At 36.1% G+C, this 72089-nt stretch overlaps 5 protein-coding genes across 10 annotated transcripts; 2 read left to right on the top strand and 3 right to left on the bottom strand.

Annotated features, from left to right (window-relative positions):
* Positions 1 to 10913: 10913 nt before the first annotated feature.
* LOC136210529 (heat shock 22 kDa protein, mitochondrial-like) lies at positions 10914 to 12269 on the top strand. The gene is made up of 2 exons (XM_066001820.1): positions 10914 to 11595; positions 11681 to 12269. Exons 1-2 carry the CDS (start codon positions 11364 to 11366, stop codon positions 12094 to 12096), a joined length of 648 nt encoding a protein of 215 aa, XP_065857892.1. The 5' UTR covers positions 10914 to 11363; the 3' UTR covers positions 12097 to 12269.
* A 13675-nt stretch (positions 12270 to 25944) lies between these two features.
* Positions 25945 to 28794, bottom strand: LOC136210530 (uncharacterized). Of its 5 annotated transcripts, none has more exons than XM_066001824.1 (3): positions 28594 to 28794; positions 27060 to 27780; positions 25945 to 26622 (listed from the first exon to the last, which is right to left on the bottom strand). In XM_066001824.1, the coding sequence occupies exons 2-3, from the start codon at positions 27722 to 27724 to the stop codon at positions 26616 to 26618; spliced, it is 672 nt and encodes a 223-aa protein (XP_065857896.1). In that variant the 5' UTR covers positions 27725 to 27780; positions 28594 to 28794; the 3' UTR covers positions 25945 to 26615. The 5 variants fall into 5 exon arrangements, with proteins under 5 accessions (XP_065857896.1, XP_065857895.1, XP_065857894.1 ...); XM_066001823.1 differs by having other exon boundaries at positions 27060 to 27747; positions 28594 to 28793; XM_066001822.1 differs by having other exon boundaries at positions 28577 to 28793.
* A 1817-nt stretch (positions 28795 to 30611) lies between these two features.
* On the bottom strand, positions 30612 to 37177 carry LOC136210532 (uncharacterized). Its single transcript, XM_066001826.1, has 15 exons — positions 36823 to 37177; positions 36492 to 36684; positions 36335 to 36386; positions 36194 to 36239; positions 35775 to 35822; positions 34280 to 34392; positions 34129 to 34194; positions 33890 to 34032; positions 33321 to 33381; positions 33175 to 33233; positions 32737 to 32841; positions 32036 to 32111; positions 31184 to 31296; positions 30990 to 31049; positions 30612 to 30900 (listed from the first exon to the last, which is right to left on the bottom strand). The coding sequence occupies exons 1-15, from the start codon at positions 36908 to 36910 to the stop codon at positions 30795 to 30797; spliced, it is 1329 nt and encodes a 442-aa protein (XP_065857898.1). The 5' UTR covers positions 36911 to 37177; the 3' UTR covers positions 30612 to 30794.
* Positions 37178 to 43247: 6070 nt separating this feature from the next.
* LOC136210533 (uncharacterized) lies at positions 43248 to 45867 on the top strand. 2 transcript variants are annotated; one of them, XM_066001828.1, is made up of 2 exons: positions 43248 to 45408; positions 45489 to 45628. In XM_066001828.1, the coding sequence occupies exons 1-2, from the start codon at positions 43480 to 43482 to the stop codon at positions 45495 to 45497; spliced, it is 1938 nt and encodes a 645-aa protein (XP_065857900.1). In that variant the 5' UTR covers positions 43248 to 43479; the 3' UTR covers positions 45498 to 45628. The 2 variants fall into 2 exon arrangements, with proteins under 2 accessions (XP_065857900.1, XP_065857899.1); XM_066001827.1 differs by having other exon boundaries at positions 43249 to 45867.
* A 4169-nt stretch (positions 45868 to 50036) lies between these two features.
* Positions 50037 to 50576, bottom strand: LOC136210535 (uncharacterized). Its single transcript, XM_066001829.1, has one exon. The coding sequence runs from the start codon at positions 50377 to 50379 to the stop codon at positions 50203 to 50205; it is 177 nt and encodes a 58-aa protein (XP_065857901.1). The 5' UTR covers positions 50380 to 50576; the 3' UTR covers positions 50037 to 50202.
* Between the last annotated feature and the right edge of the window lie 21513 nt (positions 50577 to 72089).

The raw sequence follows: 72089 nt of genomic DNA on the forward strand, positions 1-72089 counted from the left end.
TTTGACATAACTTTTTAATTTGGTTGGATAGAATCTTATAGCAAATAAATTTAACATGAATTTATTTGGAATGTTGAAGGCACTTCTGCTACGAAAATTGACTTATCCTGAAGTTACTTGTGCACAAGTATGTGTTTGTCTGGTTCGCATATTCTGATTTATATTTACGAATTAAAGATTGATCCTAAAGTTGGTTAAAGTTTGAGTATTAATTTGGTCTTAGAGTATCAATTTGGTTTTTCAATTTGGCATTTAGGATCATTTTAAGTCTTAAATGGCATATGTCAATATGGTGAAATGATGTGTTTAATATTTACCCATCAATTGTATTTTAGTGTTATTTTAGACTAATTTGATTCTAGATGAGAAGATAAAGGGTCAAATTCATATCCATTCAAAATTGATTTTGGACTCATCTTACTAACCGACTAGTTTTTGACCCGAACGATGCACGGATTCATCTTAATATATAAATATTAATAAAAATATAATTAATAATTACAATTAATGATATAAAAAATGAGTAAGTGACACCTCAGCTCCATCGTTACTGTTTTATATTATATATAGATATGCAAAGAAATAGAGAGATTTTAGGGACTAATTTAAATTATGTAGAACTTTTAGATATAGATATGCAGAGAATTAGAGAGATTTTAGAGATTAATTTAAATTCTGCAGAACTTTTAGATATAGTACGGATAAAATAATCTTTTTATAAATAAATATAATAATATAACTAAAGTTAATATATTATATTTTTTATTAGTAAAAAAGGAGGAAGTGACACCTCAGCTCCATCGTTACTGTTTTATATTATATATAGAATATAGATATGCAGATAATTAGAGGGATTTTAGGGATTAATTTAAATTATGTAGAACTTTTAGATATAGATATGCAGAGAATTAAAGAGATTTTAGAGATTAATTTAAATTCTGTAGAACTCTTAGATATAGTACAGATAAAATAATCTTTTTATAAATAAATATAATAATATAACTCAAGTTAATATATTATATTTCATATTATATTTTTTATCAGTAAAAAAGGAGGGAGTGACACCTCAGCTCCATCGTTACTGTTTTATATTATATATAGATATGCAGAGAATTAGAGAGATTTTATGGATTAATTTAAATTATGTAGAACTCTTAGATATAGTACGGATAAAATAATCTTTTTATAAATCAATATAATAATATAACTAAAGTTAATATATTATATTTTTTTATCAGTAAAAAAGGAGGAAGTGACACCTCAGCTCCATCGTTACTGTTTTATATTACATATAGATATGCAGAGAATTAGAGAGATTTTAGGGATTAATTTAAATTATGTAGAACTTTTAGATATATATATGCAGAGAATTAAAGAGATTTTAGGGATTAATTTAAATTCTGTAGAACTCTTAGATATAGTACGGATAAAATAATCTTTTTATAAATCAATATAATAATATAACTAAAGTTAATATATTATATTTTTTATTATATTTTTTATCAGTAAAAAAGGAGGAAGTGACACCTCAACTCCATCGTTACTGTTTTATATTATATATAGATATGCAGAGAATTAGAGAGATTTTAAGGACTAATTTAAATTATGTAGAACTTTTAGATATAGATATGCAGAGAATTAGAGAGATTTTAGGGATTAATTTAAATTCTGTAGAACTCTTAGATATAGTACAGATAAAATAATCTTTTTATAAATAAATATAATTTTTTTTTTGGTAGAAAAGGAAAAGAAAAACGAATAACAACAAACTACCCAGGAATTAGCCTAGGGAAGCTAACCCCAATCCTATCTTCTAAGAGAAGATGAGAGATGAAACTAGGGGAAACAGGAAGGGTAGTAACGCCTAACGTCCCTTCATGGCCCGCCGCCGCCAAACGATCAGCAACACAATTCTGCTCTCTAAAAATGTGTCTGAACTCTACGAACTCAAAGGAGGAGCAAAGCCTTATAATAGCTTTGATGAGGTTGCGACTGTTAAGACCCATAGAATGATTCTCAGAAATCATTTTGATTGCTTCCAAATTATCAGACTCCACAGAGAGCCTCTTAATACCCAGCCTTTTAGCAAGATTGATTCCAGTAAGAATAGCCCAGAGCTCCGCAGAAAAGGAAGAACCCAACCCTAAATTCTGGGAGAACCCAGAAAGCCAGACGCCCCCTACATCTCTAAGCACACCTCCAGCCGCAATCTTACCGTTACTGAGGCAGGAACCATCAGTATTCAGCTTCACAACCCCCTCTCTTGACCTGCTCCATCCCACGAGATGGACATCACAACACTGAGAGGCTCTGGCAAGGGACTCTCCTTTGAAACTATCGATAATAGAGAAAAGTTTTTTCGAGAAGAAATCAGCTAAGTTTGTCATAAAAACAGTTTTATCTCCAAAAATCTCCTCGTTTCTCCATTTCCAAACTTGGTGACAGATAATAGCAAAGAAAATGTCACCATGCTCCATGTATGGAAGCAACTTTCCTCTAACACCATCAGAGAACCAGTCGACCTCAGAATGTGCCATGAAGGAAGAGAAAATATGGTGTGGGAGAATTTTCCTCCAAACCTCTTTACTATTAGAGCATGGCACAAAGTCTCAATATGGCCTCTGCATCTACTGCAAGCTCCAGAATCAGCCAAATGCCTTCTGTGCCTATCCGAATTAGTAAGAAGCCTGTCCTTAATGCCCAGCCACAGGAAACTCCTAATACGGAAAGGAACTTTAAGGGTCCAAATCGACTTCCACACATCCGAGGGAGGATCAGATCTAAAGAGAGAGAAAGCTTCAAAGGCCGATTTGCAAGAATAAACTCCATTGTTAGTCAGCGCCCAACAGTGCCTATCCAAGTCTTCCTCTTGATTACTCACCTTCACTCCCCGCATTCTAAGGAGAGTCTCAAGGCTAAAGAAAGTATCAAACTTTGACCAGATCCAGTCCCCTTCCGAGTCAACCACATCGGCAATCCTCCAGTTGCGTATATCACTAGGCGGGGGGGAAGAACACACCTCAATTAACGGTTTATCCCCAATCCAGTTATCAAACCAGAAACTAATGGACTTACCATTCCCCACCTCCAGGCCAACTCCCAAGCAGAACTCATCAAACACAGCACTAAGTCCTTTCCAGAGGAAGGAACAATTAGCAACTCTCTCTTTCGGGCCCCCGAAGATTTTGTCTTTCCGATACTTACCACAAAGGAGGCGAACCCAAAGAGAGGAGGGGTTTTGCCACATACGCCAAAGGAGTTTCATTAATAAAACTTTATTATTGTCCTTTGCTTTCCTAATACCCAGACCCCCAGAATCTTTAGGCTGGCAAACCTCACTCCAAGGCACAAGATGGATCTTCCTGCCCTCCGCAGCTTCCCCCCACAGGAACCTACGGTTAATCTTGTCAAGATCATTAAGCACAGGATCCGGAAGCTTACAAGCCTGCATGATGTGATTGGGAGCAGCACAATTAACAGATTGAATTAACGTGAGGCAGCCAGCGAGAGACAGAGTCTTGGCTTTCCAAGTGGCACACTTCGAATTAGCTTTATCCAAAGTCTCTTTGAAGGAGCCTTTAGACACACGCTCACTATGGAGGGGAACGCCCAGATACTTCCCAAGAGAATCAGTAAGAGGAATACCTGAGAGATCACTTAATCTCTTACAGACTCTCTGATTCATATTCTTAGAGCACATCATCCTAGATTTCTGGATATTAAGCTTCTGCCCAGAGGCCGAACAAAAACAATCCAGAATATCCATAATGACTCTCAACTGCTCCTCATTACCCTCAAGAAAGATAAGGACATCATCTGCAAAGAATAAGTGAGTCACCTGGGGACAGAAGCTGTTGATCGCCACAGGGTGGAAACTCCCATTATCAATCGCATCCTGAATCAGGTGAGAGAGCCTCTCCATAGCAATAACAAAAAGGAAAGGGCTCATAGGATCCCCCTGACGGATTCCTCTGCCCGGGGAAAATTCCTCCGACATATCCCCATTGACCATAACTTGAAACACAGGAGAAGAAATACATACCTTAATTAAACTTCTCCAGCTGTCCGGGATTCTAGCTCTCTCAAGGCTCTCCATCAAGAAATCCTAATTAATTCGATCATAGGCCTTCTCTAAATCCAGCTTCAGAGCCACAATGCCTTTCCTCCCCTTCCTAATCTTCATCGTGTGGACCATCTCTTGGGCGATCACCACATTATCCATCATTTGTCTATCAGGCACAAAGCTACCCTGATTCTGACAAATGATCGCAGGAAGAATGCCACGGATTCTATTAGCCACAATCTTTGTAACAGTTTTCTAAAGAACATTACAAAGACTGATAGGTCTCATATGCAAAAAGGAAGAAGGCTTATCAATCTTAGGAATCAGAACCAGGAGGGTTCTATTAACCAGCTCAATATCCTTCGAACCACTGAACACCCCCAAGACAAAATTATAGATGCCTTCCTTCACTACATCCCAATGCTTATGGTAAAAGCCCGCCGGAAGACCATCAATCCCAGGAGCTTTAGAAGCCCCAATGCTGAAGATAGCTTGGTCAATCTCTTTTCGGGAAATAGGTTGAAAGGCCTCCTGACTACAATCCTCACTGATTAAAGGAAATGTAGCAATAGAGTGAGCCCTCTCCAAAAGAACAGGTTCCTCTTTGAACAGCTCTCTGTAGAAATCCAGGGCTAAGTTCCGAATAACCTCATCTTCATAAACCCAATCACCATTAGAATCCTTAATGGCCTCAATTCTATTTCTCTGCCTTCTGATCAGGGTAGAGAGATGGAAGTATTTGGTATTACGATCCCCATCTCTAATCCAGGACTTCCGAGACTTCTGGAACCAAAGGAACTCCTCCTGCCTAAGCACAGCCTCCAGCTCCTTCTGAAGGGTTCTGAGGAGGCCCTCAAGGCTATGATCAAACCTCCCCTCCAACCTGCGTTGAATGCCCTCCATCCTCTTTAATAACTTGTTCTTCCTTCTGATAATATGCCCAAACACATTCCTATTCCACCCCTGCACCTTATTCCTGAACCCTTCAGCAGCTTGCAGTACATACGAATGAGGTCTCCAACTCTCATGAACGAACTCTTTAAACTTAGGATGGGACTCCCAAGCCAACTGATACCGGAACGGTCTCTTACCCTTAGGATGCTTACCTCTCAAAAGTCTAAACAAAATAGGACAATGATCCGAATGACGGAACGGGAGGTTCAACACAGAGCACTCGGGGAAGGAAGTTAGAGCTAAAACATTAGCGTAGACTTTGTCCAATCGAACAAAAGTATTATTACGCTTCCAAGTGAATTTATGACCAGAAGCCCCCAGATCGGAAAGCCCACATAAATCCATACTATTCTTGTGATGCAGACAGCGATTAACATAATGATTGGATCCCCCTCTCTGATCACTCATAAAGGCGATATCATTGAAGTCACCCGCCACAAACCAGGGCTCCGAAATGCTGACACTCATAGAATAGAGAACCTCCCAGAGCCGTTTTCGATTAGACAAGATAGGGTCAGCATACACAAGGGTAATAAAAAAGGGAGTATTGCCGGAAATACTCACTTTACAATGAATGAACTGCTTATCCATGCTAAGAATATCAAAATGAATCCGATCTGGCCTCCAAAAAAGCCAAATCCCCCCAGCCCGGCCAGTTGCCTCCGATCTAACACAGTGCCAGTTCTTAAACTTCTTAACCACCTCATCTGCTTTCTCACCACTAATCTTAGTTTCCAAAAGAGCAAAACAAGATGGATTAAACTGCTTAATAAGATCATTAATATGGATACGGGTAGCCTTGCTAGCCGCACCCCTAACATTCCAAAATAACAAATCCATAGAAAGGAGGACAACTGACCACACCCCTACCCTAAGCTAGGTATTTACTAGGGGCTCCTTTTTTATTATATTTTTTATCAGTAAAAAAGGAGGAAGTGACACCCCAGCTCCATCGTTACTGTTTTATATTATATATAGATTTTAAGAATGAATTCATATATTTACCGCTTTGCGATTTGAGAGAATGAATATAGCTACATTTTATTATAACAAGTTGTCCAATTTTTTTTTATATGATAATATAGTTTGTCATATATATATATATAGGTTTAATACATCATTTACTCTTCACAAATCTAAAAAGCTGGATTAACTTTTTGAACTTTTAAAATGTTTTCATAGTCTATCATTTTGCATAAAATTTCTAGTTAGTCCCATCAATTTACGTAAAATATAATTAATTAATCAATTAGTTGTAAAAAAAGTAAGTCATGTGGAACGTGTGTTGCACGCGTTTTGAAAAAGTAAATATATGTTTGGACACATCTTCTTGCTCGAAATTGAATTGAAATGAATTTAACTGAATGCTTAATTGAACTTAACAATGCTTAATTGAACTTAACAATAATGGTGATATTAGATTTTAAAATAATTTTAATGATAATATTAGACATTAATAAACTTATAATAATAACAATAATAAATAAATATATTATTAAAGATAAAAGGGATAAAGGCACCAAAATATGCCTATGGTTTTTAGGGAAGTATCAATCTAGGCTCTATGTACAAAATAACACCAATATATGTTTAACTTTTAAAAAGGGTACCAATTTAGACCTTGATACCAGAACGAGACATAATAATGATATTACTCTGTTAAGTTCTGTCAATTGTTTGTGGAGGGAGAAATCTGTCACACCATGTTCCAATACCATGTAGATATTATCCGCTCTGGCCCAATTCCAACACATTGGGCCCCACGGCTTTAAAACGCGTCTGCATGTATTGGATTCACATCTTACTAATATGCCTCAATCACTCCCTCTCCATTTCCGATGTGGGATTCAGTTCATTCCTGCCCCCATCGCCATCCTTTAAGGCCGCTCCTTGCTCAGGCCTTCTTACCCCGGCGCCACCCATTCCGGACCGGGTCGTTACAGGCCCACCAGTTTCCGCTTGGTTCGTCCCCGAACCACACATCGTACGTGGAGAGTCGGCTCTGATACCAATTGTAACACCCTGATCCAATACCATGTAGATATTGTCCGCTCTGGCCCAAATCCAACACATTGGGCCTCACGGCTTTAAAACGCGTCTGCATGTATTGGATTCACATCTTACTAATAAGCCCCAATCACTCCCTCTCCATTTCTGATGTGGGATTCAGTTCATTCCTGCCCCATCGCTATCCCTTAGGGTCGCTCCTTGCTCAGGCCTTCTTACCCCGGCGCCACCCACTCTGGACCGGGTCGTTACAAGCCCACCAGCTTCCGCCTGGTTCGTCCCCGAACCACACATCGTACGTGGAGAGTCGGCTCTGATACCAATCGTAACACCCTGTTCCAATACCAATACATGTAGACGCGTTTTAAAGCCGTGAGGCCCAAGGTGTTTGAATTGGACTAGAACGGACAATATCTACATGGTATTGGACCAGGGTGTTACAATTGGTATCAGAGCCGACTCTCCACGTACGATGTGTGGTTCGGGGACGAACCAGGCGGAAGCTGGTGGGCCTGTAACGACCCGGTCCGGAGTGGGTGGCGCCGGGGTAAGAAGGCCTGAGCAAGGAGCAGCCCTAAGGGATGGCGATGGGGGCAGGAATGAACTGAATCCCACATCGGAAATGGAGAGGGAGTGATTGGGGCGTAAGATGTGAATCCAATACATGCAGACGCGTTTTCAAGCCGTGAGGCCCAATGTGTTGGATTTGGGCCAGAGCGGACAATATCTACATGGTATTGGATTAGGGTGTTACAAAATCAAAACTTAACGGAGTAATAGGAATGATGTGTCTAATCCGTTCTCGAGACCTAAATTGATACCATTTTTTAAACGTTAAGCCTATATTGGTGGTGCTATTTTCTACGTGAAGCCTAAATTGATACTTCTCCAAAAACTACAGGCCTATTTTGGTACCTTATCCCAAGATAAAACTAAATTGAATATCAAATAAAAGCCCGACTCGATAAAAGCCTATGAAATTAGATAAAAATGGGTCTAATTTTAACTAAAATTACACATTACATACAAACACAAATTTATATACAATTTAAAGCCTATGAAATTAAATACAAATTTCCAAATGAATACAAATTTTTCTATTCAAATACAAATACAAATTTCCATTCAATCATAGCGGAGAATAAAGTGAGAGCGGAGAATGAAGTAGGAGCGGAAAATGAAGATGACGATGATGATGAAGTTAATGAAGATGATTAAAAACAATTAAAATATAGTTGGGACATTTAATAAATTATATATAATAAATTCTATATATATTATAAACAATAATAATAATTATATATAAATAATGATAATTATAATAAATAATGATAAATTACTGAATGTTTAACTGAATGCTGAACTGAACTGAACCGATTGCTACTGAACTGAACTGAACTGATTGTTATGAAATTAAGCAATAAAAAACATGACCGTACTCATTTGCAGCCCAAGAAGCTGTTCGGTTGAATAGATTTTTGGATCATCTAAATGTTGTTACTGCAAGTTCTCTAGTAGTAGTGATAACCAGTTACTGTTGCGTTTGCTAAGGATCAAAGATTTCATAGCAAGACAAATCATATTTAAATATCATTTTGTTAGAGATTTATTAGCATGTAAGAAAATTTGTATGAAGTATGTTTTAACTCATGACATGGTTGCTGATCCTCTAACGAAATCGATAAAGAGAGATGTGCAACATATTAGGTTACAAGGATTGTTAAGGATCTAATCATACTTCTGTTACATGTATTTCTAATTCAAGAAAGTACATTTGAATTTAATATGATACACGTATGTAAATGTATACTATTGAGCATGTCAGACAGAGAAGTAGCTCATTCACACGAGTGTTTACCCTTGTTTTGTTATTGTGGTAAGAAATATAATAATGAGACTAATTTTTGAGTAAACGAGAACTTGTTCAATAATTGAGACCGTCTTGTTGTAACAATGAATCTTGATTCGTTAGATTGCAAGATGGAGATGTACATATAAGTGGATAAGTATGTATACAAAAGATTATTCATAATCTGAGGTTTTAATTAGAGTCATTTAATGAAATCTTCTGTCTTAGACAGCCGAATGTAGTCTTATAATAAGAGAGACTAAGGTTGAATGTTAAGGTAAATCAGAACTAAAACCTTCGTATGATGTTGCTTTGAGCACAGACATGCGTTTCTTTCATACGGAAGGAATTGAACACCATATCACATCTTTTTCATACCATGTGCACTTAGCGATCAAGAGACCACCTCACCTTTTTTCTAGTATGGGATGCACTTCATGAAATCGTGTTTTTTTCGAAAAGCTACCATTGTGCGTTTATGCACGCTTGTGAAAATAGATAACTGTTGAGATGATAATGGTTACAGTGGATGTAATATGAAGTCTAGGATAAAGCATACCCTTTTCTTATTTACACATGTAATGCAAGAGATTGTATATCTCCAACGAGTATACAACATTTGAGTTCTCGATTGTATATGTCGGTCGCACGAACTATTTACGAGTATGAACGAGACAGAGTAATGAAGTATGTTCCGTTATGTGCGAGTGTGAGATGTAGGAGTTAATGGACTAGATGACATTGGCCCAACACCAATTCATTAAGCCCACCCATAACCTTATGAGTTAGAGATTAAGGTTTAGCCTAACTATAAATAGATAGCTAAGGGAGGTTAAACCTAATACTGAAAAACCGCAAATAGAGAGAATAATGCAAAAGACAATCCCTTTCCTCCTTATCTCCCTCAAACCATCGTCCCCTCTTTGGTTTCGGTGTGTGTTCTTAGTTCGTGAACCTATAGTGGTTGCTACTCTGTTGTAGCCTTCATCTAGATCGATGATATGGAGCAACAGTTCGTTTCTTCCGCTTTAAATCAACGGATTTGCACTACAAGTGGTAAACTTAGATCCAAGTTCATTACCCGTCCCTTAGAGGTTAAAGATTATCCTTCAATAATTTATCGTCTAAAAGTAAAAAATTAATATCAACAACAAACATGTAGGGTCTTAGAGTATTTTGAGGTCATTTAGATGTTATTTGGTTAGGAGAGAGAATTGATTTTTAGAGAGAGAAAGCTAAAAAAAAAATGATTTTGGAAAATAAAAAATGTGGTTGTTCATTCTGAACAACTTTAATTCTTGAATATTTTCATTTTCAAATCTTTAACGATCATTTTGAAGAATTAATTAAAGTCAATGTTATCAGAACCGGACCGGACATCAAACCGGATTTATAGCTGGGTCACGGGTCATTTGGTCGGATCGGATGGTTCGGATTGGTCAAACCGGATGACGTAATAAATAAATAAATAAATAATAATTATATATATTAAATATGTATAATTAATTTGAAATTATTTTATAATTTATATATAATCCAATATATATAAGATTTCAAAATACTAATGAGAATATGAGATACCACTTACATACATAGGAGATACAAACAAATAAAATCACTATTACAATTTAAAATAAAATTTTGAGTATAAAATAAAATTTTGAAAAATGAATTCAGATAACATACTAAATTAAAAAAAAAAAAAGAGAAGGCAAAAGGATGGCTGAATAAGAAATAATAAAATAAAAAATGGGACCAAAATTCATTAAAGGCTAGAACTGGTTTAAAGAGGAGAGAAGATAAAAGGATAGTTGAATACTAATAAAATAAAAAGATGGATTCATTAAAGGCTAAGTGGTAGAAGTAGAAGAGCAATACTCGAGTGAAGGAGGAGTCCCACATCGGAAACAATTTACAAACTCATCCAAATAGGTGTTATATATAAGTGCCTTTGACCAACACTGAAGACATGGGGAGCGTGGGATTGTACCAGTTTTTCTGCGCGCAAGTTTTTTTTTATATATAAAAAACCGGGGTCATGCCGGTTCCCGGGTGGATCGCCGGGTTCTGGTTTGACCCGGGTCTTTCCAGTTATTTGAATATTCAAATAATCGGAGTGGTTCGGATCGGTTTTCTAGCCGGTTTTCGGTCCGACCGGTCGAATCGGCCGATCCGGTCCGAACCTGCTAACATTGATTAAAGTGTTTAAAAGTATAAGGTTAGTGGTCCTACCACTAAGAATTAGAATTGAAGTTCAGTACCACTGGTTAAAGTTCAGCAGCGATATAGTTGTAATTTATCCGTTAATTAGATATATATGCAGAAGTGTTTTTATTTTATAAAAAACAATAAATATTCCAGATTCTAGAACTGAACTCCTAGCTCTCGAACATTCTATCATCTTCTCCAACCATCCTAACAAGTCCATGGAGCTTCTACCTATATATACATATAACACAGTCAGTCACTTTCATAAGTAAATCAACAGAAATGGCGTCCTCTCTTGCTCTCAGAAGAACCACTGCTTCCGCTCTGTTTCCCAAGCTGTTCAATCCTCTCCGATCTGCCTCTTCAGCGCCTTCTCTTTCTCGCTCTTTCAACACCAACGCCGAGCTCACAAACTTCGGACCAAATGATCTAGGAAACGTCGATGTCGGTCGCCGCTCCTCCGATCGCAGCCTCTCACGCCGCCGTGACACCTCACCTAGTTTCTTCCCACTCGGTACGACTATTTTTCCTCTGCTTCATTTCTTAATCTTAATTTTTTGCAATCTCGATTACTAAATTAGTTTAATTCCAATCAACAGATGCAATCGATTTATTCTCGCCGCCAAGGTCACTGAGCCAGATGTTCAATATGATGGACCAAATGATGGATTTTCCGACACGCGGCGGTGGAGTCGGCCTAGGCGGTGGACGACGAGGGTGGGATGTGAAGGAAGATGAAAAAGCGGTGTATATAAAGATGGATATGCCTGGAGTGAGCAAAGAGGATGTGAAAGTGAGCGTGGAGAAGAATACTCTGATAATAAAGGGGGAAGAAGCCATAGAAAATGAAGAAGGGGAGAGTGGAAGGAGATTCTCGAGCAGGCTTGAATTGCCTTCTGATTTTTATAAGATTGATGAGATAAAAGCTGAGATGAAGAATGGAGTGTTGAAGGTTGTTGTGCCTAAGAAGATGGAGGATGAAACTAGAGATGTTCGTGAGGTTAAAGTCGCCTGAGCTTTTTCACCATAGTCGGAGTAGACTCTCTCTCTGTGATCAGTATTTCTTTTCTTTTGGTTGTCTTCTGTACTAATTTTAGTCTTACTTAGCTTTCAAATAAAAATGTTACTAATAGTGTATCTGTGTGTTTTTTAATAATCAATAGTGTTGATTTTGGTTACTATATCAAAGTTTCTTTTTATAAATGAGAAGGATTAGTAATTGTATAGCTGAATTCACAATTTGCATAGGAGGACTAGTAATTGTATTTTTTTTTAATAGAATTGGGGACGATGTTGAGAGAGGTGGGATACATTCCGATTAGGTTCGGCATCCCTACTACCAAATTCCATAAAACCGGAAAAAATATATTACTCTCTCTATAAAACCGGAAAAAATATATTACTCTCTCTATTCCATTATATAAGTTATTTCACAAGAATTAATACTTAAATTAAGAAATATATTGGTTAATTAAAAAAATTCTCTCATGTCACTATTGGACAATAAGTATTGGAATATTAAAAAATATTAAAAAACACATGTATCAATACAAAAATAATTCTCTCTCATGTCATTATTGGGCAATAAGCATTAGAATCCTAGAATGATTTATATTTAGGAAAAAAACTAATTTGCTAGAATCACCTATATAATGGAATGGAGGGAGTAATAAATCAAAGAATACAAAAAGGGGTAAAAATAATGAGTCCAAAAATTAAGAAAATCAAAAAGAGCAATTATATAATATTATATAAATCAGTAAAAAAAGAGCTACTGCACAACTCTGAGTATGAGTGCCACCAACGGATATCAGAAGATGAGGCAGTATGAGTACCACCAACGGATATCAGAAGATGAGGCTCCAAATCGGGCAAGGACGTCTGCTGCTTGGTTTTCTTCACAGTAGATGTGATGTCCGTTTGGTTTTCTTCACAGTAGATGTGGGAAACAAACAAATAAATTCATACGAGGAGTCTCCAAATCGGGCAAGGACGTCTGCTGCTTGGTTTTCTTCACAGTAGATGTGGTGTCCGTTTGGTTTTCTTCACCGTAGATGTGGGAAACAAACAAATAAATTCATACGAGGAGTCTGCTTCAATCCAAAGATTTGTCCAACCTTTTTCCCATGCAATGTGTCTCGAGCTAAATTCGTGATACGCAGACGATGCGGATGCTTGCTGGTTGATCTTGAAATGTGGGATGCAGGATTAGCAATAAGGTTGAATACGTGCTTGAAATGTGGGATGCGGGATTAGCAATAAGGTTGAATACGTGCTATTTAGATGGCATCCTCTCCTGAGTTGCCGACGAAAGGGTGTATATCTAGGCACTAATATTTTGTTTTGTTGATGTACGGGATTGCCGAGAGATAAACGATATTGATATTGTCACATAACTGATTTACATAGATCTAACTGATTTACATAGGATATTTATATATCTAACCTCCGCAGTCGAATCTGGAGGTTCTCGAATGCTTAGACTGTTTTGAAAATCATTGAAAAGAATTTGTGGAAGTCTTTTGGTGAAGATGCAATCTGATAACGAGATGGCACATGGAGGATTTAGACATGTCCTCATGCTGACTTTTTTTCCCACAAAATGAATGTTCGTTTTAATATGTTTTGTTGGTTGATGTATGAGATTGTCGGAAAGATAAACGACACTAATATTATCACAGTACATAATTGTAGCTTTAGTAATCGGACAATGAAGTTCAAGCAGTAGATTCGAAGCTAACAAGATTCAGAAACCATATTTGTACAACCATATTTGCTACCTCCGGTACTCGGCCTCGGTACTAGAGCGAGATAAAGTTGGTTGATGTTTTGAAGAACATGAGAGTAAGTTGTCTCCTAATAAAACAAAATACCGGATGTTGAATTTCTTGTGTCGGGACAACCCATAATCACCATCGGTATATGATAATAGATCAGAAACAATCGAGTCATAAACATGGAGTCCAAAGTCTAAGTGTAGAATTCGTTTTAGTGCTGTCACGTGGTCTTTCTTTGCATCATGTATATGGAGAAAAATTTGTTGAACGACGTAAGTAATGTCTGATCTTGTGAAGGTGAGGTATTGAAGGTCGCTGGCCAGGCTGCGGTGTTGAGTGGAATCTGAGTAGGAGTTGCCGAAAAGGATGCTTAATTTGCTTTTAGTGTCACAGTGGGACACGGTTTGCAAGAGTCCATGCCTGCATTTTGAAGGAGTTCTTATGCATATTGTGTACGGAAGGGCAGAAACTGATGAGTAACATCAATACTTTCTTAAGGGCCTCAACTCTTTCGTTGCAAATTTGGAGGCAAAGAATGACATTATTGATTGCCGAAGTTGATCAAAGGATGTCGTGAAAATTATATCATCAAAATAGAGTAAGATATAAGCAATGTCAGTACCATGATTAAAAATAAATAGAGAGTTGTCACAAGTGCTATGTTTGAATCCAATTGTGGAAACAAAATCGACAAACTATTGGTACCAAGCATGGGGAGCCTGTTTGAGACCATATATGGATTTCTTGAGCAGACAAACATAAGTAGGAAATTGTGGATCCCGTAAACCGGGCGGATGATGCATATAGACTGTCTCCTGTAGGTGTGCATGTAAGAAAGCGTTTTTGATATCCAGTTGGTGAATTGGCCAAGATTTGGAGATTGCAATATTGAGAATTAGTTCGAATTATCACGGGTTTGACTACTGGACTTAAAGTTTCATCATAGTCGATACCAACCTACTGAGAGCTGCCATCATAAACAAGACGAGCTTTGTACCGCTCAAACGTACCATCAGAATTCCTTTTAATTTGATAAATCCATATTGAACGAGTTATATTGGCATGAGTTGGACGGGGCACCAAATCCATGTGTTTAAATATCATGGTAACTAAATTGTATGTGGCGAAGAAAAAGCCAAAGACCAAGAGAATCAGGAGCAATGGAGAAACTTGGCCCGTTGCGTTCCTTATTGATGTCAGTGAAATCCAGATTCAAAGTTTTTATGAATGAATAACTCAATTCACAATGTAAAATTTGAAGACAACTTTTATCATATATAATTTTGGGTTTTAATAAAGAGATATCCAGACAAATGAAAGCTCCAACTGTCAACATGCATAAGCATTAAGATCAAACTTCAATGGCAATCAATTATACAACAATCTTACCAAAACTGAAATAGAAAAATATGCTTATATAAGTGCCTTTTGAAATTCGAATTTAATAAGGAGTTGTAATTTCCGACAAGATAACACAATTTGACAGACACAACTTGATTATCATTTTCTTTACATTTATATCATATATAATCATATGGAAAATATAAGATAAATAGTACGATTCTTACACTGATAACCCGAATTTGTCGCCCCTAATATAGAATTTACAACCTAATGTTGAAGCATGTTCATACAACAATCATATCAAAATTGAAACACAAAACTATGCTTATGTAAGTACCTTTAGAAATTCGAGTTCAATAATTTAAGGCTGACACCGTAACACAATTTATAGACACAAGTTGCCTCGCCCTAGGGAATCGTAGCTCTGTCTCTGCCTATTATGCTGGTACCTAAGAAGGTATGGGGCGACCCCCAATTGATACGACGCGGTTTACGCCAATTCCTGCATTTACATCCTATCTAATCATATGCAATATATAAATAACACGATTTTGACCTTGATAACCAGAATTGCTACCATTTGATATAGAAATTACAACCTAATGTAGAAGCATTTTTATAGAAACCATGCATAGACATAGGAAAAAATCACAATCGAATTACAAATTTCCAAATATGAAATAACAAAAAGGAAAACAAAAATAAAAAAATATGACCATGTTCATCACATGAATTCCATCAAATCCTCCAATTCAACAGTTCAATCTAAAAAACAATTCAAATTTCAAGCAAATAAGAATTCATAGCAATATTTAAGAGAAATCCACCAAACTTCGAGCCTTCAAATATCATAACAATGTGGAATTAAGCAATTTACCAGTATCTGAAATCGAGGCAAAAGATTCACAATTAACATGATTTACAAAATCGGAAGAGAAACATTATCAATCTAATCGTCAATCAGAAACATCCATCAAACCCACAGAAAGAAAAAGAGGAGGATCAAATAAAGAAGAAAAAGGTCAATCAAATTAGAAACAATGTATGAGTTGTGAGATTGAATACAGAATGAATGCATGAAGAGAGAGCAAGAAACAACTTACACTATACTTCACCATCATCATCGTCGAAGCATTGTCATTTATCGCCATGTATTTGAAGGGAAAAGAAGCGAGAGTTTACATCAGATCTGGTGCCCTGTCCAACTAATGAGGGGAGACCCAAGTACCTGCCCGTTTTTAGAGGAGTGTGCACTTGAAGCATTCTTCTAATGCCTTCCTGTACCAATAGTTGAACATTCCAACTAAACATTAAGTCAGATTTAAGCAGATTAACCAACAGATCCAACATGACTTCATAGATTTGAAGCAGATCCTTTAGAGCCGAATATTCCGCAGGGTAGACATGGAAGAACAGGAAGCTATCGTCCGCGAAACATTATCTTTTATGCTATACTTTTAACATATTGTAAATTGGATCAGGATCTTCTCCCGTTGAAGTCAAACAGGAGAGGTCCTGTTAAAATTCTAATAGCCCTCCATTCATTTTAACGTCTAAGATTTTAAATTTGCTTCTAAAAAAAACTAATTTTCTTTCAATATTTAATTATGAAAAGAAAAATATAATTTTCTAGTATATATTAACGTCAGAGATGATTTTACTTAAAAAGTTTTTATTTTAGCTTAATACATTATTTATTCCCAAATTTGTCCAAAAAGTTTTGGTTTTCTAAACTTTTAAAGTGTCTCGATAGCTTTTTGAACTTATATAAAATATTCAGTTAGCCCTCTGAACTTGCATAAAATGTTCAGTTAGACCTCTGAACTTGCATAAAATGTAATCGATTAATCACTCCGTTGGTAAAAAGTAAGCTAAATGCGAAAGATTTATTGCACATGTCTTATAATGTAATTACATAATTCATAGATTAGATAAAAATGGAAATTCTTACTTATTCAACTATAAAACTTGTCTTCTCTAATATTAGAGCCGCATACACCGACCTTGATTGTTTTTTTTTTTTGAAGAAAAACCAGCTCTTTATTAAGAATGAATAGACAGTTCCCGAATTAGGATACTGTCAATGAATACAGGAATATCAATATGAATAAAAGAATTAGCATAGGAACGGGCATTACGCGCCATTGCGTGGGCTGCACCATTCGCTAACCTTGGGACAAAATTCACCACCCAACCCGGATGATTACTGATTATGATACGGATTGCTTCAATCACTGATCCAAACTCAGTGAGATCCCTCTTTCGCTTTCTTATGCAATCAACAACTTCTTTTGCGTCAGACTCAAAAATAACATTGTTATAATTTTGTGCGATTAACCACTCCATACTGTTTTTTATCGCGAGAGCCTCCGTCAACTTTGCAGGAATCAGCCCAGGAAAATGCATGCTCAGACCTGTGATAAATGCGCCGGAACTATCTCGTAATACTGCACCGATGCTAAACTCCTCCTCCATCTCAAAGATGGCCGCATCCGAATTACACTTTACGGTTTCTCCCATTGGTCTGACCCAACGTGAACTGTCAGCTCCTGCCTAATCCTTGCGCACTTCTGTGTTATAATTTTCGCATCCTCCTGCAATGGACAAAGTTCCTTCGACCTGATGCTCTCCACTACCTTGATTTCTCCTGCCCCTTCTCGCACTACTCTCTACCTCAGCCCCTCTTATAACGTTCCGCCCTTCCCTTTGCTGTCCCTCACGTTCTGCTGCTGCAGTTTGATGAACAACAACTCCAATGCCCGGATTTCTGCTATTTCCATCGCCCTCCTGTCTTGCAACATTACGACCACACCTTTCCTCACCATCTCTCTCTCCTTCATCTTGTAGATTCTTCATTTGACCCTTTGCCCTGCTCTTTCGTTCTCGGACCTCCTTAAATTCGGACAACTTGGTTAAAGCTCCACGAACTGTTTCTCCAGGGTCCCAGAGTTTATTGTTCCATAACAATTCATTACGTACCTGCCATATTGCCCAAAGAACAGTAATACTTCTACATATAATGCTCGGTTCTGCATTTCCACAAAGGTTTAGAACCCAGTCCTCAATCCGCTCCCACTCTTCATCGGGTGCTACCAGACCAGCAGCCTCCCAACATTTTCTTGCAAAGGAGCATCCCCCAAACAAGTGGCAGCCATATTCAATGTCGTTTGGGCACATCAAACACGCAATCGGGATACGAATTTGTCTCGCTGCTAACTTGGTTCTAAGTGGTAAGACACCTGATATAAGCTTCCAAGCAAAATGTTTGAATTTTGGCAGTATCATTTGGCACCACAATCTCTTCCACCCAGCGTTCTCGATCCCTATATCCCCTTCACTCGTCAGCCATCGGTACCCAGATTTAGAGGAGTAAATACCGTCAATAGTATGGTTCCAAATAAGCCGATCTTCTCTATTTGTCATAGGAATTACCATCTTCCTTATCTGTTTTGCCACCTCCTCACTGAACCAAACTGATAACTGTGCTTCATCCCAGATTCTAGTTCCCGGTATGAACAGCTCTTCAACTTTCGCATCTCTCAGCCCGGTATTTTCCGGTGTACCTGCCCTGTAAGATTCAGTTCCCCAAACCCATGGATCATGCCAGACTCGAACTCTATCTCCTTTGCCGATACACCATCTAAGTCCTCCCTTCAATAAATCAATTGAACTCCACATGCTCCTCCAAACAAAACTAGGATTAGTGCCTAATTTGGAGGAAAGGAAAGTGTCCCTAGGATAGTATTTAGCTTTGAATATGCGGCTTGCCAAACACTGCGGATTATCAATTAACCTCCACCCTTGTTTCCCCAGTAAGCTGACATTAAACTCATGAAGATCCCGAAAGCCTAATCCACCGTCCTTTTTCTGTTTGCACAATTTTTTCCAATCAGACCAGTGGATTCTTTTACTTCCATCCTTCTTCATACCCCACCAAAAGGAGTTCATCATCTTTTGCAGTTCATCACAAGTTGATTTTGGTAAGAGGAAAGTACTCATACAGAATGTTGGAAGCGCTTGGGCCACTGACTTTAGAAGCACTTCCTTACCTGCCATTGAGAGGAACTTAAAAGACCAAGAGTTTATTCTCTTTGCCAATTTTTCCTTGAGGAAACCAAATATAGCTCTTTTGGACCTACCGATCAGAGATGGTAGCCCCAGGTATCTCCCAGTATCCAGCGGTGTGGTCACCTCCAGAATCTCACTCACCCTTTCTCTTACGTCATTCTTTACATTTGAACTGAAAAAGATGCCCGATTTATTCAAATTGACCGCCTGGCCTGAAGCAATTTCATAAACTTTCAGAATCTCCTTCACTTTTCTACACTCCTCTTCCGTGGCACTGAAAAACAAAAAACTATCATCAGCAAAAAATAGGTGGGTCACACTAGGTGCCCCGCTACAAATACGGCTGCCCGTGATTTGTCCTTCCTCCTCGGCTTTGTTGATGAGTCGAGACAGTACCTCAGCACATATGATGAATAAATACGGGGATAGAGGGTCCCCCTGCCTCAGACCCCTTTCAGGAATAATAGGGCCGACCAATTCGGAGTTCATATTTATCGAATACTGAACCGTTCCGACACACAACATCATCCAATTTACCCATTTTTCACAGAAACCCATCCTAACCATGGTTATTTTGAGAAAATCCCAATCGACCCTGTCATAGGCCTTGCTAATATCAATTTTCAGAGCCACTTCTCCTTGTAGACCTCTATTCTTTCTTTTCATAAAGTGAATGATTTCAAATGCAATTTGAACGCTATCAATCAGTGACCTGCCCGGTACAAACGTGGACTGACACTCGGAGATAATCTCAGGAAGCACTTCTTTCAATCTATTCGCAAGGACCTTTGCAATTATTTTATACAAAACATTGCATAAAGATATGGGTCGGAGTTCCGTCATTCTCCTGGGGTTAACACATTTAGGTATTAATGTAATAATGGTTTCATTCAGATTGTGTGAAAATTCTCCCCTACTCAACCACCCAGAGCAGGCAACAAATATATCATTACCAATTAAAGGCCAAAAATGTTGGAAGAAACCTGGGTTTAGCCCATCCGGGCCAGGAGACTTATCCGGATGCATTGAGAATATTGCGGTTGTGAATTCTTCCAAAGTAAAATCAGCAATCAACCCTTCATTCATTGACTGGGTAACCGTATGTACCATCACTCCTTCGAAATCAAACTGACCAGCTCTGCTTCCGCGGAACAGCTGATCGAAGTATTGCTTCACCACCTCTCCCATGCCTGGGCCATCCGAAATTTCAACCCCAGCGTCATTTATTAAGCAGGCAGACCTTGATTGTTTTAATTTTTTTAAGATATGTGCAATACATTTTCCGCATTTAACTTATTTTTTTACAACCGAGTGATTAATTAATTATATTTTACGTAAGTTTAAGGGGCTAACTAAACAATTTATATAAGTCCAGGAGGCTATCAAAACACTTCAAAAGTTCAGGGAACCAATCAAGCTTTTTAGACAAGTTCAAAGGGCAAATGATGTATTAAGCCTTTTACTTTTTTTTTTTGAAAAAGCCTTTTATTTTCTTATATCAAATGTTTTATCATGTTTAGGGTAAATTACATCCATGACCACTAAACACTACTAATTTTCACGGTATGTCTTCTACACTTCAAAACGTAATATAAAAATCAATCAATTTTACAGTTTCTAACATTATGGTCACTAAATTTTAATTAATGTCTCAAAATGACCGTTGATGACCTTAAAATGAAAATATTCAAGAATTAAAATTATTTATAACCACTTTTACCATAAAACCATAGTTTTTACCTTCCAAAATCACTATACTGGAGCTTTTTCTCTAAAAACTCATTTTTCGCTTCTAACCAAACATCACCTAATAAATCACATAAAAAAAATTAGGAATTACAGTTGCTTAAATTATAATCAGTTCTTGAAAATTACTGTTTTAGAATAATTAACGGTCATTTTGAGACATTCTTCAAAATTTAATTGTCATAATATTAGAAAGTATAAAGTTGAGTTTTTATATTACGTTTTGATGTTTAGTGGTCTTATTATAAAAATAAGTAAAATTCAGTGATCATGAGTGTAATTTAGCCTTAGCTAACACATAATAAAACATTTGATATAATTTTATCATTTGATATAATTATCCTAAAGGAAAGGAGGGGGTGGAAATGTGAAAAAAAAGAAGGTGCAAATATGGAAAAAGAAATAATTAGCGATAAAAACACAGTAATTAACAATATAAAAAAAAGTAGTATTCTAAAATTTGAAATCTTCACCATTAAAACTGATCCATTGTAAATTATATACATTTTAACATATTATTTCTTTTATTATAGAACTACAAAAAGATGCACAATTTGTTTACTAAATCTCAAATAAGTAGCCTAGGTCCGGGGTGCCGGACTAGGACCCAGGACCGGAGGGGGCTCAAAAAAATTTAGCTTTATAAATAAATTACTTATTTTTAAATATAATAAATAAGTTCAAAGTAGCATAATGGTATTGGATTGTCTTCCAACTAAAGAGGGCATGTGTTTGATTCCCACCTTTATAATGTTTTAATATATTTTTAATATATAAATGATATGGGTAGTCAAGGGTAAGAAGATAAGTTTCATTTTATTACCTCATTTTAGAATAACTATTTTTAATTTGATTAAATTTAAAAATTAAAAAAGTTTCATTTTATTACCCGAGTTTCATTTTATTATCTTAAATTGATTATATTTGAAAATTAAAAATTAATTTATGCAATGATATGAATAAAAATCAATTTAAAATTTAATAATAAAAAAGCAACAAAAACAATATTAATAGTAACAATAAATCTAAAAAAATTAATAATGCTGCTGTAAATAATTATTAGGTGTAATTTTATCATCACTATTTTTAAAAAAAAAATTAAAGGAGAAAAGGTTTTCCAAAATAAGTCGAAAAAAATAAATACATAAAACACATATATTATTATTAGTATTATTTAACTCCTACAAATAAATGCGTAGAAGAAACAATTATTTTGTAGGTGAGTTATGGAGTAATCTTCCCTCCAAAAATCTTCTACAACATTTTACGTTCTGTAGGAGAAAGCGTAGTTGTTTCCTATATTTCCTATAGATATACTTTTCGTAGCAGATATTCGTATTTTTCTTGTAGTGTATGAAAGTTAATTTTTCTTAATATAGACAGTGATAAAATCATACAAGATGGTCGAATTCTTTCTGAAAGCTCATTGATAAAAAAAAATTAAAAGATACACCCAACTTTCAATGAAAAAAAAGGTATACCCAACTTTTACACTTTAATTAGTAAATTTTATATTAAAGGGTGCTTACTGTTTATTTTGCCTAGGGCTCCTAAATTGTCAGAACCGGCCTTGTATTAAATCTCAAATTTCACACACACCATCAAACTAGTCCGAGGGCAGCATAGTCAAAGTCTTGTAACTAATTTTGATGTGAAGCCAAAATAAACATCCCTATCAGTCAAAGGAACACTTGTGATCCTCCCGAGTTAAACATGTCCTTTTCGTGACACACGGAATCATCATTGAAACTCTACTCCCCAAAAAAATCAAAGACCTATGGTTATCGATATTTAAGTGTTTCACACTTTTTGTGAATGGGTTATTGGATTTAATGCGATATAAATGATAGATTGATTATCACAAAATAAAATGCTAACAATTGTATCTCAATCTAAAATTGTCTGCATAAATATTATATGATTTCGTGTAGGCGATCCCATAATAATTAAAAAAAAAAACTATACAATTTGCTAAAATGATGAATTGAAAAACTAAGTATTTGCTCAGTTAACAAGGTCTGTATTTGGTGAAACAATTTGGTAAAAAGGATCGAAATAGTAATTTGAATGGATGACAATTTGGCTTCTTGAGATAATAATTTTCGTCCTTGTGCTTGTGGTAATTTCTGAAATCCCCCATCACAATCACTTGTTTGTTCACCAAATCCAATGTGCACTCTCTAAATCCTGTATAATTTATTTCCATGCAACTTAATAATAATAAACAGAAAAAACTAATAATATATCATATAATACAAACATACATAGTGGAAAATCGAACCACTCGGACCAACAATCATCGCATAAATATTAGACTTTAAGATATGCAATGTAACAATTAAATTACTACATCCGTCAAACCAGACGTACGATAAATTGATAACTAAAATTTAGGTTAGTCAAACTAATCCTGCACTCAAATTGATAGGCAATTAAATCCATCATTTTGATGCTATTAGCGACGGAAAGTGTCGGTAATTAGCAAATATCCATTTATAAATTTATATCACTAACAAAAAATCAAAGGTCAAAATGACCATTTCAAGTTGGCTGACAAGATTATTTAACCCAAATTAAAATTCATGTATCAAATTGGTCAAATTCACTCAAATTTTTAAGCATCGAAACTCATTGTATTTGAATAACGTTTTCAAATAATACGAACTTTAGAACTGAATTGATACTTAAAGTTGGATTTTACTAAACTCGTATTATCTTTCAAACTTCAGGATCATTTTGAAACTTAATTTCACTTACAGATATCCATTGTTGATTGCCAATTCGTCTGTAATTACCTGCGATCTTGGAAATAATTTGGGAAACTCTTTCTTGACATCGAACGCATCCCATGCTTCCTGGCATAACTATAACCTGAAACTACAACAATTAGAAACTTGTTCAACTTTTTCAATTTCTGATTATAAACAGATAGAAAATCTATCTCTTTTGTTAAATTAACAAGTAGCCAAAAAATGAAATAGAAAATGTAAGATGAGGAGCAGAATGTAATTAACCTACGTACGTACCGAAGGCAGCGTTAGATCTTCGAAATACATGAGAGATTTATTACTCAATTCCACCATTTGTTACTCATTTCTTCTTCTGCTGGTCCTTGTATTATGAGATTACTAATTTATACCATTGAGGAGGAGGTTGATATTCAGCTCTATTATTATTTATGTCACTATTTAATGAAACACATATCTGAACAATAAAAAAAATAAAAATCAACTTCTTGGTGGGTAGCATCTTAATTAGCTTTGAATAAATAATATTATAAGTCCTGGTCTTACAGGCTAATTACTAAATTAAGTTAAATTATTCTAAAACTTTGGCTTGTTCTTATGGCAAATTTTGCACGTTAAAACCACTAAAATTAAGGTAAGATATGATCCATCCTGGCGTGGACAAGATGGGAACAAAAATAGAAATTGTTGTTTGCCTAATTAAGCATGGACATAAATATAATTAAGGATTCATTGCCTAGCTACTTAACATAAATTAATTCAGCTTATTTAAACGACAAGTTTGATTAGAGTATACTTAGTCCTGTAATTCAGCAAGTTGCCAAACAGAATGGATACAAGATTGACTCACAAGGGTGTTCAATTAATAACTTTTTAGGTGTTTTTGTTAAAAAAAAAGAAAAATTAAAGCCTTTTATAACGTTTTTATAGGTTTTTCTAATATTTTCTGACGAAAACGGATGTTATTTTCTCTCTAACTTCATTGAAAGTGATCTATTAGATCCTAATGTCCTTCCAACGAATTATTTACTCTTGGAATTGCTTAAAATATAGGTAACTAGGAATATATTAGACTATATATATATATATAATCTTTTATGATCATGGCATGCTCACCATATACATTTCCACACGAAATTTCCAACTTGTTTGAATGAAGCAAACATTAAAATTTTGACCCTCTATTTTATTAATATTATGTATCCCACTAGCCAATAGTGGACTTTTTAAGCTTTTTAACTCCACGTACTCGACAATAAGAATTAAGGACAAAAGAATTTAAAGATGAATTGGATGATGTTGGAGATGAAGGGAGTAATATTGATGAATGATCAGTAAGACTTGAAAAAAAATATATTAAATGCTTGTTTACTTTTCATCTGAACCAGTCCTAATCCTAAATAATTTAAAATTGGTTAAACTTAGAATTTATTATAATGAATTATACTAACAAAGAGTGTAAGAATTTATGATTAAAATTATAGACATTCCCTCTTTCTTTCTTTGATTTCGTTTTAGATTTTTCAATTTGATTTCAATTTATTCAAATTGTTTTGTATTATAAATATTGTATTACCAATATACTATTTAGTATTAATACAAATAATTTTAATTAGGATAAATTTCAAATAAAACCCCTGTGGTTTCACTAATTTTCAGATAAAGGACCGTGGTTTACTTTTTGTCAAAACAAGGATTGAGGTTTCACACTTGGATTAATGCTATTAAAACCATCTTTAACGACCTGAAAATGAAAATTTTGAAGAATTAAAGTTGTTCAATGTCATATTTTTTTATAGAACTACATTTTCGATTTTCGAAAATCATTTTTTTAGAACTTTCTCTCTCTAAACATTAACTTTCTCTCTCTTTACCAAACATCATCTAAATAATCCCAAAATAAAAAAGTTGAAGAATTAAAGTTGTTTAGAATATTAGTAGTTCTTAAAATATGTCATTTTTGAAGTCGTCAATGATGATTTTAATAATATCAATCGAAAAAGTCCTTATTTTGTTAAAGTTGAAAACCTCAATCCTCGTTTTGACAAAAAGTAAACCAGTCCTTTATCTGAAAATTAGTGAAACCACAGGAGTTTTATTTGAAATTTACCCTTTTAATTAATCCACACAAACTAAAGAATTTTTGTGTAAAAATAAAAAATTAAAGAAAAACATTAAAGATAAATTAATAATTTTAATAAATTTATTAATATAAAGAATGAGCATATTTTAATATTTATTGCATTTTGATACAGAATTTACCACTTTTTTAAATGTTGACTATCGCATTTATAATTTTATTTTCTTGTACCTTGCCGCTAGGAGCCAGGATCCGATGGACCTGTAATAACTAATACAAAATGAATTCAAAGTACAAGATGAGCCATAAATCAAAAGCACTCCCAGCTCCCACGAGCAATAACAGCTAAGAAGTCTGCGTATACAGAAAAAGAAGATTTTGAAGCAATGACTCCGAAAGTTCCTGATAGTATGCAATAGAAGTCACTAAACAACAGAGCAAATCACCTACATTTCTTTATTCTCTTTAACTAAGAAAGCAAATTGATTTCTTTGAATTGAGTAATTCAGGCACAAACAGCTTGGGCATAATCTTCATCTAAAAGCTAGCATGGAATCTTTCGCAATAAAGTTGCTAAACGCCAGCTGTTCCCTTGTAATACTGTGATTGCCAGAGCCATATACCTCAAGTTTCTCATACGTTTCCAGTTGCCCTGAATTTGGATAACCAAGATTCACCTCAAGTTTAGCAGCTCAATTGAGTAATGCACACTTGCACTAATGTTGTGCCAAATTAACCCAGGAGAACACAATGTGTATCTGTACGCCATTCATCACAGCCTACCTGCCCATATGGAAGGCAACAATTGTCAATTTCCTCAATGTAGCTCTGTTTCTCAAGGGTTTGAATTAAAAAAATATGGAATTGGACAATAAATTGAGTGCCCGTGTAAGCTTTACTAAGTTTAGAGATTGCTATTACACACTTTCATAATATACACAGGCCCACACCTAAGCACAGAAGTCTAATCAATGATATAAATTTTCCTGAACTTTAGAGGCCATAGCAACAAGTCATGGTGATTAATTATTCTTGTTTAGTAAGATTTAAATTCCAAATGCTGTAATTCTCAAACATGTGAAAGCAAAGCAGTTACAGCTTTTGTTTAACACCTAGTAGCTAGCCAAAGAGTAAATTAACTTGAGAAGAGTAACAGTTTGACAGGAAGTATAATCTATAACATTAGAGGCGATAAGAAACCATTAAAGAACCTCACCTCCTGGAAAATCCAGTCCTTCTAGAACCAGCTTTATCTCTCTGCATTTTCTTTAGCAATGCTTGTTCTCTCTCTTTCTCACGCTTCTCCCTTTTCAATCTTTCTTCTCTTAGCTCTTCCAGTGTCTTTTTTCCACTCTTTTTCTCCTTTTTTGTCGATCCATCATCTTCATCTCTCTCTTCATTCACATCATTATTTCTTTTCTCAAGGTACCAGGGAAGCTTAACTCCTTTTCCAGCAACCCCATAACCCAACCTATATTTCTCATCTTCTGCAGTCACAACTCTCACCTCCTCTTTCTTCAACTTCTTCTTCTTAGGCCCCTCTCTCTCAGAACTCCCTTCCTTCTCAGCTATCTTTATTGGGTCAAAGATCTTAATTCCTTCAAAGAGATTAATGTGGTTTGATTTTGGCTCTGATTCGTTATTCTCCACTGGTGGCTCTTCTGGTAGCTCTTCTGGTTTAGTTAGTAGTGGAGCCAAGCCACGGGCAGTACGAAGCTGCTCAAGGCGAAACTCAGCATCACGCTTTCTGGTCTGTTCACGCTTTAGTTGTTCCTCTCTTGCTGCAGCTTCTTCATCTTTCTTGACTTTTTCTCGGTTATCAAAGTTGTATACGTTCCAACGTTTTTGAGGAAGAATATTAAGACCTCCATGACCTCCCATGACTGCTTTACTTTAGAACTGACCTGCAGATTCACATGTACCTTCAATAATTTGGTCTGAAGAATCCAAATCAGCTAATATCAGTTTTAACAATAATAAAAGAGATCGATAGAACAAATTACAGGGAAGGCGAAAAAATTAAAGCAAAGGAAGACAAAAGGGACGGCTAAGCTGATCAAATATTCCTAGGGTAGAAAAATCATACTGTCTTTGAAATATAACAGCTTTCCAGTTTTTGCAACATCCCTTCACATAGCTTGAACCTATTTGATTCAATTCCCAATTCCAAAATACAGTGTAAACTAATAACAATGAGAAATTACAACAGATACCCACAAACATGTTATAATAAGGTTGAGCACATATTTGATTTGAGCTTTTTATACGTTAAAATCTAACACTTGAACAAAATTCGTTGTGAAGAATAATGCTATCATTCAACCACAATTTGAAGAGTGGTTTTATTTCAGCAGTTAAAGAATGGGGGTAGTTCAACAATTTCTGAATAATTAACTGTGAATTCGCAAAAATTACTAAAAGCAAGGAAGAAAACACAAAAGCCACTTGTCAGAAGGACAAAACCCACCCGTTACACTGTATGTATTCAGCGCAATATGACCAAATTCATGCATTCGTTCCTAAGATACCGAGATTCCATGTGATTTTGAATGTGAAATAGAAAAAAAAAAAAAAAATCGATTGAAGGAGAGGCCCGAGACCCCGAGAGGCAGCTCATAGTGCATGTAATTTGAAGGTGAAATAAAAAGCAATCTGATTTGAACTTTATTAACTTGAAAATTACATGCAAAACAGAGCAAAGACGATCGAAATAAAAGAACAAAGATTACTCACCTGAAATTAGGGTTTACCTATGAAAACTTTGAAGCAGCAAAGCATAAAATTGATTTCTACAAGCAGAGAACAAATCGGCCCGATGAGGTGAGATGGAATCCGAGTAAGAGATTTTACAATTCTCCCTCTCCTGCGATTTTACAATTCTTTCTCTCTAATCAAACCTCTGCAAAGTGCGATGGAATTTCATCCAAGCAAAAAATCGTTGTGTTGCTCGTATTCCATATATATAATTTTTGCGAAATTTTTTTTTTTTTTTTTTTTTGAGAAAATGCGAAATAATTTTTTATTAGTTACATATACGAATGGATTAAATATTTATAAGTATCTCATACTAAATAAAATATTCTAATTATGCCATGTCAAAATTTATCAATTTATAAGAAAATAATTGAATTTGATAAAATTAAAAATAAAAATATAAAATTTTGATATATTTAAAAAAACATCGTAATGGAAAGAATTTCCGTGGCCAGCAGTCCACCCATAGAGGTGCAAACTATCTGCGAAAGGGATAGTCATTGTTGTCAGGGGCGGAACCAGGGGGTTGGCCGGGGCTCCAGCCCCGGCCGGCCGCCCGAGAATTGAGAAATTTTTTTTTTTTAGTAATGGTGTCTCGTAATATTTTGGAGAGAATTATATTGACTCTATGTAGTATTATATTAATGTTTAAAGGTAGATTAGATGGTTAAGAATCCTTGCTTTTATTTGAGAGGTCCTATGTTCGATTCCCTTCAACCTCATTTTATTTTTAAATGAACTCTTTCTTTTTATTTTCATAACACTTTTGAATTCATTTTTAATATATCTTTACCATTAAAAAAATAAACATATTTAATATTCAATTAGTTCAATGCTAGTTTCTAAAAAAAAATGATAACATTTTTACAGTTTTAATGCGTTGGAGGCTAAAAAAATTTTGCCCAGCTCTAACGGACTGGACTTTGAAAATTTACCGTCAACCGCACAGTTAATTCCGATATTTTTTGAACGTTTTGAATTTTTTTTTATTGATGTATTTTGAACCCCGGGTCATTCGAGCTCCTGGTTCCGCCACTGACTGTTGTTAACGGTGGATACCCTTACGAACCAAAAAAAAAAACATTGTAACGATAAATATATAAATTATATTTAAATGTAAAATGATATTAAACTCAATATTTTATGCAATTTTCTTTATAATTTATATATATTAAAAATGATAATTTTTTTAATCTAAACATAATTTAAATTATTATTTAGTGTAGTTGTAAATAATTTTTAAAATTGTATTTTTATATAAATTTCTTTATACATATGGAGTAAAAAGAATAGTTTTTTTATATAAAAATTATAATTAAACCATAGCATCAAAATTAACTTCTTTTTTTTTTTTTTTAAGAATCAAAATTAACTTTATTATGTCTAATTTTTATATTATAAATACAATACGTTTTTATACCTTAATTTATATATTCTAGACTCAAATTCATAAATTTTAAACTAAAAAATATATATTAGACCATTAATTTATAAAAAATAGTCTTTAAAATGTATTAAAAATAATTATTTACTTAGTTTGATATACTTAAATTATAATAATTATAGATAATTTTTTGAAAATAAATTAAGAACAAACTTTGGGTCCTAAGTTCATGGGCCCTGTGGGGGTGGGGGGGTCCTGTCATTCAAGCCCTAGGACCGGCCTGTTAGGGATGTACTGTATTAGAATTAACAAAAGCTTTTGAACACTTTTTTTTTATATAAACTTTTGAACACTTCTTTGAGTGAATGACTTTTTACTTGGATGAATTTTTAATGATTTATAGAGATTCCATATATTCATTAATGATTTTCATAAATTTCTTTTCAAATACATTTTATAAACTTCTGTGGATATGAATAGACTTTTATTGATATTCTTGGAGTCAACCCATTATCTATGATCCAAGCCACTATACAGTCATTTTGGTACATATGTTGAACAGAATGTGGTATTTCATCTACAGTCATTATTTATCTTCATTTGATATTTAGAAATCTATAGTTCAAATTATGTCAATATATTTGCACAGATTGAAGCGTAAAATTGGTTGAAGATCAAAAAGTCGTTTCGAATAAGATAAAGCGCTTATGCCAAAATATTTCTTTTTGTACATGCTTATGCTTAATCAGCTATCAATTAGTAGAATTAAGTATATCCCTCCTAAATCTCAGTAATGGTTCCTCAAGACTCTTGTCAAAAAATGAAGTCACTAAGCTGAATATGTTTGTTCTTCCCAGCATTCTTTTTAATAATATATGATGCATCCTCTGCATTTGCATTCAAGCAATTAAACCTGTGCCTGCAGGAATCACCAACCATTTGTAAAGTTAGTGCTAAGCGGACAGCATGGGAATATGAAAACATGGCAGTTCATGTCAGTAGACACACCATTCAAAGTGATCTTCACAGCAAATAGAACCCCAGATAATTGACAATCCAGTTCTTTTCCTGCAAATACCAAACAAAATTGCAGATTTATAAAATTACAAAAGGAAATAGAAAATAAAATCATCCCTTTTGATTGTTCACGTGGAATTTTAAGAAAAAGTCTTAGATGTAGTTTTAGCTGATAGAAATCATACCAAGTTGCAGTATACATATCATAGAACTTGTCAAATGCTTTATCAAAACAGTAATGACATGCCAAAAGATCCTTGATGTTGGTCATGTTGCAAGTTGATTTACAGCATTTCACCTGCGTAATATTAAATGCTGACATTAGCAAACACAACGTGTGTGCTCGTTCTTTTCTTAGTAGTATAAGATAAATCATTGGTGTGTCATATCCAAGCGATCATAAATTCATGCATACATGGAACTCGAAAAGTGTCCCAAAAGATGATGTATAAATGGAACTGGAAAAAGTGTCCGAAGAGATGAATGCATGCATGGAAATGGAAAAGTGTCCCAAAAGATGAAGGTACATTATGAAACTCATACATGCCACATAAATATGCATTATGCTTTTTTAGGACCTTCAACTATGGGGGAGAAAGATGATCAACGTATGGTATGAAAGTCAACATTTCTGCATTATGCTTTTTATGGACATTCAAAATGCAACCTCAAATTTCAATCAGAAGCAGGAAACTACGAAAACCAAATGAGCAATTTAACATACAACCTAGATGTTACCAGCAAAAATAACTTCCACACTAATCACAGGTTCATATTAAAATCCATTAGCTCAGACAAAATACAAATAACTCACAGCAGTTTAATGGTTCATTTGGATGATACAGCAAGCCCCTAACCCTGCATATTTTTATTGGGCTTCTGCATGGTATGATCATTAGAACTATATAATAATTAAACAATGGAACACATAGCCACTACCACGTAACAACCAACCTAACTATAGCAGACACATCAAGAGATACAGCCACAGTTTTTGACCTACAACTACAGTATGCGGTGATTGAACATAAACTCACCAAGCGTTTAAGTTTATGGGAGTAATACTGCTGATGAGACGGGTGTGCCTTTATATGCTCATCCAAATGACCTGCACTGTAATTGAATTTATTGTATAAATTACGAACAAAGCCACGAAGAACAATCAAAACATGTATTGCAAGGCACTCAGATTCAAATTCAACCACTATGACTTATATTAATGTTGACTTCTGACTACAATTAATGTTAACATATCATGTTGCTCTGGAGCAGTGGTACTCCCACCCTTTTCTTGGTTTTCTCTCTCTTCTATATATTGCGTTTACGGCCCAAGCATATGGATTGGGGAACCATATTGAAGAACCCCGATTTACTTTTTAGTTTTTACCTATGACTATAATTACTATCATCTTATGTATTAGAGTAACTTAGGCAATAACACCCTAACCTAACAAGAGTTTGCACAAAGTTACATATATGAAAATACAAGAGATTTAATGGGAATACCCTCAAGTATGAGAATAGGAACTTCTTTCTATTTCTGAAATCCCATAACACTAAGCAAATTAACTGGGTATTGTTTAAATCAACTGATATCCCTATTATGCAAATATTGTAAAGAAATTAGTGAGAAAGGAAGCCACAGATGGAAGAAACGGACAATAAGGAGTCGGAAAAAGTAAAGAACAACTTCAAATAAATCTAGCAGCAGACAGTATTTAGATACAAGTTGGCTTACTTGTCACAAAGGACCGCATCACAGTGAAGGCATGTTGCCAAACTTAAAGAGCTGCGGCAGACATTGCAGTTTGCTGCTTTCAAATTTGCACCTATTTGATGGCATCTGCCAAGAGATAGAGAACAAATATATTGCTAACGGATTCTTAAAAGCCTCAAAACTTAAAGCACAGAAATATAAATATTGTGCATCTATTTGCCCATCGAGTTCACCCCAAATAAATTCATGAGTTTGAGGTCCAGCACAGAAGTCAAGAACAATCTGGCAGAATTTGACTCAATGAAGTAAAACTTGGAAAAACTAAAACATTCGACTGATGCATCGTACAAATCCTCCGTACATTCATGGTTTAGGGGACAACTGAAAGCAAGTGAAATCTAGCAGCATTTCACTTATATGCAAGTAAGAGAAACAATCTAACACTTCAACTCTTTGTACCTTCTGTAAATCCCAAGAAGCTCTTTAGATATGGAATTTCTGTTCTTCCCTTCTGCCGCCTACATGTAAGCCAATGCCAATAAGCTTAAGATACATCATCTAAATATAGGTGAAAAATGGCACTAAGTTAGTAAGTTGTAATGAACCTGGCTACAAGGCATCATCAAACAATCTTCAGCAAGGTGACCTGGCCTCTGACATTTCCAACTACAGTAGTACATTCATAATCAGAACTAATAAGTAGATTTCCAAATAACTGCACATAATATATTTCCATTTTAGTCCCTCTTTCTCTCTCTTCAGGAATATTACAAAACACGTATGGTTTTGCTTTGAGGCTGCAGGGAATCATGTCCTAGACTCCATAGAACAAAATTGAAAACCTGAGGAGGTATTTGAAGATTTGTTCTCTAGTACACTATTTTTCGGAATGAAAGAGTAAGTAAGGGTAGAATAGAGTAGAGTAGGCCTACCCACTCCAAAGGCCAGAGCAAGCTACAAATCTCAATGAGGGTTTCCAATAAAATTTACAGATAAGAGCGGAAAATTTTGATGGAGTGGGGACTCAAATAAAGGTATCAAGTAATTACCACTTGCCCTCATTGGCTACTCTCTTATACACTTAGCTTCAACTCTTTCATAATGTAACTTTCAACTCTTGAAAACCCATAAGAGTAACTCAAATAAGCAACAGTATGTTGACAAAGAAATATACCATTCATATGTACATAGATTAGATCTCTTCGTTGACCAGCGGTTTCGATTATAGTCCCAGGTGTTCTCACCAAGCTCAGGCATTGATGAGATACATTTGAATCTATATGAGGGAGCATTGGCTTTTTGACTCCTTACCTCATGCTGAAAACAGAGAAGTGAAAGGACTATATAATGTGGGAAACAAATGAAAGCAGAGATATAATTTAAAAGCATAATAAAGTTGAAAATGCAAAATACCTCAGCTACTTTAAGACTCTGAAGAACTTCAGCTTTACATTCCAGGCTGCAGATATCATCATCAGTCTATAAGGAAGATACTCATCAATGATATGTGTGAGTCAATTGAAGAGCAAGCATATTTCAAATGTAAAAATAAGGTTTCTCATACCTCATTGCATATATATTCTCCATATTTTCCACATACCACACAAGCAGGTTCTCCTGGGGCAGGAAATCTTTGCTCACCTCTAGTCTTAATAGAGTCAGCTTCCTTTGGATGACCTAGAAGAAAATAATTCATTAATCAGTCTAACTACTGGCATGTTATACATTCATGAATATCTGGAAACTATCAGACACTTGGGCGCCATTTGTTTCACGAAAATAATGCATTCTTACGAAAATATTTTGTAGGAAACAAAATATTTTTCATTGTTATTAGAGGTTAAGACTGAAGAGTTTCCTATTACGATTGGAGTGCATCAAGGTTCCGCACTAAGCCCATTTCTTTTTGCCATCGTTATGGATGAACTAACAAGTTCACTTCAAGATGGTATACCATGGTGCATGCTGTTTGCAGATGATATTGTGTTGGTTGATGAGACGAAAGAAGGAGTGGAGAGGAAGTTGGAACTATGGAGACAAACTCTAGAATCTAGAGGCTTTAAGTTGAGTCGAAGTAAGACAGAATATTTGGAGTGTAAGTTTAGCGGCCGTAGGAGCAGGGAGACAGGGACAATCACCCTAGATGGGAGAGTTGTTCAGGCCTCGGATTGCTTCCGGTATTTAGGATCTATTGCTCATAGGATTAAAGCTGGTTGGTCGAAGTGGAAGAGTGCTACGGGTTTCCTTTGTGATCCCGGCATGCCTAATATATTGAAGGGAAAATTCTAGCGGACGGCAATTAGACCAGCATTGTTATATGGTACGGAGTGTTGGGCAGTGAAACACTGCCACATCCATAAGATGTCGGTGGCGGAGATGCGTATGTTGAGATGGATGTGTGGTCATACGAGAAAGGACCGGGTGCGTAATGAAATAATTAGGACAAAAGTAGGGGTCACATCTATTGAGAATAAAATGAGAGAAAACCGACTAAGGTGGTTTGGCCATGTGAGACGTAGAGCGCTTGATGCGCCGGTTAGGAGAACCGAAGAGTGGCAAAGGGATGTAGTGGTGAGGGGTAGGGGAAGACCTAAGCAAACTTGGAGGAGGGTGATCGAGAGTGATATGAGTTTATTGGGAATTGAGGAAAATATGGTAGTGGATAGGACGGAGTGGAGGGAGCGAATCTGTGTCGCTGACACGACTTGATTTTCACGGTTTTATATGATGGTTCATGTTAGCCGACCCCGAATCATTTCGGGACTAAGGCTTTGTTGTTGTTATTAGAGGTTAAAGAATAATTTAAGCCTCAATATTCATTCAAAGAGAGAAAAATCACTTCATGTTCTTCAAAGGGAAAGTTTTCCCTTGTTTTGAGAATATTTTCCATTGACTATCAACTTAATTTCTTGTAGAGCTCCACATAAACAGAGCCTTGATCAGTAAAAGATTTCATATTCCTGGCCCATTTAGATCACCAGTCCATCTAAGTAATTAAAATTATTACTGGTCAAGATAAAAATAAAAAAACACCTAATACACAGAATCCTGGAACAAACCAGAATTTTGGGGATCCTCCTCTTGAGATTCTGAAGCACTGTCATCACCTGAATTTTCAAGAAGTAAATAGGTCAAGAGGACATTTCGGCACCATCTACCCATAAAATCAAATCAACATGAGCAATGAACACCATTTCCATTTTCTTTTTATTCACTCAACAAACCCACAATTCGCGTCCATACTCAGTCAAACAATGAGAATAAGAAAAACGAAATAGAAAAGAAAGGGAGCATTACATTGAAATTGATTCAATCTACCAGTAAATCGTTTAATCCTCATTATGTAGCAATAGCTACTAGATAGTACCTACTACCTACCTAATCACCTGCCTTTGAACTGCCCAAGTGTATGCCAACATAAAGTTCAATCATCAAAATGCACATCAAGTTTATATTAAATGGTCATGAAGGTTCTTACTTCCATAGTTCAGTAAAGTTAAAGCCGAAGTAGAAGTTCCCTGCAGCTGCAAATAGTCACCAGAATCCATAAGAAAATAGTAAAAAGGATACCAAACTTGACACATATTTCAATTTGCAACAATTATCGTCATTCAATTACCAAAACAGCATCAGTTAAGGCTTCATAATGATAAGAGGAGTTCACTTCCTTCCTGTTCATGGCAAGAGAGAACGTGCTTGTAAAAATCAACTCAGAACATTTAATAATCAAATCAAACTAAAGTAGATGAAATAGAGTTTGAACTTTAAAAGTTTACCTTCTCTTATCTATGTAATCCTGGTGCGTCATTGGTCCATCCAACTCTTCGATTTCCAAACGCCTATCAGGCCGTCGATTTTCCGTCGAGCGGCGTTTCTGGCCGCCCTTTTTCCAAGTTCTCCGCTCGCTCTCTTCATCGCGGCACTGTTGCTCCTCGTTTGCAGAGGAATTTCCAGTTGCAACGTTATAAGCTGCGAATATAGCAAATATTATTTATTAAATAAAAAATCATTAAGTTGTATCACCGTAGTGCATTAACATCATTTTCGTTCGTTGTGAAGGGCATCCAATCCATAAAAGGGAATAGAAGAAGAGGAAGTGAATGATACCTTTGAGATTTTGGAGAACAGAATTGAGATCGAAATCCTTTTTGTAAGCAATAGATGGATTTTTGTAGAAATTCGTTCTCGTCCCCATTCTGTCTGGCTGAACGATAGGCCGTTGATATGTAGCTCGCTTGACTAAACTTGAAATGAGGTGCGCAGTTGTCTCAACTCTCGCCTCTTGACAGAGAGAGACGACCTTGCATCAAACTTTAGCGATTAATATTAGTACTGTTTATTCTGTCAAAAAAGTATTAGTACTGTTCATAGCCTAAGCACTGCGCTAGAAGAAGCGAACAATTTCGGGACGAAGAAAAAGATGATCTCCATCAGGGGATTGGTTTGTATTTGTAACTGCAGAACATTCTGGTTATAATTTTTCAATTTGTAATTGACAATGCATCTAATTGTAATCCAGCCCAGCCGAGTTTTCTACTGTTCAAACTCCGCTTGTTATAAAATCAAACATTACGTCTGAGCTGAGTTTTGGTCTGCTCAAACTCGGCTCAATTCATTAGAAAACAAACTAGTTCGAGCCGAGTTTTGAATTTGTTTCGAGTCCAAAATCCCCTTTGAACTTGATTAATTAAGAAAATTATTTAACCATGAATTATTTGTGACTAAATCGTTAATTATATTTATAAAGTTTGCTCGCAAATAGCTCTTTAATTATATACATAAACAAGCTTACAAGCAAAGTTTGTGAATAAATAAACAAGATGCTTATAAATAGTTCGTCTATCATTCATTTAATATGTTTGTGAACGAACTCATCTAATAGCAAATGACATAATATTAAGTTTAGATATTTGTGAACTAACACAAAACTATATAGTTTTCTACAAAACTAAAATTTGTTCATAAATGATCTAATCGAGCCTACTCGCGAGCTTTCGAACCGAGTTTTGATCTGTTCAATCTCAGCTCGTTTATTAACCGAGCCATTAAATAATGCTCAAAAGCGACTCGTTTACAAATCGAGCTGAATCGAACTAACTATCAAATCGTTTACGAACGGTTCGACTTATTTACAACCCTACATTTAATGGGTGAACTGCATCAAATGTAATGAATTTTAAAAAATGGTTCCAACTAATTGGAAAAAAAAAAGTTTATTGAACTTTTCGAAATTAACTTCAAAGTGACAATCGGTGAACTACACCTTATTAATAATTTAATATAAAAACTAAAATTGACTTGAGTATTTAAGGACTTCGAATCGTTTAAACTAGATCTCGAGTTCGACTCTCATTCTACCTTACGCAAAAAGCTTTAATTGAACGAGCTATCAAAAAATATTATTAAATTATTATTATGTGATATTTTATTATTGATGAAGGATATGGTCCAAAAGTGATACTCGGCCTAATATTTCTACAAACAACGTGCACGTATTAGTCCATAGGAATTAACAAGAGGATCTAAAGTTTTAGCCTTTCTCACTCATACATAGACAATCCAAATATTAGTCATTTGCTTTCTAGTTTGATCGGTAATTAAAGTTACAAACTCAAATCACTTAATTTAATCCTTAATCCTTAGATTATATAGAATTCCAGTACGGGTAGGGAATTGAAACCTAGTCTATGTGAAATTGATATTGTTCGCAAGAACATTTACTACTTGATGCGACAGACTTCACTTACTCTTAATTGATATATACGATTCAGTCTTATATGTCAGCAACGAATAAGGAAGTAAGAAGGTAGATCCATGATACGAACATTCAAGCATTAAGAATAAGGAATCATTTTACAAGTAAAAAACCCTGATACACAGTTATATTCGTCTTTGTCCATAACAGTAGAAGTAAGAAGGTAGATCCATGATTTAAGAGCACTATCGTGTCATCTTAGCATATTGAGATATAGATTGATCAAGTCTATGCATGAATACTCCATCAAACAACCATTTAAGATAAACATTCTTCATTAAACATTGGAATATGAATACTTACAACCACAAGCCTAAGCTGGCCAAACTTGCTAAGATAGTTACTTTCTCATTTTCATGAGGGAGTAGCCTCAAATACCATAAAAGATGAGCTCCCTAAAGAAAATCTGTCCAAATATAATGTGGTTGGAGGTAGAAGATGATAAGATCTTAATACAAAATAGAAAATGTGATATTTATACTACAACAAAGATTTCTAGATTAAAAATGTAAAACTAGAAAACAATTGTTTGTATACTAAAAGTAACTAATCCTAGCCATTTGATTACAAAGACGTGTTGTAATGGTCAAAGATGGTTGAATACCGTTGTATCTCATTTCTTCTCTCTCTCACTCACTAATGTTGGATCCCCGTGTAAATCTGTTTAGCCACCTTTATCTGGACTGAAATAGGCTGTTCGATCCTTTCGCATAGTTGTTTGCTTGAACTTGATTGTTTTGTTAGAATAGCTAATTGCAGCTTGGATTTAGCTACAAACTTGGTGTTTTTATGCTCTTTTCTATGAATGTTCTAGCCAATGAATCTTGTCAAATATGCTCGTATCATTTGTACTCCTCGGAAGCGTTGGAAGTAGGGGTGCACATGGTCGGTTAACCAGTCCATTTAATTCGGTTAACCATATTTCAGTTAGCTTATTACTTCGGTCGGTTAACCTATATTTCGGTCGGTTAACCATTAGTGACTGTTCGTAGCAAATATCACTTTGAATCTATAATTATTCATTTTAAAATAAATATATAATTATTTAAATATTAAATAAAACTATTTAACTTCAAATTTAATTAACAAAATCGATAAAACAAATAAATTTTAAGTTATTTTAATATTCTTAACTTAAAAATTCAATATAAATATGCATATTTATATATTGATAATTAAATTTCTACATATATTTATATTAGTTTTATGTGTATCGATAAATAATCGGTTTATTTTTCGATTTCGGTTAACCATCGGTTTTCGAAATGAAAAACTGTAAACTAGTCCATCGGTTACGGTTAATCTATTTTTCGATTTGGTTTCGGAAATCGGTTTTTCGGTTTTCCGGTTAGTTATATGCAGCCCTAGTTGGAAGTGAGTCGTACATGTTGTCTTCTTCGCTCATATTGATGGTGTATATTTTTTCTCCTTAGAGAATGTCTTCCTTTTATCCCCCTCATGTAAAGGGTGTTAACATGTTTCTCCTCCCTCGTACATATGGTGTATGTATGTTTATTATTTATGTTTTCCAACTATTTCAATAATATGCTCATTATATGATAACAATTCTGAATTCTCCATTGTCTCTAACAAGGCTCTGAATGTTTCTCTCCTTTTCTTTTTAATTATGGATATTTATGTATATTATCAAATGCTTGCCCAATATATTCCTTGAAAAATAAAGCATTTCTGCTTATAATAGTATATCCAAGTGTTATCACCACGCATGGAGAAAATTTTAGAGAGAAATGTGTTTACGTTCGCGATGAAACCTCTAACTAAAATTCTCATTCGAGAAGTGGGTTTTTGAGAGACAAGTGCTCTCATTCGCAATTACACACTCAAGACCATTCTAATTTGAGAAGTGGATATTTGATGGTTAGGTGCTCACATCCATAGTGGATATTTGATGGTTAGGTGCTCACATCCATGATGACACCTTCGAGTACCATTCTCATTTGAGAATTGAGAGACGGGTGCTCACATTCGCAATGATACACTTAAGTAAAATTCTCATTCGAGAAATGGGTTTTCCAGGGATAAGATTTGCTGCTCAACTTGTCCGAATTATATAAACCACCCGCATAGAATTCTATCGAGCTTTTTTCTGCAACGAATAAGAGTTTTCCATGTTTTGCCTAAATCTTATTTTTATGGGAGCCAATAGGAAGTCCATACTACTCGTGGAGCCTAGATTCCTTACAGATATCTGTTATTAATGTGCTCATTCATTATAGTGTATGATATACTCTTTTGCAAGGGGGTTTCAATGACCATTCATTATCCATAGTTGTAAATGAATTATTAGTGGTGTGGAACCATGATTCGAGAATTAATTCATGATGAATTTGGTTGGCTACCTATTCATAATCGCTACCCTATTTTTTAATCTAAGAAAAGTTTCTTAGTTTATCCATGTGTCGCGAGCACTATTTTGTTTTCCTCGAATGTAAAAGTTTCTACATTCGTCAATATCTCACCATGCGGTTGCTAACAAATATGATGCATATCAGATATGCTTATGATAAAAAATATATCGAGGTAAATAAGGTAAGAACAACACTCCTTATTAAACTTTATCACAGTCTACATACACAGGATGTGCACTTAGTTAGCCATATTAGTACATATATGTCTTATCACTGCTATAAGATGCCTTTCTAAGGGTCATAGATGATGCTTCTACACCTTGTTGTATTTGAGTTAAAGTTTTCCAATGTATCTTTTGTGCCTCCTGCCTATCACCCGAGACGATAATAACCCCTTCGTCACATGGTAGTGACATTATTCGCTTTTGCACACTAACAACAACATCGACCTAAACAAGCATCATACTTCTGATGATAGCTTTATAATTATGTTATATCCACCACCACAAACTTTTATTTAACTATTTGTCACCATTTGCCATCTTTAAACTCAATAGGAAGCACTTGGTTCCAATGATTGGTACCTCAATGTTCGATAATCCTACTAAAGAAAAAGTATTATCATGCAGTAGCTTTCGAGATATCTTTATTTTCTTTATTGACTCGCATTGTTAATAAATTCGATGAACTTCCAGTGTCTTTCATGATCTTGGATACCAGGAACTCGTTGATGATAATAAAATTGACCAAACTCTCATTCTGTAAAACTAGAAATAAAGGCTGCAGTGAAAAAGTTTCAACATTTTTTCTCATCATCTTCTCACTTAAAGCTTTTTATTTGTTTGATTGCTCGTAGTTGGCTTGAGTTTGCTTTATGTGAGTAGGGTTGTAAATGAGCTGACCCACTGTAAACACGATTTGAAGGCTCGATAATAAACGAGTCGAGGTTGAGCATGAAAAAGTTCGACTCAAAAACTCGCAAGTAGACTGAGCTATAACTCATGAACAAACTCGATAGAAGCTCGTGCATAAGCTCATAAATAATATCAAATATTATTTATATTTAATAATTATAATTTGATAAAAATTCGTTCCAAAATTCTTTTATTTGATATTATACTAAAATATAAATTAGATTAGGAGGATAAGAAATAGATTAGAGTTTTTTTTTTTTTTAACATAAGATAACTTCATATCTTTATCGCATTCATTCCTCCCCATCTCACTCCTCTCTTCATTCCCACCCCCTCTCATGTATATGTATAGTATTTTTTATTTAATGATTAAAATGAGGTTTTTAATGTTTATGCATATAAAAATGTATTATTTCATTTGTTAAACACATTACTCCCTTCATTCCCTTATATATGTCATTCTAGCAAATTAATTTTTCCTTCGATATAAGTCATTCTAGGATTCCAAGAACTTTTAGTTTAGTTTTTTGGTCTAAATATTTTTTTTTTCGTATTGGTACATGTGTTTTTTAATATTTCAATGCTTATTCCTCAATAGTGACATGAGAGATAATTTTTTTTAGTTAACCAATATATTTCTTAGTTTGTATGAATACGCTAGAATATGTAAAAAAAAATTCAAAACTTAAAAAGTAAAGGTCTAATTCATAATTCTAAATCTTTAAAACAAATTAAATTTCTATTTGTTACACTTTTACGGCGTTTTTATATATTTAGGGATTTAAACATGACACTTTAAACAAGTTTAGGAGGCTAATGAAACACCATGTAAGTTCATAGGGTCAATAAAGTTAGCAACTGATGATTAAGCCTATTTCATTTGATATTATTTCATTTGCGAACACAATAAGCGAGCTTGTTCATGGACATGCTTAATGAGCTGCTTATAAGTGCTCATGAGCAAGCTCATAAACAAAAGAAACGGGCTACTCCCAAGCAAGCTCGTGAATAAAATAAACGAGCAGCCTACGAGCTAACCTCGTGAACAAGATAAATGAGCTGGCTCATGAACAACTTGTGAATAAACGAGCTTCTAAATAAACTGAGCTCAAACACAAATTTGATTACAGACCAAGCTCGAAGCTCAACTCGATCTCATTAACATTATTTTGACGAGCTGAGCTTGAATAGACCAAAACTCAACTCGGCTCGATTCCAATCCTATATATATAATATGTAAGGATTGTTCTAATAAACTTAATAAAATTTCTTTTCAAACATATATATATATATATATATTTGCTGTCATCAAGTATGCTAGACTGCTGCTCCACTTAAACACATTAAATCCCCTTCGTATAAAAATGAATAATGACGACCACTCATATTTTAAAGATCCATTGGATACCAATTCAATTCAATTTATCAAATCAATCACTAATTCTTTGACTTAATACTTTTCTTATTTCTAATTACTCTCATATTTCATATATTCACACCTGGTATCAATAATGCCTAATAATATCAACTGCTTCGTTTATGACCCAGACTAGAAGGCCCTTCAGAATTCTACCCGATTCTACTGTTTGACTCAGATTTTCTACCTTGGCTTATATGTAGAACGCTCTGTTTGACTTTCATCTGCCCTGAAAGATGAATAACTCAGTCATATAGTTGAAATCTCCAATCAAATAATTGCAATTCTTATTACCTTCTCCAGCCAAACATGGTTAAGCTCGGCTGCACGGCCGACGGGATCCTCAACGAAGCAAAATTCAGCGAGCCACTTCCATGGATTGGTATCTATATAGCAGTGGCATCTCTGGTTTGTGCAATTGTGATGGCTAAAGATCTCATCCATGGCTTCCGTTGCAGAAAGTTCTGGTTCCCAAACAAGTTCTTCTGCATCAATGCCATGTCATTGACCATATTAACTGTGGCAACCAAGCTCTCCGTGGATCTAAACACCCCTATGCCACGCCGTATTGATCAGCTTTCAAAGCTTAGCAGCAGTGCCTTGATCTGTACAGTAATGGGTAATTCTATGCCTTCTCTTGGAACTATGGAAAACAATGAAATGTGGATGAATCTTATAGCTCTAGTAATATTAGTTATCACTGTTATTGTTAATATTTGTATCCAATTAGGAACTGGTGTTATCTATCTTTACTGGAAGGAACATGCTGTTGTCATGTTTCTCATGCTTGTTTTGCTTTTGAAATTGGGGTTTTCGGCTTTAACAGTTCCGACTACTAAGAAACATTTAGAGTTCAAATACAAGAAAAAACATGAAATGGCTCTCAATGAATGTTCAAATCAAACTGAGAAAGAAGTTGAGAAGAAACTTAGACATGGTCTAATGAAGTTTTGGATGATGGCTCATACCTGCAGTCCCCAATTCGTCATAGGGCGATCAGCTACGTGTACTGCTGCAGGTGCATTGTGCCTCATCAGTGCCTTGACTTTAGCCGAGGCCATGCTAAGATCTTACTTGATGCCGCGGACTTTCAAATTTTGTAATGGGGAATCTGATTATAAGTGGTCAACTTTCTTGGTTCTTGTTACACAGACCATTGCAATAGGAGTTGGCACCATTGCTCCTGCTATTAGATGGTTCACCACTGTAAATTTCAGGTGTCCCTCAGGAACAAAGGAAAGGTACAAGAGTATATTTAAGGTGGAAAGTTACTGGATCCAGTTTCTTGTAGAGTTGAAAGAATGCCCATTTAACATACGGATCCAGAACCGCCACTGCCGGAAACTACTGCATGATGCAAAAACTCGAATTTTGAACTTCTGCATTGGAATGCAAATTGGAATTGTGGTGGCAAGCAAGCTAATTGGATTAGTTTCTATATTCTTCATAGGCCAAATTTTGCTATTCTGCAATTCTTGCAGGAAGTTGGTCAAGTTCAAATCCGGCAGCATTTCAATTGACTCAGGATCAGAGTCACAGCCCAGCTCAAAAACGGACCTTAGCCGTTTTGTTTTGCATCTTGAAGGTGAGAACGAACTAGTTGAGCTGATGATGAAGAGAAATTGTTATGCTACCGATCACTGGATACAAAAGGGAAAGAAGAAACAGCCCAAACATCTAATACAGTTGTTGGAAAAATCATCAAGAGGACTTCAGGGAGTGAGCGAATTCGATAGCGACCTGGTTCATTCTCTAGATTCTGAAGAACCTCAAAATAGTTGGCCTCTTCCAGTTGTTACTCTGACAGCAATTGCGATCGCAATTCCAAACATATGCAGTTCTTCGCGTAAGCAGTTGATACAAAGTGTGCATGAAGGTCTCATTTATGTCAAGCACATTGAAGACAACCTGCATGAAGGAGATATGAATAACAGCAGAAACGCAGCATACATCATCTGGCAAGGAGTTGATCTCTATCAAAAGTGGCTCGATGTGGATCTTAATAAACTTTCCTCTCAAGCGGAGAGCACTAAGGAAATACTTGAAGGACTTGCAGATGCTGCAAAAAACAGATATGTCGAAACTAAGAAGATCCACTTGAATCACTGTCTAAAGGAATGCCCAGCCAATTGGCCTGTCAAGGTATTGGCTGCTAATTCCATGTATAGAATAAGCACAACTATTCTGCAGAAATCTGAGAGATGTAACATCCAGAGCAGCGAAATGTTATTTGAAGTAGTGAGTATTATGATCTCAGATATACTGTGTGCTTGTCTCTGCAATTTAGAACAAATCATAATGCTCAAGTGTTTGAACAGCTCAATTGAAGTACGTGAAGAAAGTGTTCGGCATGCAGCTTTCCTTCTGGGTGAAACAGAAAAGATTCTCAAACTTCTAAACCAGAAAGCGTTGCCCAATTTAAGTCCAGATGAAGCAGCATGCATCGATGAGTGGCGTGCTTTTTACAAGCTGAAGAACCATGTGCCCTGGCCTCCGTCTTCAGCAGAAAGTGATGAGGCTGCTCCTGTTCCCTGTGACTTGCACCTTGTCATTGCATAACACATATAAACTGAGTTGGCAATAGAGCGAGCAGCTACCAGATTTTGTTTCATATATGATGTTTAATGTAAATACAATTAACTAGTACCAAAATGTATTGTAAATATTTAATCTAAAATGGGAACTTCATATTCATGCAGAGAATCATTAGTCAGTTGCAGTAGACTGGTACCATAAACTAAAAAAGCCATAGAAAACTCTGGCTCACTGAACATGGGATCACTGAAAAATAAAAACAAAATAAACAAATAAACATTTGTTTTCATCATGAGTCCAGACATCAAACTCCATTTCCTAAAATGATTAGTAAGAGAATCCATCAGAAAGGGAAAGGAAGACCAGAGAATCCACTCTGCACATATAGAGGAGTAAGGCAAAGAACTTGGGGTAAATGGGTTGCTGAAATTAGAGAGCCAAATAGAGGCAACAGAATTTGATTAGGCACTTTTAATACTTCACATGAAGCTGCTAGGGCCTATGATCAGCTGCTCTCAAACTTTATGGCACTTCAGCAACCCTGAACTTGCCTGAATATTACCAGCACCAGCAGACTCTGATTCAAATGCCAACTACTACTACTACTACTACTGAATCATTCATACAAAGTAGTACTGTATTTAGTAATGCCGATGCAGATTCCGGGTTCGGTTGCGGCGGAGAAAGTTAAATTGGGGGGGGGGGGGTGAGTGTTTGAGTGATCTGGTTTGGCCTGAGTTTGGTGCTTATCAAAATGATTTCTTGCAGGCTACTAATGATATTGGGATTGCTACTGCCGGTGGACAAGGTTTTATCAACTGGGATTATGCCTCTGCATATCCATGGGGTTTTTAATTTAGTTTTATAAGATGATGCTTGTTTCTATTTTTAGGAGTTCATCATGAATGTAGACAACCCTTTTTTTTTCTCCTGTATCATGTTCCAATTAATCCATAATGGATGAATGTTTGTTATTTGGGTTGGCATTTGTTGACTAGTTTTTGGAAGAATTTTTTCTTCTTTTTTCTGAATGCCCTAGAGTTTTCTTTTAATGAATCAAAATTTTCTATTGTTCAAGTGATTATGCATTTCAAACATGGTGAGGTCTTGGGTTACAAAAAAAGGAGTTCTCTCTGTATAAAAAACAAATTCTGTTCTTCTTATCTGCTGTGAAATATCTTTGCAAGCAGTAGTTTAGATTCATTCAGCAAGTTCTGTTCTTCTTATTTGCTAAGTTATGTTCTTCTTATCTGCTTGTTCTTCTTATCTGATGTGAAATATCTTTGCAAACAGTAATCTAGATTAATTCTATTCTCTGTTATAAATAACAAGTTCTATTCTTTTTATCTACTGATTATAAATCTAGTCATGATTATAAATCAATTTATGAGAATCTAGTGAACCATAAGCATAAGTCAGCATCACCAACAGACTCCACATCACTGAGGACTCTATTTGTTGGCTTTAAAGTAAAGATAAAAACTAGATTGCAGACTAATATAGCAAAAAAGCTGAATGGATTTTTGTTGATAACCAAGATCAAAAAGCTTATTTTGGCTGCTGATATATATTTCCTGCGAAAGGAAGCAACATGATAGTTTTTCAGCCAGTCCAAACAGACAGCCATAGAGTCATTATGCATGTAGAATCAGCTATCATTCTTAAATTGGATTTGGCTATCAGATCTCAGACACACTGATTTACCCGGAGATTTTTTCTAAGCAGGAATGAACATGAAGGCCCCATTGACCTTTGAAGTAAACCAACTCAGGTGTTCTCTGTCACTACTCAAAATTGTGCATATTCTCCAGGATTGGTTCAGAAACAAACTAATTCATGAAGACATGAAGTTCAAATAGGAAACATAGTTGCACAACAACCCTTGACTTGACTGTCGCGGTTCAGGTGAATCCCTAGTCATGGGATACATTATTAGGTCATGAGATGTGGATTCTTATCAATTAGGCACGCACCTGTGAGAATCAACATGCACCATAGGCTCAGTTATAGAGATATACAACGTGAGGCAACTACAGCAGCATTTAGCCACCCCCAAAAGATACCATATGGACGTGGAATGCCTCCAATATTTCATGGATAGGAGACATCCCTATTCAAAATCTACAAACAAATGGAAAAAATACAATACGCATTTCTATATAACGATAAAATGGAATCTACAAGAAATTGTATAAAAAGGAAAAAAACAAGTTAGTTCTCAGTACTGGGTAAGAATTGCAATCAGTATAACAAAATAATGGATCTTTGAACAACTAACCTGCTTGGGTTAAATAATTGGACAGTTGAAGAATTTCAACACAACATTCATAAAAAAAAGTTCTCATTAACCTAATCAACTTCAAAAAGTTAAACAGTAAGCCAAAACCAGAGACTTAATCCCCAACAGATTGATGGACATCTATGTACTCTGAAGAGGCAGATTTGTTTGTTCCTGGACAAGTGTCTTCATCCTGTGCAGCAATTCCAGATGCAATATATGCTTGTATATCAGGTGCCACAATCCCGTATGCTTTTTTTTTCCATCTCACTTTTGTCCGCTACACGAGTGTTATAATCAGACTCAGAATCCATTTTTGGGAAATAATCTCCATTCTTTTCTTCACAGGCTTCCCTTTCTTCTTCTAGTTGCTCACAGATGGGGACAGAAGAAATTGTATTATTGATACTTCTGCTAACTACACCTCCTGAAGCATTTTCTTCCCGAGTGATCAATTCCAAAACACCTCCCCAATCTGCTAGGTTCAAAGTAGAACTCTTGCCTTCATTGACTTCATGGTGAACTTTTCCAGCCACTGAAATTTCCTCATAGGAGGAGGTAATATTATCCTTGGATAATATATGCAGTGGAGGAACCCAAGGGGGGCAGGTGCGACCCCTCTGGATCCGCCACTGCATCTAGTGATGCTATTATTATACTTGTTCCATGCAATCTGACTTGAAGTAGACGCAGGATTTGGTGCCAGAAATACTTTGAATGACTAAATGAGTCAATGGCAAAAATGAAGAGAAACACTACATTGCTGAGTGAAAAGTCTAAGCAGCAATTCAGAGATCAGTTTTTAGCAGTATAACTCACGTTTCAGACACCCCCTACATCTTCTATAGGAACATGAAAGAATTAAGCATAACAAAACTATTATTAAGGTCAAAGTTTTGCCTAGCTTACAAACCGAAAGTAAATTTAGGAACACTATACAGACTAGAATAGATATGCACCCAGGACTATTATATAACAGACATTACAAATAAGGGCAATAACAAGTCAATGAGAATTATCCACACTGGTAATATTGAAGTCTGACCACCAACATGAATTGAGGCCCTTAGTCAATGAATCACGAGGAAGAACCGGCCAAGAAAGACTAGAGATATTACCTGGAAGAGAGGCATGCACAATGGCGAAGTATAATTTTTCCATGTCCTCTTAAAAAGGCTCGTGCAAAGCTGAATACTTTGTTTTCAAGTAGATTCATTGGGGAATCAGGCTTATTAAATTTGTATTGCAGGAAGCCAAGGAGTACTGTGGTCTCTTAGAAGACTGCAAGTTGAGTACAATGCCCCTAGTTTGCGTTCCTAGTGAACTACTTAAAATAGACTCGTGATGCTGACCACCTAAAAGAAGTATGAACGCTAAAACTAATTTATCCCATGTTCCTTTCTTTCTTATTTTTTGCATTGTTTGGAATAAATCATTAGAAAGAAATGGAATTCTTACATTATTTCAAGTTCTTTTATATTAGCTTGTTCACCAGAGAAAAGAACTGAATTCTTGCAAATACATTCCTTTCCAAATATGAGATATGATGAAAACAGAATCTAATTGTATTGAATTCCTTACAGATTTGTTAAAAAGAAAGTTCCAAAACAAAAGGGGCGAATGTTATAATAAAAGCCTTCAAAACACACAGAATGCTGGATTGATCTCTTCTCTTCTATCCGCGCATAGAACTGAAAATGGAACACTTAGTTGAGTTGTCACCTTGTCATAAATGAATGTCAATTTGATGACAACCATATTATATTCTTGTTAACATAAAAGCAATAACAAAAGCCATGATCAGTTGCAACCTCCTCATATAGATATCATGCTTGTTCTTGCAAATTTGCAGCCAATTTATATTACTGTCATAGCATATTATGAATATCCAAGAAAAGAGTATGAAGCATAAGAAGCCTCTGAATTATGCATTCGACATCAACATAAAATTCCCACTACAAAAAATCAGTCTTTGGCAGTTCAAAACCCTTTGATTTTTCTTTCCAATTTTTAATTGGTCAAATGGCAATGCATGATACATTAACAGATTAAAGAAAGAGAAAACCGAAGTATTCAATTTCCACCAAAAGTATAAATTGAAATGACAACCTGAAAACCTCAAAAGAAAATTACAAAAACAAAAATAAATCCCTAACAGAACTTGAGCCTACAGGCTAATATAAGAACCTGGAATCTAAAGAGAGGTAACCAAAATCAGTTTATTCATCGTCGTCGCGTCGCTTCTTGGGCTTCCTATAAGTTTCCTCGATGTGCTTGGCTATTGAGATACCAGAGTCGGCCAGTTTCCTTATGTTAGGAACGTTGTAGTTTTGAGCGAGATAGACGCCAAAGAATGTCCCAGTGATGAATTGGAAGCCGCTCCTAATTATGCCCATCCCTGCCCTATTGCCCCAAATCAAGATTCGAGGGCTCGTACTTGAGTAATAAAGGGCTGATTCAAAATACAAATATATATATATATATGGCGCTTCTTGTTGTCCACGCTTTTGCTGACCCTCTGCCCAAGCAACGCTTGTGTTAGGTAGCTCTCCTACTATTGCTCCATAATCAACCCGCTACTCTGGGTTGGGTGGATCCTTCTGAACAAGAAGTATATAAAAGACATAAATTCCAACTTTGTCCTAATAGTTTTAGATAAGTAAATGTGATTTTGTGGTAATTTTCTTTGGAAAAAAATACCGTGATTATGCGCGGTTAGCAAATAACAGAATTTGAATATATAACGTAGTATGTTTTGGTTTGATTATTAATTTGTAGAACAAAGTGTATGGCTACTTTGATTTAGATGATGACAAGATATATGTGATAGCAAAAATTGTGATTGATGCGCTAGAACAAAGTATCGAGAATATCCAAATTAGCTATTATAGCTGAATTATCCACAAACAATATCTATGTAGCTAAATTCCAGTTTAAACACCAAATTAGAGACATTTATTTTTTTGCTTTTTGCTTCCTAACTCTTTTTTCCTTTCCACTTGTAGAGAATTTACTATCACAACTTTTATGTTGTTCGACATTAATCCACGCCCTTCAAATGGTAGATCTGTAAGAATGAGTATTTCAGAATCATCGCCCAAAAAAGGTATCCTCCTACTCCCGGTTATTTCCCATACAATTGTGCGCCTACTGTTGGAAAAATTTGAATAAAATTATACATTAATTTATATACCAACAAATACGTCCTTTTATGAATAGTCATGTCCGTCGTGAACAGTCGTGTTTATACGTAAAAGTCGTGTCTGTCCGTGTACAGTCGTCTTCGTTCGTGAAAAGACATATCTTTTGAGTTCTATTTATATAGAATGGAATTGTCAAATTCATATACGGTTAAGAAAAATAATCTGTGTAATTTTTCCTACTATCAGTCTGTTCTATTTACTGTTAATATATTTTTCTATGTTCTTTTTGTTTTTTGGTTAATCACATCTAACAGACGTACTTGTTTGTTTAACATTCTTAAGACAGACATAACCGTTTGTTCTACAATCTTAAGACAGATAAAATTATTTGCTGATTTATCAAAGAACACATACAGAAGAAACAGAAGAGAAGAGTAAGGTTTACTCAGGAAATATAACTCTCTGAACACGTGCGGAAGAATAGTTTGGAACAGATTCGTAGTTCTTTCCAACTCTTCACCAGCTAAGTATCATTCTCATTCTTAGAATTAATCATGTTTTGTTGATATTAAGCGTTGGTTCATGATTATTGTTTTCTTTATACTACGAATGGTGCTGGATTTTTTGTCTGATCCTTGAAGTTTAGTGCAGTAATTATATTATCTATCTTGTGATTATTGTCTGATCAAAAGTTAGATATACATATTATATGTGCTTGTGTGCATTTGTGTTAATGATAAATTGATATCATGTCGAATCTATGGCAGCAATATGTTGGCCTACATACTAGTTTCATGGTAAATAAGCAGAATATGAGAAGAAGATATTCTGATCATGAAATATCCTTTCTAATCCATGCATTAAAGTTGATATTGTTGTTTTTAGATTTTTGTTTTATTTCGCTTTTGATCCCTGCAATTTTCGTAGTTCTTTTGCCGAACAGAAATATTGACAATGGATTATCTTGACGAACAGAGTATAATTGAAATATTATATCGGGGCAGATTGGAGGACAACTTTACATATATAGTTTATATTCATGTTGTTAATTATCTGTTATGTATCTGTTTGTTCAAACAGATTATAATTTTCTGATTCTAACTTTGTTTGTTTGGAATTTCAGGAAATAAATTGTTGGTTTATTTTCTTAATTGTCGTTTGGCATGTATTGGTACATATACATTAATTGAAGATGGATCCGGTTCGAAAAATACGGTCACTTCAAAGGATTTAGGTCCATTTGTACCGGTGGCAACATGTAAGCCACACTAAAAGTCTAGGAAAATTCATTGATATGAATTTTAAAGACTTTGTGATAAAAGAAAATACGTTCTCTTTAGAGATGATGATGATATGCGAAAATTCCATATTTGATATTCGCGCGCGTAAGGGTGGATTTACATTAGAAATGTGAAATGTCATAAATTGACAAATCTGAGCAATGATGTTATCTAGCCGAGTTAGATGCTGGTAGATGAACATTAGTTGGCTAGATTTAATTTATGAAAGTCACTAAAAATGTAGAAATCAAATCGCCTTAAAATAAGTACGTCTCAATGTTGGAATCGAAGAAAAATATCATATCAGTCGGTGAATATACGGTATAAAAAGCTTCTGTATGATGAGTTACAGGTAGAAAATCTTTTGTGTGATAACACCGTTAGTCAATTGATCTCAACGAGTGTCATCCTTGTTGATTTTGTAGAATCAAAAGATAACACAGCGGATCCGCTAACCTAGAAGTTAAACTGAGATCAAATTGAAAAATCATCGAAAGGAATGAGACAAAAGCCCATAAAGAAAAGGCGTTATGTGAAGGAAAACCCTACCTAGTTGACTGGAGATCCCAAGAAATAGGTTCAAAGGGACAACCTAATTGCATAAACCTTACGCGTTCACTGTGGGGGTTAAACCCTCGTCCATTACTAGATGTAAACAGTGACACCAACGGGAAAAGGTTAAGCTATATGCTTTTAATGATACATTGTGCGTCAGTATTCTGAGCAAATAAAATCACATATGTCAGAGTGAAGTGAGGTCGCTTCGATGGAGACTAGTGTGGGGCCTAGTTCTCTTAAACTATCGCAGAACCAGGCGATATTCATGACCAGAACGAACATAACCATGAGAACCATACCGTGTTATGTTGGTATCTGTGTGGGGTATATCATCATTTACACAAACGGCAGATAGTTCAAAGACATCGCGTCTACTAATCAGCCAGTAAAGTAAATATACTTTCACAAGGGAAGGTTCAAGGCACATCAGCTACTTATCCTATGTAGATATATTCTGTAGAAAGTTATCACCATTTCGTAATCGTCTCGTTTTTAATTTTATTCATGTGGGAGATTGTTGGAAAAATTTGAATAAAATTATACATTAATTTATATACCAACAAATACGTCCTTTTATGAATAGTCATGTCCGTCGTGAACAGTCGTGTTTATACGTAAAAGTCGTGTCTGTCCGTGTACAGTCGTCTTCGTTCGTGAAAAGACATATCTTTTGAGTTCTATTTATATAGAATGGAATTGTCAGATTCATATACGGTTAAGAAAAATAATCTGTGTAATTTTTTCTACTATCAGTCTGTTCATTCTTTTGATTTTCTATTTACTGTTAATATATTTTTCTATGTTCTTTTTGTTTTTTTGGTTAATCACATCTAACAGACATACTTGTTTGTCTAACATTCTTAAGACAGACATAACCGTTTGTTCTACACCTACCAATCCTTGTTTCCTATTTTGATGGGATTAGGAAGACTTCAGGATTAGTCTCATCAACTAAATCTACCATTGCAGCTTCTTCTGCATCCACTTCATTCAATGTTGTTGGAGTATGCCACAGTCCTGAGACATATTATCTAACTGAACTGTTAACTATAAGGCAAAATTTTTTTAAGTTGGCTTACTTATGCAAACTGATTAAGCAAAGTGTCCAAGATTAGTGATCTGCTCATGTTTGGCGGATTGATGATCTGGTCAAGTGAAGCTGCGAGGCAACAAGATATTAATCTGAATATTCGTAACGTGTATGTTCCAAATAATATGTTTTATGTTCCAAATAATATGTTTTATGTTCTAACATATATAACATGTTCAAAAATAGAACAGAAATTTTGTCAACATAAACTTCTACAATATAATTTATAAAAATTTCAAAAACTATTCCATATATATGACAAATTACAACTAACAGAACTAATAATACTTGTACAAGAAATATTCTAAAATTCTAAAATACAATGCTAAAAATATTTATAGCAATTACACAATATAAACTTATTTTATTTGTCCATTCTTCCATTTTAATGTCTTCTGATTAACAGCAACAACTTCTTTGTTTCCAGAATCTGACAAAATCTTCCAACAGTACTCAACTCTAAATTTCTTCAACTGATCAACCTGCAATATTACAAAATCAATATTACTAACATTCTGAAAATAATAACATCATCTTATCATAAAAAAGATTTAAAATAAAACTCACATTATTCTTTCCAACTCCAATATCTCATTCATTAACATCTTGTCCAAAATAGGATTTCATATGCTTTATAAGGAAAACACCACAATCATCATTGTTTGTTGTGTATTTCCACTTCATCTTTAGATGTCTTGAACTATAACCACTGATATCATTCAAGCACTCAGGGCTTTCACTTTTAATATAAAGTGAATATGATTTCAGCTGGAAAACATAAAACAACAACTTATCAATATTAAAATATATCATCAACTATTCAGAACATACAGTTAATTTTTCCGAACATGACAATAAATATTTAGAACACAATAACAAAATTAAAAAAACAATTGAGTAATATTACCAAAGCCTTTGGAAAACCCTTATATTTATTATGCACTTGTAAACCTTTCTCAAGAGCCTTGTTGTCAATAATGTCTATCTTTCCAGCAATATGGTTGATAACAAAAAGATAGAAATGTGTAGCATAAACAACTGGAAAAAACACCTAAAAAAAATAAACCATTAGCAATTATAATAATTTCAAACAAAAATTACAGCAAAATACAATTTACTTTTAATATAATTACCAATTGATAACTCTATAAACTCTTTACTTTAGCCTCCCTAAGTTCATAACTAATCCTCTCGAAAAAAGCACTGTGTCTTTCGTTGTACTTAGTACTTCCAGGAACTCCCTCATCAGTACATAGTACGGCCTATACAAAAAATACAACATTTATATTAATATAATCCATTTTTTAAAAAAAACATCAAAAAGTAAAGGCACATACAAATGGTGCAGTAGAGAATAAGAATCTATGCACAGCAGTTTGACTCCTGCTCTTCCTTTCACAATTCAATATTCGAGACCACGCATCAACCACATTACTAACCAAATGATTGTTTCCTGACAAGGTCATAATTGTTGGTCCCTTATAACGTTACAAGTATAGTTCCAATGGGGGGTTAGGAACTATTTAAAAATTTTAAGCTAGGGCAGACTTCTTTTTCGTGAGAAAAAGGTTTAGACAACGGCGCTGAGTGAATAGCAAGATACTAGCTTAGTCAACTAGTTACTAGGTCAATTTCTTTACTTGAGTCAAGAGATAGCACTTAGAGTCTATTCCTGAGCTCAGATATTCAATGCGCACAACTCAGCTTGACCTCTTTACTTGGTCAGTTTTTGTTTAAGCAAGCAATAAATATATAAAGGAGTTTAAGGTTAGAAATATGTTACTCAGCAGATTTATCCAGGTTCGGCCTCCAAGCCTACGTCCTGTCCCCGGAACACGTTCCGAGATTTCGAATTCTCTACTGAGCTCTTTAACGGTAGAGCATCAAACCTTTTACAATCTTAGCAACTGAGTATAACAAGAGTACCTTCCTCTATACCTCTACTCAATCCTAATCTCTCGCTGAGTACTATAACCGAGTACTCAGCCTCTCCTTTCTAATCTCTAGAAATGATAAGTGTTTGTCCTAAACAATGATTGCTACGAAACTTTAGATGATTGAATAATCACTCTAGACTTTTACACAAAAGATATGAAATTTAGTGTAAGATTGCTTTGCTTTTTGCTTGCAGAACTTGCGTAGAAATTTGGTCAGCGTAATGGCTTGATCAAGTTCTGTGTGAAATGAAGCAACTGATGGCACTATTTATAGAGACGTCTGAGGCATCGGTCATTTCGAATTTCGAAATAACCGTTGGAGGGAAACGGCTTCCTGTCGTTGTCATCCTGACTTGCTCAGAACTCTCGGCCAATCAGATTTGAGTATCTTCTGTCTTCGGTCAGCTTTTGGTCAGCTCAGCAGAATGTCTCTCCATTTATGGTAATGTCAACTAGACAGCATACTGTGTCTTCTGAACTTTACCCAAAGTGGAAATACTTTGTCTGGAAGTTTTCCTTAGCCAGCTGCTGTCTTGTACGCTTTGTCGAATCAACTCAGCAGCTTCGTCCCGAAGTTGTTCCACGAAGGTCTTCTAGATCCTTCTTCCGCTGAGTTGCGTTTTGTCCATAACGACAACGTTTTGACATACGCGGGCCGAGTTGCCATAAACTGTTTGACTTGGGCTTTGACTTCCGTATTGGGCTTGGGCCTTTTAAACTTTGTATCTTATAAACAATTTAACTCAACATTGAACAAACACATTAGTAGAATAAATCAAAGCATTTAAACTTAGTGTGTTTAGAATATGTTTTTAATTATACTTAAACAATTTTGTCAAATCAAAATTATGTGGAAAGGTGTTTCAACAAACTCCCCCATTTTGATGTTGGAAAAACTATTCAGCGAAGAACTCAGTATTGAGCTCCCCCATGATAGTTGACCTAATATACTTAGCAAACTCCCCCGTAAGGGTTGAGCTACTGACTTAGTTTTACTCTAAACATTTAAAGGTTTAATCGAGTAAGTCTAAGGTCAGTTTTCAGATATAGGTCAGCTCATGGAACATATTCTATTTTACTCAGTGTTTAAGCGGAAGATTTAACATTCAGAGAGGGCTGAGTAATTTTTTGTTCAATGAGTTTTATAAGACAATGTTTTATAAACATACAAGTCAATGTCAAACATGTTATCAGCATTGGGTACAATCAACAAGTTTTATAGGCATTAAACATAGTTGATGTAATTGAAGATACATAATAACTTAATACACAGCATCGTATATAAAAATAATTCATAACTCAGGGTTTGAATAAAAGATGCAAGTATTGATATTAATATAGGTAGTCAGCATTTTCAAACAAAAGAACAAGACAAGCATAGAGACTACATACTTAGCCTATACTGAGCTAGCCTATATCTATTTCTTTCTCTTCTGTTTGGACTGACTAGACTCATGTTGTGTTCTCGCTTGTTCTTTCTCCCCCGTTTTGTCAGCATCGGGAGGAGGAATCCTGAAAGCGTCGGTTAAGACTGCTCTGGTCAGTTCCGTGGACAGCGCCTTAAGTCTATCGGCGCTTTCATTGACACCATCAAAAATAGCAACGCCATTATCTGAGACCTCAGAGGGTATATTAAGTTCAGTAGCGCTGATCATGCTTACGATGAAAGCTTGAGATTTTCCTACCCAGGTAAGTGCATCGGTCAGACCAGCAACGACTTGATGAAAAGTCTTCAATAAGGATGTGTCGTAGTATTGACGCTGAATATTGCTGTGACGTATGTGGTTGAAGGTTTGTCTGGTGATAGACAACATTTCATTTTGTTTCATGGCGTCAGTGTCCATCATAATATCTCTCATATACCGCATTACAAAAAAACCACATGTTTTGTGATCTTTTTGCTCTGGCACACCCTACAACACAACATACACAATATTAAATCATGTACCGTAATCTAACCTTTATGTTCTAAAAAATTTCACACATGTACCAAACCAATATAAAAGTTAAAAGTTACCAGAAGTGCAGTCCATTTAACTTGAATCTGATCAGTGTTAAAGTATAATAGAAGAGCGCTGTTAAAATGAAATTCATTAAAATCAGGTACATCATCCTTATCTTAAAACATAGCTATATATCAAATAAAATATAAAATAAATATAAACAAAAAACATACTCATTCACAACATCCAGCCATACATCTGCCTTTGTCAAACGCCTTTTTAAGGGATCTAACTAATAAGCTCTTAAATTCTTCATATCGATAATTGACAAAGTCCAGTGTCCACTGAAAATAATAATATTATTAGTTCAAAAGAAACAAAATTACTTACAAAAATATTAAATAATATAACTAAAATATTCATACCCTGTATTATATGGACACAAAAAGATAGACGTATCCATCATGGACATCTTGAATCGGTTCATCAACTCACATGAGCGCTGACTTACTGTTTTAGTACTTCCAATTGAATAGGTGTAATGAGGATCAACAAAATAAAACAATTTGTCCATTCCTCTTTTCTTCAGCAAATTAAACAAGTAGCTACATAAAAAAAACACACAAGTACATAGTAAGAATCAACCAGTACTAATATAAAGAAATCTATAATAGTTTAAAAACAAACTACCTCATATAGAAAATTATAATGTTGCAAGTTATCTTTTCCATATAAACCATAGAATATATATCCCGCATCAACAATAATGCTTTAGCCGCATGTCCAAACAACTCTTCACCAACAACATAGCTCACAAAATTCCCTTTCACCAACTCCACATTAGCCCATTTGCACAACAGCTGTAACGTAACTGGTATGTTTCCAGGAAAAGATTGCAAATCTACATCCACCTCATCTTGTATGACCACCTTATCAACTTCTTCATCAACAACAAATCTGTTGACAGAAAAAACCACCTTAAAACATAAAAAAGGAATAACATAATCAAAAACATAAAACGTATGTCCTAAACAATAAGGCATACGTTCTAAAATATAACAAAAATTCAAAAACATAAACAAAATACAAAATAAAACATAAAATAATTCTTATCACATACATTACTTCAGCAGCATAATCATCAGGATTCGAATTATACTTCACATCTGCACCATCCACTTTCTCAACAAATTTTCTTTGTTGTGTAGATCCAGTTTCAGCTCCAACAAAATCATGCAACTCTTGACTCAACAAATTAAAATTTGGACACGAATATTTTTCTACAGATTATTGGCGTTTCACTTTCTCTCTGTTCTTTCTTCTCTCTTTTTATCCTTTCAACCAAAGCATCTAACTCATCAAAAAAATTAGGATTAAGATAAGGATGACTATCTTCACTCGACAAATCACATTCAAATTCTCCGCTCATTCCTGCATCTTTTTTACTTTCCGCATTGTTTTCATTCACTACTTCTTCTTTCCCTCCTTCACTTTGACTAATAGGATCTTCATTGCCTCGTGTATATTTACTCCATAAGCTCTTAATCAGATTACCCATTTCAACACTTGTAACATCTTCACCAAAAACAGCATTAGCTGTTTTCAACATGCAGTACATTTCACTTGTTAGTCCCTTATAACGTAACAAGTTAGTTCCAAGGGGGGGGATAGGAACTATTTAATTTTAGTACGTTAAGGCTGACTTCTTTTTCTTTGAAAAAGGATTACACAGCGCGCTGAGTAAATTAAGACACTAGCTTTGTCAACTGGTGACTAAGTCAGCTTCTTTCTTTGAGTCAGGAGATAGCACTTGAGTCTATTCCTGAACTCAGATACTCAATACACACAACTCAGCGTGACCTCTTTACTTGGTCAGTTTTGTTTAAGCAAGCAATATATATTAAGGAGTTTAAGGTTAGAAAGATGTTACTCAGCAGATTTATCCAGGTTCGGCCTCTAAGCCTACGTCCTGTCCCCGGAACACGTTCTGAGCTTTTGAATTCTCTATTGAGCTCTTTAACGGTAGAGCATCAAACCTTTTACAACTTAGAAGCTGAGTATAACAAGAGTACCTTCCTCTATACCTCTACTCACTCCTAATCTCTCGCTGAGTACTATAACCGAGTACTCAGCCTCTCCTTTCTAATCTCTAGAAATGATAAAGATTTGTCCTAAACAACAATTGCTAAGACACCTTAGATGATTGAATAATCACTCTAGACTTTTACACGAAAGATATAGAATTTGGTGTAAGTATTTGCTGTGCTTTTTCTCACAGAACTTCGAGTAGAATTTTGGTCAGCGTAATGGCTTGATGAAGATCTGCATCGAATGAAGCAACTGAAAGGCCCTATTTATAGAGACGTCTGAGGCATCAGTCATTTCGAATTTCGAAATAACCGTTGGAGGGAAACGGCTTCCTGTCGTTGTCACTCAGTCCTGCTCAGTGCTCTTGGCCAATCAGATTCAAGTATCTTCTGTCTTCGGTCAGTACTGAGCAGCTTTTAGTCAGTTCGGCAGAATGTCTCTCCATTTATGGTAAGGTCAACTAGACAGCTTTCTGTGTCTTCTGAACTTTACCCAAAGTAGAAATACTTTATCTGGAAGTTGTTCTTGCTCAGCTGCTATCTTGTACTTTTTGTCGATACAACTCAGCAGCTTCGTTCCAAAGTTGTTCAACGAAGGTCTTCTCGATCCTTCTTTCGCTGAGCTGCGTTTTGTACACAACGGCAGCGTTTTGCATACGCGGGCCGAGTGGTCTTGATCTGTTTGACTTGGGCTTTGACTTCCGTATTGGGTTTTAAGCCTTTTAGTCTTTATGTCTTATAAACAATTTAACTCAACATTGAACAAACACATTAGTGTAATAAATCAAAGCATTTAAACTTAGTGTGTTTAGAATATATTTAATTTTACTTAAATAATTTTGTCAAATCAAAATCATGTGGAAATGTGTTTCAACAAACTCCCCCATTTTGATGTTGGCAAAACTATTCAGCGCAGAACTCAGTGTTGAGCTCCCCCATGATAGTTGTCCTAATATTACTTAGCAAACTCCCCCGTCAGGGTTGAGCTACTGACTTAGTTTTACTCTAAACATTTTAAGGTTTAATCGAGTAAGTCTAAGGTCAGTTTTCAGATATAGGTCAGCTCATGGAACATATTTTATTTTACTCAGTATTAAGCGGAAGATTTAACATTCAGAGAGCGCTGAGTAATCATATTGTTCAATGGGTCTTATGAGACAGTGTTTAATAAACATACAAGATAATGTCAAACATTTTATCAGCATAGCATACAATCAACAAGTATATTATAAACAGTAAACACAGTTGATGTATTTGAAGATACATAATACTCAGCATCATATAAAATAACTCAAGTTTGGATAAAAGATGCAAGTATTGTATTGAAATAAAGTAGTCAGCATATACAGCAAAAAGATAAGCAAAAAGAAACATAGAAACTACAAAGTAATAAACAATATGAGTTAGCCTATTTCTATTTCTTCTTCTTATGCTTAGACTGACTACTTCTAGCAGCCTCCTGCTGAGTTCTAGCTTGTTCTTTCTCCCCCGTTTTGTCAGCATCGGGAGGAGGAGGAATTCTAAAGGAGTCGGTTAAGGCGGCGTTGGTCAGTAAGGCGGACAACTCCTTAAGCTTTTCGGCACTTTCATTGATGCCGTCGAAGACAACAACACCATCATCCAAGACCTCTTTAGGTATACTGAGTTCAGCTGTGCTGAGCATGCTCAGTATGTAAGCTTGAGACTTACCCACCCAAGTAATTGTATCTGACAGTGCAGCAAAAACTTAATGAAATGTCTTAAGCAAGGCTGAGTCATAATATTGACGCTGGATATTGTAGTGACGCACATGGGTGAAAGTCTTTTGGGTAGTGACTAGTATTTCATTCTGCTTTATTTGGTCAGTGTCCATCTCTTGCTTATTCAAGTTCAGCAAATGAATGGCTTCGCTAATTTGCTCCACCGAGCATTGAGAGTAGGAAGCCAGCTGATGGTTGGTCTTGTTTTGCTCAGTGTGAAGCTGGGCAAAGAGCATCTTAACTTCAGCAGAAGTTGCATATTGAGTGTTCGCAGCTGATAAGGTCTGGAATTGTCCCTGAAGAGTGTTGAGATGTTGAACCATTGTCAGTTGGATCTCAGCCAGCTTCGTTATTGAGTCCTACTTGGGCTGTTGTGATTGAATTGAGATCATAACACTTAGCAGATCCTTCAGTCCTTTAACTTCATTTAAAAGCTGAGTGACTTGGGACAGCTGAGTTGACTCATTATTGGTAGATCCAGCAGTAGGTTCAGCATTTTAATGAAGATTTTTGATGAATGACTGCACCGAGTTGATGATTTGTCTACCAGACTCGGTGGCATGCAGATAGCTGAGTGATCCTTCATCAAGTTGCCTAGTTTCCTCAGTGTGACCAGTTGATGGAGGAGTCAGATTTTTCTTAGTGACGACATGGTCAGTGACTGGAAGGGGGTTTTCAATCTGCACTTGTTTCTCTTGTAGAGATGATTGATCAGCAGGAATGATTATTGGTGCAGAAGTAAGCTGAATGGGTTCAGTGCTGACAGGGGCAGGAGTTTCCTGAGTCAGCACAGTGCTTGGAGCAGCAGCATTAGCGAGAACTTGCTCGGTTTGGCTTGTAGGGTTGGCAGAAGCATTCAAGTCGGCTTGTTCCTGTAGTGAAGAAACAGAGGCTTGCTTTTCAAGAGAAGCTGGCAGAGAAGAAGAAGTTTGTTTGTTGAAAAATTTTCGCTTAAGTGTAGAAGGGTCTTTGGTCGGCTTCTGGACAGGAAGGTCAATGACAGTTGTCTGACTTGCCTTTACTAGTCTTCTTCTTCGAGGAGGTGTAGTGTCAGCTGGGATAGACTCTACTGAGTGAGGAGGAGAAGTCTCTTCTTGATCAGCATTGAGCTGGTCAGTTTGTTCTTGTTCTTCATCTGCAGCCAACTCAGTATTAGTTGGGTCAGCAATTTCCTCTTCACTGGCTGTCTCCTCAGTGTCATCCTGACCACTTTCTTCTTCCTCTTGTTGATCATTCCCTTCGTTTTCTTCTAGCTCTTCTTCAAGCTGTGTGATGAACTGATCATCCAGTTGCACATCGTTTTCTTGATGCTCAGCTTCAGTTCCCTGACATTGTATGAAGTGAGAATCACCAGGAACAATGAAGTCAGTGGGGATAGCATCAATAGGGGTCAGCTCTGAAGACTTCTTCTTCTTCAGAGGTTGCTCATCAGCATCCATTCTTTCTTCTGTATCAGGCTCATCTTCCTGCGTCTCTTCTCAGCTGACTTAGGTCTCTCCTGACCTTTTTGAGCAACTGACTTCAGCTTCTTAGCCGGAGACTCAGCATCTTTTGAAGGAGTCCCAACAGCTTTCCTTTTGCGGGCAGCTGGAGCCTTTGTTCTTTTGCCCTTCTTTGGGACAGTCTCCTCAGCAGGCTGATCAGCACCTTTGGCTTTCTTAATCGGTTGGTCAAACTTCAAGGCACGCAGCCCAACAGCTGTGATTTCAGAGCCTTGGGCCTCAGTTTCCTCGGATAGGTCAATCTGATGGTCTATGAGGATTCTGGTAATGAGTGAGCCCAGCCTTAGAGTTCCAGTGCTCCTTTGGAAGCCGACAATTAAGAATATTGGCATGTTGATGGGCTTGTAGGTCAGCATATGCCATATGAAGCATTGCTCAAAGTTTGTTGCTGAGCTGGTGCAATTTATCTTCAGGAAGATATAATTGGTCAGCAGATAGTGTGCCATCTTTTGGTGATGGCCCATTGAGGAACTGGAGATTTCTCCAGAATGGCCAACGGGCTTGCAGAAGGTGGCAGAGTACCCAGTTCCTTCATGATCACCAGTCCTCCTCAGTTTTGTTCCTTCATTCTTTAGTTTCAGCAAGTTGGCAAGGTAGGTAGGGTTGATAAAAATTGTTTTCTCTTTTACCATAGTTACTAGGTGGTCCTGGTTATCGTCAGCAACCCGCAGATTATGGTAGAATTCCCTTACTAAGTCAGGGTAAGTTGGATCTCTGATTGAGAACAACTCGGTCCAGCCATTCTTCGATATCCATTCACAGAATGGTTGCTCGGTTTCTATGAAAGCCTCAGAGAACCACCTTGAGTGGTCAATCTTCCACTCTCTAACATTTTCGAAGACCTTAGTACAGGTTCTGACTTTGGCCAGCTTTCCTTTAAAGGAGGTGGCTTGGCCAGCTTTGCCTTTGCTCGGTGTAGTGGCCTCAGTCGTTCCAGGCGGAGTAGAATGCCTGGAAGGTTCATCGGAACTGGTCTTAGAGTGATCGGCACCAGAGATGTTCAAGGAAATCTTAGTCATAGTTTCAGAGAGGGGTTTGGAAGTTTTGAGAGTTTTTAGAGAGAAAGTATTTATGCCAGAGAATTCGGTAAGTGTAAAGAGATAAAAATGGGGATTTGCCCATTATTTATAGCTGTGAGAGGTGGATCTTATCGAATCCATGTGTCAGTTTTGCCTTGGGATTTTCAACCGATAAGGATCATGGCATTTATGACACATTCGGCGCATACGTCATCCTAGGTGGCTATTCGCGTGCTTTAGCATTAAATGCACGGATCTTATACTCAGCGTTTAGAATTCTAAACGTTTTATATTCTGAGTAGTCAGTTTTACACAAACGGATGATTTAAGTAATTGATTTCTCAGTTTGAGATAACTACTCGGTGCCAATATTTGCTCAGTATGTGATATTCATTCATTTAGCATTAAATACTCAGCATCATATATCCACTCAGCAAGTAATAGCATAAGTCATTCAGCATGGTAATTCACTCAGCATGAATATATATTAAGAGTTGGAATTTACTGAAGAGGATTAAACATACCAATGGCTTCTCTCAGTATGCTGAACTGCTCACGAGCCAGTGGATTCGTGAAGATATCCGCAAGCTGCTCATCCGTTGGGACATAGGTCAGCTTGATCTCGCCCTTGAGTATATGGTCTCTAATGAAGTGATGTCTGATGCTGACATGCTTCATCCTGCTGTGCTGGATTGGGTTCTTTAATAGATCAATTGCACTTTTGTTATCACATTTGACTTCAATTGTCTTTGTTTGAACACCATAGTCTTCGAGTTGTTGCTTGATCCAAAGGACTTGGACAACACAGCTTCCAGCAGCAATGTACTCAGCTTCAGTGGTAGACAAGGCTACTGATGCCTGCTTCTTGCTGAACCAGGATACAAGACAGCTTCCTAGGAAATGGCATCCTCTAGAGGTGATTTTTCGTTCAAGCTTGTCCCGTCCATAGTCAGCGTCAGTGTATCCAACGAGTGTGAAATCATGAGTGTTAGGATACCATAAACCTGCATTCACTGAGCTTTGCAAATATCTAAGGATTCTTTTTACAGCTATGTAATGAGATTCTTTAGGGTTAGATTGATATCTAGCACAGTAGCATACTGAGAACTGAATGTCTGGTCTACTTGCTGTTAAGTAAAGTAGAGAGCCTATCATACCTCGATACAATTTGATGTCTACCGACTTACCATTCTCATCAGCACAAAGGACAGTGTCAGTGCCCATAGGAGTAGATATTGGCTTGCAATTTTCCAGATCATATTTCTTCAATATCGAATTGGCATATTTAGCTTGACTGGTGAAGATGCCATTTTTCCCTTGTTTAATTTGAAGTCTAAGGAAGAAGTTGAGTTCTCCCATCATTGACATTTCAAACTCAGTCTGCATTTGCTTGCTAAATTTCTTGCACATTGACTCGTTAGTTGCACCAAAAATGATATCATCAACATAAATTTGAGCCGGTAGGGTATCTTTACCCTTTCTCTTAATGAATAAGGTTGTATCAGCTTTGCCTCTGACATAATTTCTAGTCAGCAGGAAACTGGTCAGCCTCTCATACCAAGCACGTGGTGCTTGCTTGAGGCCGTACAGAGCTTTTTGAGTTTATAAACGTGGTTTGGGAATTTAGAATCCTCAAACCCTGGAGGCTGATTAACATAAACTTCCTCGTTTATAACTCCATTAAGGAATGCACTCTTAACATCCATTTGAAACAGTTTAAAGTTCATATAACTTGCATAAGCGCATAAAATTCTAATAGCCTCTAGCCTTGCCACTAGGGCAAAGGTCTCACCGTAGTCAATACCTTCTTGCTGACTGTAGTCCTGAGCTACAAGTCTTGCTTTGTTCCTGACCATATTTCCTTGTTCATCCAGCTTATTGCGGGAGACCCATCTTGTTCCAATGGTCTTCTAACTCCTTGGATGTGGCACTAACTCCCATACATCATTTCTTCTGAATTGATCAAGCTCCTCTTGCATTGCGCTCATCCAGAATTCATCGTGCTCAGCTTCAGCGAAGTTCTTTGGTTCCTGAACTGAGACGAAAGCTACGTTGCTGAGGTATCTCCTGAGTTGATTTCTTGTCATCAGGGTATTCTCAGTGGCATCAAGAATTGCACTCTCTGAGTGTCCTCTTGGTATCCTTATCTCCTTTGGTAGATTGATGTCTTGTGCTGTCTGTGTTTCAACAATCTCTGCAGGTGTAGACTGGTCAGTGAAAACAATTTGAGGTTCACTTTTACCTTTGGTCAGCCCTTGAGGGAATGACTCAGCGGCTGGATCTTGATCAGCGGATACTGAGTGTGGATCATCCTCAGTCAGCAGCTGATATCTTCCTGCAGGGTTAGTTTCATCGAACTCAACATGTACTGACTCTTCTAAACCTTGAGTTCGTTTATTGAAAACTCTGTATGCTTTGTTGTTTGTTGAGTAGCCTAAAAAGATAGCCTCATCAGCTTTTGAGTCAAACTTAGCTAAGCTATCTTTGGTGTTTAAAATAAAACATTTACAGCCAAAGGCTCGAAAGTATCCAATGTTGGGCTTTCGTCCTTTCCAAAGTTCGTAGGGGGTTTTCTTTAGTATAGGTCTAACAAGAGCCCTATTAAGAATATAACACGCTGTGTTAACAGCTTCTCCCCAAAAGTACTTTGGAAGCCTATGCTCACTCAGCATTGTCCTGGCTATTTCAACCAAGGTTCTGTTCTTCCTTTCAACAACCCCATTTTATTGAGGCGTCATAGGAGCAGAAAAATTATGGTCAATGCCGCTGGCTTCACAGAATTCAACAAACTGTTGGTTTTTGAATTCTCCACCATTATCACTTCGGATGTGAGCCAATTTTAGGTCTTTATCATTTTCAAGTTTTCTAACCAAATTTGAAAATGTCTCAAAGGTCTCATCCTTGCTACTCAGCAAGATGATCCAAAATGTACCGAGAAAAGTCATCTACAATGACCAAGGAAAATCTTCTTCCACCCAGACTCAGCGGCTGGACTGAACCAAAGAGATCCAAGTGTAGTAACTCTAATGGACGGTTAGTTGAGACAATGTTTTTGCTATGAAAAGATTGTTTGGTTTGTTTTCCAGCTTGGCAAGCGTGGCATAATTGATCTTTTTCAAATTTAAGTTCTGGCAGTCCCTCAACCAATTGCTTTCTTGCTAATTTGGCCAGGAGGTCTATGCTTACATGACCAAGTCTCATGTGCCATAGCCAGGAATTTTCTTCCTTTGATACTAAGCATACAGTTTTTGAAAACTTTTTCTCTAAGTTCAGCATGAAGACATTATCAATGCGAGGGGCAGTTAAAATTAACTCATTAGTTTTACCCTCGAATATTTTACATCCAGTGTCATCAAATATAACTTTTCTCCCATTGTCACATAGCTAAGCTACGCTGAGTAAGTTATATTTGAGTCCGCTGACTAGGGAGACAGACTCAATAGTAGGATTACCTCAAATGGTTCCTGACCCTACTATCTTACCCTTTTTGTTGTCTCCAAAACTTACGCTTCCTCCTCGTTTACGCTCAAATGTGATGAACTGAGTTTCATCACCAGTCATATGCCTCGAGCATGCGCTGTCAATATACCACATCTTTGACTTCTCAGCACACCTCAAGCTTACCTGCAATGTAACTAGTTACTTTTAGGTACCCAATTCTTTTTGGGTCCTTGCTTGTTAGGTTCAACAGGTAAAACATCATGTTTTATTTTATGGCGGCATACTTGGACAGTATGGCCATTCTTTCCACAGAAGTCACAGCTGACTTTCCGTTTAGGATGTCTCATTGACTGGTCAGCACCCCAGTGCTGAGCGTGCCAGCACACCTTTGTGGTGTGTCCTTTCTTCCCACAGAAGTCACACTGGACATTCCGCTGAGGATTCCATCTCTGCTGACCAGTACTTCGGTACTGAGTATTCAGAGGAATATTTCTTTTGTTTGGAACCTTTAGTTGGTTCTGAATGGATGTGACATCCTTCCTCAGTTTCTTAGAATCTGATTGGACCTTAGAGACAAACTTTTGCATAATTCCAATATTACTATGCAAATCTGAGTTGTCCTGAAGAAGATATCGAAGGTCACTCAGTTTGACCTCCTCAACCTCGTCACATCGCCTGCTGAGTGCTCTAACCTTTTTATTACACTTTTTGACAAGTGTGTAGAGGTCACTCAGGGCATTAACCATTTCATTTCTGAGCAAGGGTGGTGATATTACCTCAGTTGAATGTTCCTCATCGTCAGAAGCAATGGAGGGGTCAGCATTCTCAAAAACACATGGCTCAGCAAGTTCATCAGCCATGAAACAAATCTTCGCTGACTTAGTGGCATCAGCTTCAGATGATGATGAATCATCACTATCACTCCAGGTTGCCACCATTGCCTTCTTGCCGTTCTTTCTTTCTTTCCTCAGCGAGGGACAGCTTGACTTGATATGGCCAGTTTGATGACATTCAAAGCATGTAATGGGCTTTGAGTTGTCCTTCTTGTACTTGCTGTCGCTGGAGTCAGCTTTGTACTTATCAAACTTTTTATAAGGCTTCTTAGAATATTTGTCATTCTTTTTGAACAGCCTTTTCATCTTTTTGGTGAACATAGCCATCTCTTCATCGTCTGTTAAGCTTCCATCAGTGGAGTCAGCTTTCATGACAAGAGACTTTTGCTTCTTGTCTTCAGACTTTTCCTTCACCTCAAAATTCTTCATCGAGATCTCATGGGTCAGCAGTGAGCCGATGAGTTCATCATACTTATAGGTGGTTAAGTCTTGAGCTTCCTCAACAGCGGTCTTCTTTGCTTGCCAGTTTTTAGGAAGACTCCTAAGAATCTTCTTGACTTGTTCTTCCTCAGTGAAGATCTTTCCAAGTCTCTTGAGCTCGTTGATGATGTTTGTAAACCTTGCATTCATGTCAGAGATTCCTTCATCATCATTCATTTCGAACAGCTCGTATAGTCTCATCTGCTGGTTCACCTTGGACTCCTTCACTTTGTTGGTTCCTTCGTAGGTGACCTCCAGCTTCTTCCAGATCTCTTGCGCTGACTCACAACCTGATATCTTGTTATATTCTGCAGCATCGAGCGCACAGTGAAGTATGTTTATAGCCGAAGCGTGATTTTGTAGCTTCTTGAGATCATCCTCTGTCCATTTGGCCTCAGCTTTGACAACTGTTTGGCCAGCCACAACTTCAATAGGAACAAATGGGCCTTGGAATATTGAAAGCCATGCACTCATATTTGTTGCCTGAATAAAGTTTTTCATCCTATTCTTCCAGAAGGTGTAGTTAAACCCGAAGAATAGGAGAGGCCGAGTAATGGACAGCCCCTCAGGTAAGATCTGAGTTGTCTGGTTTCCTCGGAGAAACCGAGTACTGTTTTCAGCCATAGTGGGGATCAGCTCAAGGTAGTTAAACCTTTCACAGTGAGCTTTTAAGCTCTGATACCACTTGTTGGTCCCTTATAACGTAACAAGTTAGTTCCAAGGGGAGGGATAAGAACTATTTAATTTTAGTACGTTAAGGCTGACTTCTTTTTCTTTGAAAAAGGATTACATAGCGCGCTGAGTAAATTAAGACACTAGCTTAGTCAACTGGTGACTAAGTCAGCTTCTTTCTTTGAGTCAGGAGATAGCACTTGAGTCTATTCCTGAACTCAGATACTCAATACACACAACTCAGCGTGACCTCTTTACTTGGTCAGTTTTGTTTAAGCAAGCAATATATATATTAAGGAGTTTAAGGTTAGAAAGATGTTACTCAGCAGATTTATCCAGGTTCGGCCTCTAAGCCTACGTCCTGTCCTCGGAACACGTTCTGAGCTTTTGAATTCTCTATTGAGCTCTTTAACGGTAGAGCATCAAACCTTTTACAACTTAGAAGCTGAGTATAACAAGAGTACCTTCCTCTATACCTCTACTCACTCCTAATCTCTCGCTGAGTACTATAACCGAGTACTCAGCCTCTCCTTTCTAATCTCTAGAAATGATAAAGATTTGTCCTAAACAACAATTGCTAAGACACCTTAGATGATTGAATAATCACTCTAGACTTTTACACGAAAGATATAGAATTTGGTGTAAGTATTTGCTGTGCTTTTTCTCACAGAACTTCGAGTAGAATTTTGGTCAGCGTAATGGCTTGATGAAGATCTGCATCGAATGAAGCAACTGAAAGGCCCTATTTATAGAGACGTCTGAGGCATCAGTCATTTCAAATTTCGAAATAACCGTTGGAGGGAAACGGCTTCCTGTCGTTGTCACTCAGTCCTGCTCAGTGCTCTTGGCCAATCAGATTCAAGTATCTTCTGTCTTCGGTCAGTACTGAGCAGCTTTTAGTCAGTCCGGCAGAATGTCTCTCCATTTATGGTAAGGTCAACTAGACAGCTTTCTGTGTCTTCTGAACTTTACCCAAAGTAGAAATACTTTGTCTGGAAGTTGTTCTTGCTCAGCTGTTGTCTTGTACTTTTTGTCGATACAACTCAACAGCTTCGTTCCGAAGTTGTTCAACGAAGGTCTTCTCGATCCTTCTTTCGCTGAGCTGCGTTTAGTACACAACGGCAGCGTTTTGCATACGCGGGCCGAGTGGTCTTGATCTGTTTGACTTGGGCTTTGACTTCCGTATTGGGTTTTAAGCCTTTTAGTCTTTATGTCTTATAAACAATTTAACTCAACATTGAACAAACACATTAGTGTAATAAATCAAAGCATTTAAACTTAGTGTGTTTAGAATATATTTAATTTTACTTAAATAATTTTGTCAAATCAAAATCATGTGGAAAGGTGTTTCAACATCATTAACTTTCGAACGCAGTTCTTTAGCCAATGATTGAAACTTAGTAAGAAATTCCTGCATATACAAATCCATAATAAAAAAAACAAATATCTAATACAGAACATGTTATAAATACTATTAAGCAAGTTGTAAAATTTAATAAGCATGTTCTAAGTACAAGGCTGTAATAACGTACAAAAATTCCAGCTGGTCCACTGGAAGAACCTTCTCTACATTCCTTTCTATTGGCTCATTCAGCCTGCACATTCTCTTCATTCTTATTCGATGCTTCACTTTGTACCTTTCCTTCTTCCCTATCAATACTTTTGTTTACCAAACTTTTTCCTACCAATATTCTCTCTAACACAATTCCACTCCTAAATCCATTGTTCTTTTCCAAAGTCATTCTCTTTTGTATTCGCTCTTTATTCCAAACAGATATCAGGGGATAATCTCTTGGATTAACCATATTTGCTTGTTGAAGCCTATCAAAATAGCTTATCTAGAAAAGAATAAAAAAAATGAACAAGTTATACACAAATAAAAAAATTAACAACCAACAAATATTCTCAAACGCATCATCAAAAAAAGAAATTGATACTTACCAACAAGAAAGGCAGGGGACCTGTGAAAAACGTAGGACTCCTCTTCCAATCACTAACAGAACCTAACAAATGTTTATATGAAAAAGCACACCAGTCTAGATTTGAAATTTCATTAACATTCCTACAACTATAAAGAAATTTATAGTTCATCGTCTAGTTCTTTGTTGAACGAATACAACAATTGACTGCACAAAATACAAAATGCAACAGAAACTTATCACACAATGGTTTACTCTTCAGATCATTAATCTTAGCAATCACTGTACTATTAATTGGACTTCCATTCTCAAGTCCAAAATACGACCTCCATTGAGCAAAAAATTCTGAGCACTCATCTTCCCCAATTTCTTCTGGCTCCTCAATCTCTAAACCTCCATAAGGCAAACCATAAATAGCCTGAAAATCATTCTTAATAAACTTCATTTCTTCATTATTATCAAG

This window comes from Euphorbia lathyris, chromosome 1 (assembly GCF_963576675.1).
Source record: "Euphorbia lathyris chromosome 1, ddEupLath1.1, whole genome shotgun sequence".
NCBI classification, from domain to species: domain Eukaryota; kingdom Viridiplantae; phylum Streptophyta; class Magnoliopsida; order Malpighiales; family Euphorbiaceae; genus Euphorbia; species Euphorbia lathyris.

Bases quoted from the DNA above. Each gene is read 5' to 3' on its own strand.
- LOC136210529 (XM_066001820.1), top strand. From the start codon at position 11,364: ATGGCGTCCTCTCTTGCTCTCAGAAGAACCACTGCTTCCGCTCTGTTT. The intron at 11,596-11,680 runs GTACGACTATTT...TCCAATCAACAG, and splicing joins ACCTAGTTTCTTCCCACTCG to ATGCAATCGATTTATTCTCG.
- LOC136210530 (XM_066001824.1), bottom strand. From the start codon at position 27,724: ATGGGAGGTCATGGAGGTCTTAATATTCTTCCTCAAAAACGTTGGAAC.
- LOC136210532 (XM_066001826.1), bottom strand. From the start codon at position 36,910: ATGGGGACGAGAACGAATTTCTACAAAAATCCATCTATTGCTTACAAA. The intron at 36,387-36,491 runs GTAAACTTTTAA...TGCCATGAACAG, and splicing joins GATTACATAGATAAGAGAAG to GAAGGAAGTGAACTCCTCTT. The intron at 35,823-36,193 runs GTAAGAACCTTC...TTGAAAATTCAG, and splicing joins AACTTTACTGAACTATGGAA to GTGATGACAGTGCTTCAGAA.
- LOC136210533 (XM_066001827.1), top strand. From the start codon at position 43,480: ATGGTTAAGCTCGGCTGCACGGCCGACGGGATCCTCAACGAAGCAAAA.
- LOC136210535 (XM_066001829.1), bottom strand. From the start codon at position 50,379: ATGGGCATAATTAGGAGCGGCTTCCAATTCATCACTGGGACATTCTTT.